At 40.9% G+C, this 71279-nt stretch overlaps 1 protein-coding gene across 7 annotated transcripts; it reads right to left on the bottom strand.

The window, feature by feature from the left end:
* Positions 1–27411: 27411 nt before the first annotated feature.
* Positions 27412–70463, bottom strand: LOC127581876 (uncharacterized). Of its 7 annotated transcripts, XM_052036699.1 has the most exons (11): positions 70321–70463; positions 67223–67375; positions 67016–67107; positions 66198–66385; positions 64377–64424; positions 54343–54433; positions 52742–52917; positions 48620–48770; positions 41708–41882; positions 36761–37000; positions 27412–29885 (listed from the first exon to the last, which is right to left on the bottom strand). In XM_052036699.1, the coding sequence occupies exons 4-11, from the start codon at positions 66273–66275 to the stop codon at positions 29828–29830; spliced, it is 1017 nt and encodes a 338-aa protein (XP_051892659.1). In that variant the 5' UTR covers positions 66276–66385; positions 67016–67107; positions 67223–67375; positions 70321–70463; the 3' UTR covers positions 27412–29827. The 7 variants fall into 7 exon arrangements, with proteins under 7 accessions (XP_051892659.1, XP_051892656.1, XP_051892661.1 ...); XM_052036696.1 differs by having other exon boundaries at positions 67016–67375; XM_052036701.1 differs by lacking the exon at positions 67016–67107.
* Between the last annotated feature and the right edge of the window lie 816 nt (positions 70464–71279).

The raw sequence follows: 71279 nt of genomic DNA, 5'->3' as shown, positions 1-71279 counted from the left end.
CAGCAGGCCAGGCAGCATCCATGGAGAAAAGCAGACGGTCTACATCTCGGGTCAGGACCCTTCTTCCAGAGAAGGGTCCCAACGAACGGTCCTGACCCAAAATGTTGATCGCCTGCTTTTCTCCACAGATGCTGCCTGGCCCAAAGAAGTTTGTTTTAATTTATGATAAAATAATCTGGTTGATGGCCTAATGAGGGGAGTTAGAGAGAGATAACATGAACAAAGAAACCTAAAATCTGTGAGATGAGAGCAGTTAAAGAAAGAAAATGCAAGCAAAGGAACATAAAAGCTGGGAAAAGCAGGGCTAACCATGTCACACCATGCTATAGGAGAGAGAAAAATGCAGCCAATATTGCAGATGGATTACCAAGGGAAAATGCTGAGAGCACTCAGCAGGTCAGGCAGCAGCGACAGAAAGAGAAACAGAGTTAATGTTTCACGTCAAAGTTCCTTTAATGGAACTGGGAAGGGAAGTTTTAAGTTGCAGTTCCCACTGGAGTTCAGGGTCGCCCCTGCAGACTGAATAGAGTTGCTCTACAAAGCAGTCACCCAATCTGTGCTTGGTTTCACCCAAAGCAACGACCAATCTGCTGGAGGAACTCAGGAGGTTTTGGGTCAAAGCCTGCATCAAGATTGTAGTGTTTCTGACGTCCTGATGCAGGGTTTTGACCCGAAATGTCAACATTTCCTTTCCTCCCACAGATGCTGCTCGACCTGCTGAGTTCATCCAGCAGATTGTTTGTTGCTCCAGGTTCCAGCATCTGCAGCCTCTTGTGTCTCCATTTGGTTTCACCAATGTAGTTGATGCCAATAAATCATGTATATTTCTTTGAGTAACTCCAGCAGTCTGAGTACCCTCAAGACATGAACATCAAGCCAAACAGAGAGGAAAATGGGTGTTGGGTGCTTCTTGTAACTGGGACAAGTCCTCTCTCTGGGCTTCTGAGTCCCAGAAGGTTTCTTTTAAAAAAAACTTACAAAACTCTTTACACAACCTCAGAATGCTCTGAAGTGCCATACACTTATCATTGAAGTACATTGGTGTTGCAGTCACTGTAGAGAGCTAACTTGTACAGACCAAGCAAAGACCATACGAACACCAGTGAAACAGCAAAATGTGCTAGAGAGATAAGGAAGACTTTAGAGACAGCCAGAAGACAGAATTAAGAGTCACAGGAAAGGATTAATAGTTGAGAATGGTTGAAAAGTTAAACATAGCTTGCTTCAGTATCTTTTCTTATCAGATTTCATTCTAAATGCCATTTAATCAGCTTCAAACTTAGATCCTGGAAGTGAATAAACATTGCTGGAAATGACTATACTTTCCAGTCCTGGCCTCTATGATGATCACTTTTCTTATGAGTGAACTGCAAACATCATTAGGTTTTCGTAAAAGACAAGCACTGACATACTTTGGGAACATATTCATGTCTAAGCTCTCAGTTCCTCAAATGAAGCATAACAAGTAGAACCATTGTTGCTGATAAACACTAGCAAAGGAATGAGCCAGCTGTGAGCAAAAGTGCTAACCTTTAACATGCTGCTGACAGCAGTCAACAAGAATCTCCAAAAATAGTTTTGAAAGAAGTACAAGAGTAATTGGTCTTGAATTCTTGAGGCCACATGCAAAAGAAGATCGCAATTTGCCTTCAGTTCAGGAATCCAAACATTATGGGTGACATTGAAAAAAGAATTACAAATAATATAAAACTGAGCTATAGCCAGAAGGTTAGAAAAATAAACAAGGGGTTCATCAGCATCTGGAAAGTGAAAAGAATTTGTGTAGTGCTCAGCCAATGTTTTATGCTTCCATTCCATATACTGGTAAGATCCCAATTTATTTTTCTAGCATTTGCAGTTATTTTCTTTATATTGTTTTGTAGCAAATGCAAAAGGTAGTTGATAGGTATTGGTAAAAACTAAAAATAAAAGTTGCTCATTTATACAAATGCCACCCTATCTGTAAAGCATTTCACCGGAGAGATAGAGCAACTTCTCGCTGCATCAATTTCAGGTCCAGAGTCTGCATTTGCAAAATAAAACTGGATTGATATGTGAACAGGAAATACTTGCAGGGCTTTGAGGAGAAAAGAGATCCAGTTGCCAAATCTAATTGGATCATTCTTTTCAAGGGATAGCACAGGATGAAGGGTCAAAGAGCCTCACTTGCTGCCATATGATATATAATTGATTTAGATGAAGATGTAAGTGAACTGATTAGTAAGTTTGCAGATGACACAAAAAAATGATGCAGTTGTGGACAGTGAGGGAGGCTGTCAAAGGATTCAGCAGGATATAGACCAGTTGGAAATGTGGGCAGAGGAACGGCACATGGAGTTTAATCTGGATAAGGATAGGGTGTCGCACTTTGACATTTCAAATTTAAGAGCAACGTATACAGTAAATGGCAGGACCCTTAAGAGCATTGATGTACAGATGGATCCTGAGGTGCAAGTCCATAGCTCCCCGGAAGTGGCAACACAAGTAGACAGGGTGGTAAAGAAGGCACGTGACATACTTGCCTTCATTGGTTGAGGTGTTGTATATAAAGTCAGAAAGTCATGTTGCAGCTGTATCAAACTTTGGTTAGGCCACATATGGTGTACTGTGTGCAGTTCTAGTTGCCACATTACAGGAAGGATGTGGAGGCTTTGGAGAGGGTGCAGAAAAGGTTCACCAGGATGTTGCCTGGATTAGAGAGTATTAGCTTTAAGGAGAGGTTGGACAAACTTGGATTGTTTTCTCTGCAGTGTTGGAGGCTGAGGGGCGACCTGATAGAAATATATAAAATTACGAGAGGCATAGATTGGGTAGATAGTCAGAGTCTTCTCCCTGGGACGGAAATGTCAAATACTTTAGGGCTTAGTTTTAAGGTGAGAGGGGCAAAGTTTAAAGGAGATTTATGAAGCAAGATTTCTTACACAGAGAGCGGTGGATGCCTGGAATGCAGTGCCAGGGGTGGTGGTGGAAGCAGATATGATAGCACATAAACATGTAGGGAATGGAAGGATATAGACCATGTGCAGGCAGATGGGATTAGTTTGGATTGTCATCGTGGTCAGCACAGACATTGTGGGCCAAAGGACCTGTTCCTGTGCTGTATTGTTCTATGTTCTACGCTTCTATAGTCAGTAACTGGATTGAGGAGAAGTTGTTTCTGGTCCCCACAGTTATCTTTAGGTGGGCTGCAGAAGGAAATTGTGGTATTCCTGAGAAATATATCCAGAAACAGAGATTTAGAGGGGCAAATGGTAGGAGGATATGTATTCATTATTTTGTGACGTGTACATTTCTGGCAAGACCAACATTTATTGCCCACCTCTAATTGCCCTTGAGAAGATGGTGTGAGCCACCTTACTGAAGTGCTGCGTCCTGGTGAAGGCAATCCTGCAGTGCTGTTGGGGAGGGAGTTCCAGGATTTAAGCCCAGTGACAATGAAAGACCAGTCAGATGGGGTGTGACCTTGAGTGAGATGTAGTGATCCCATTGTTCTTCTTAGTGGTAGAGTTTGTGGGTTTGAGAAATGTTGTCGGAGTAGCCTGGGTGAGTAATTGCAGTGCATTTTGTAGATGGCACATGCTACAGTTACTGTACACTGATATGGGAGGAAATTCTCTTTCATCTTCTGGTGGAGATGGGTCAGGATCTTCCTTCCCATGGACTACCACCCGGAACCTGACTCATTGTTGGGTGATGGAATGATTTTGCTCACAGTATCAAAATTTAGCAATCCTAAATCAGGCATATACTGGATTAGTTGTGTTGCTTCCTCCAAGATTTGGTTTCCCAATTTCTTTAAGGAGGCTACACTGCAAATAAGCTTTGACAAGCTATTCTTAAACACTTCTATTGCATTTGGTGTGTTGTCCACAAGATGAGAGCTGATAAAGACCATACAGCTCAATGATTGTGTAACCTTGGGCTTTTAGTCAGATCAAGGAAGCGAAATGAAATTTTTAAGAACCATCACAGTGAGATTGTACCAATGAACCAATGTTTGTACAGTTTTAAATAACGCCACAAGTCAGTACTTAATTAGCACTTGAGGTCAGTGCTAGAGTATTGAATTGTCCTGATTACAGCAGCTATTTTAGTTCAGAAGCCTCAGCAATAAATGCTCATTTTACTTATGCAGAAGGATGGCCAGGCAATCTGTTACAAGTATCCAGCTGAGTACTATTATAGCTACTGACAGGGGTTGGATATTAGCCTTCAGTCCCAATTCTGAGTTAAAATTGTAGGAGAAGCTTACCTTTCATGACTGTGAGATTATTGTGCTGCCTACTGTACTCCATACAGACATCCAAACATTCAGCTTTATGGAACAAGATGTATGTGACCCAAGCACAACAGGAACTAATTCTTTTAGCTTTTCCGCTGGCACTAAATTTCTCCACCTGTGGGCAGGTAAGTACAGCACAAAATTCTTAACTCAAGGTGACCCAAAATTTAACGTAAATTCCATCCCAGCGTACTGTGAGGAACCAGGAAGGTCTGGGCTGAACTATTCATACAGGTTGTGAGCTAAAAGGAAATTCTGAAGGACTGGTTTCTACAAACACAAGCTATTCTCTGGACCCCTGCAATGTGACTGGGAAAATGTGAATATTGAAAGGCCTGGATGGAGTGGACATGGAGAGGATGTTTCCATCAGTAGGTCAGTCTAGGATCCGAGGGCACAGCCACAGGATAAAGGGACGTCCCTTTAAAACCGAGATGAGGAGAAATTTCATCAGCCAGAGGGTGGTGAATCCGTGGAATTTGTTGCCACAGGGGACGGTGGAAGCCAAATCGTTGGGTACACTTAAGGCAAAAATTGATGGGTTCTTGATTGGTAAGGGGGTTAAGGGTTACAGGGAGGAGAATGAGTTTAAAAAAATCAGCCATGATTGAATAGTGGAGCAGACTCGATGGGCCAAATGGCTTAATTCCACTCCTACGTCTTATGGTGACAATTGTGGCAAAGATTTACAAGCCAGGTGGGGCTGGTTGGGGTGGGGGGAGGGGGAGGCAATCAGGGAACCAGCAGCAAAATGGTGGGGGACACGTGGGTCAGGGTTATTGGGGACTTGGGTAAGGCCTCAGCTTGGGGAATGGGTGTGGTGGACTGGCAATCCAGGGCTTTTGGGGGGTGGGACTGCAGACGACTTCACTTACATTCTGGGCTTTTCAATGCAGTGCTGCAATGTGAAGACCATGTTGTCCTGGACGTATTCTAGTAATTCCTGGAATGAGCTCAACTCGCGCACCTTTGACGCAGAAATCGTCTCAGGGTTGCCAAGTGATTGAGCACAGGAAGTGCCCAGTCAAATTTTCTGAGAAATGGTTATCGTGTTTTACTCACTCTGGATAAGAAATCCACTTGTCATTGCATAATGCTGAAAAAGAACAGTGTTTTGCAACTGAGTTTCCAAGAATAAAATACCTAAATAAAGAAAAAAACTAAATGTATAAACTTATTTAATTCATTAATCCCAATCCAATTTCAAAGTGGCAAGTAATCTATTTTGTTTAAATGTTAATTAATTTTGACAAAGCGCTTGTAATCCCTTAAATGCAATAAGTTTCCATATACATGTCACGAACCAGCAACAAAATAAACACACCCAGATGTATAAGTGTTAAAAACTTTTATTAATAACTACTTATGATAATAAGAAAAATAAAAGTAAAAATGTTAGAATGTTAGAACTAAAAATGTTAAACCTTGAACATTAACCCCAAAAACTAAACTCATCGTGTGTGTGTGGCAAATTCCCAAACTCCAAGTCCAGGAATAGTTTTCAATGTTCAGTTCAGCAGGCCGTAAGGTGAAACATGGGCAAAGGCTTCTTCAGCAACCACTGTTGTTGAAGATAAGACGTAGATGTAGAGAACATAGAGAGAGTAATTACGAGACCCAAATGTTCCACGATGGAACCCAAACGACACCTCAGTGTTTACGGTAGTGACTTCCTCACCCCGAAAAGCATCCGAATTGTGGCCGTCCACACAAATACCTGTTTCCCTCTACAGGTTAACGACAAAGTGAACTCCACCGGATTACTTCCAATTTCCATACGTGGACTGTAGTAACAGACACAGTTATTGTTTCTCATCCATCGATAGAGAAACTAGCAGGCTGGTCTCTCTCTCTCTCTCTCTCTCTTTTTTCTTTCCCTCTCTCTCCTCTGACTGACTTCGACTGACTTCTTCAACAACGTCATTACGTCCTTTATCTTTGGTTGACATAAGCACGCCACACACACACACACACACACACACACACACACACACACACACACACACACACACACACACACACACACACACACACACACTACTAACTCTATCTTAAAGGGACATTCACCGAGTCCGTACCGGAATATCCTTTTTGAAAGAGCACTTCTAGCTCTCAGCCCCATTGTAGTCAATCTACTGAAGGCCTGACTGTTTTATTGAAAATGGGCCTTAGAAGATATTGGAAGAGCAATGTAAAGGGAGTGCTAGTTTGTGTGCCTTGACGTTTCAGGTAATACCATGCAAATGTGATTAATTGCGCATTCTTTGAATAAATTATTATTATTGTGCAATTCCAAGATTTTTGCAATTGTTTCCCAAGGGTTTTCAACATGACTAAGAATAAAAGGGTGGTCTGTTGAGCCAAGTCATTGCTACTCATCAGGTTTTGCATGATAACCATTGAATGGAGAAGCTTGACTAATACAGGTAAAGTACAGAAACTCTCATTTCTGGCCTCTACCCAATGACCAATCACTCCTGCCATTGCAGGAAAATCCACTTCATTGACTATTGCAGAAGATCAGGATCTGACTGAATTTTGATGCCACCTTGGTTGAATTTTCCACCGGTGCTTACTGTGTAGGACTGCAAGAACAGTCACCTGGATCAAGCTGATGGTACCAGTGCAAATTAATTGGTAAGAAAGGAGAAAAATGAGAGTATGAAGGTGGGAACAGGGCTTAAAGTGAAGCATCACACTTTTATTTTCAAACACTCAGGCATGGGTCTAAATGAATCAGAAGTGTGAAGCACCACCTTTAGTCCATTGTAAATTGAATGGGCAGAACAAAAATGGATCCAAAGGTGGCAATCGAAGGGTATTGTGCTCTGTTCAAAGCAGTTCCTGCTGGCAGTCATACCAAGAATCAGGTGGTTACAGTTTTTACAGTCATACAGCACAGAAACAGATGCTTTGGTCCACCAAGCCTGCACTGAATCATCAACCACCCACTCACACTAATCCCACATTAATTACATTAATCCCAATCTTTACTCTCCCCACATTCCCGCAACCTTCCCCCACCACCCCACCCGGATTCTACTCTCACCTACACTGGGGCCAATTAACTTATTAACCTGCATGTTTTTGAGATTTGGGAAGAGATTGGAACACTCTAGGGAAAGCCACGTGGCCACAAGGAGAACATGCAAATTCCACACAAGTAGCAGCCAAGGTTAGGGTTGAACTCGTGCCTCCAGCACTGTGAGCTCTACGAGCTGTATCACTGTGCCAACCCCTTATGTTTTACTCTGATGTTTAAGATATCCCAGGTTGCATATGAACATTTCCCAATCTGCACTACATGTCAGAGGCACCACACAAGATTTATCCCCAAATTGGTTGACTTATTACAAGAGTTCCAGGCAAGGAAATATTAATGGAGGAACAAAGGACTGCAGATGCTGGAATCCAGATGAAAAACACAATGATCCTGGAGGAACTCAGCAGGCCAGGCAGCATCCGTGGAGAAAACCAGGAGAATTCAAAATGCAAACTGGAGGAACAGTACCTCATTTTCCGTCTTGGAACCTTGCAGCCTAACGGCATGAACATTGAATTCTCCCACTTTAGGTAATCCCCACCCCCCCTTCCCCACAAACCCCTCCCCAAACAGGCTTCTTCTCTTCTTCCCTTTCCTAGCCTCTTTTTTATCTCTCTACTTACCTTTGACCCATCCCCCGGTGGATCTGCTCTCCCCTCCTCCCCCGCACCTGCCTATCACTATCTCTTACCTGCATCTACCTATCACCACCCTGTGCCCACCCCACCTCCCCTCTTTTGTCCACCTATCACTGTTCTGCTTTTCCCTCCTATATATTGGGCTTCCCCTTTTCCTATCTTCAGTCCTGAAGAAGAGTCCTGGCCCAAAATGTTGACCGCCTGGTTTTCTCCACAGATGCTGCCTGGCCTGCTGAGTTCCTCCAGCATCATCGTGTTTTTAATCAAGGAAATGTTAATGTCACATTGTTGAAGTTAAATCATTCATCAGAATAGAGTGCATGAGAATGAAGGACTGGACCCAATATGTATTCCAATCCCAGTGCTAGACCACAGCATTTCAAACATGCTCCCAGAAAATAAAAAGCAAGCCAGAAACTAGCTGTCCTTGTTCTGGAGCACTGCAGTGGAGCCAAATTAGTTTTCAGCATGAAATCAGAAGAAATAATAGAAATCTGTTCTTCAAGCCAGCTCCACCTTTCCATAGGAAAATGGCTGACCTTCCCCCTCAGCTCAATTTGCTGTCCTATCCCCCATTTCCTCGATTCCTTCATGTAGAATATCTTCATGCAAGGCAATATGTATATGCGGACATAATTTCAATCTGTTCTCACGTGGTGTTCCTGAATTGTGACACTGCCTTGACCACACAGTCTATAACAAGAGCTTAAAGATTCAACACGTATGCAGTTAGAATGCAAGTAAACCTCTGCCTCTATTGATGTGCATATATTGCACCTTAATACAGTTGTGAAGACAATATAAGTTGTTAACAAGAATGGGAATTTTTTCAAGATTGTTGAAGGATCTTGAAGACTCTTGCATGACAGATTTTAGATGAGTTTGTAGCACTATTTCTCATGGCGATTTTTTGTTCCCACTGACATAGAATCTCATTTGTCGAAGGATTCCATGTGTTTTTTAAGAGGGCATACCACAGTGAGCTTCAGTAAGTCAGCAGCTTGATTTATCACTGGATTATAGTCCATGCCGAGTTTAGCAATCTCACTGTTGGAGAGAGAAAACCAAACATTACTGTCCCAGTTGGCTGTATTGAGAGACTTGCAATGTATAACTGGGCATGATATCCATTCAGCTTGTATACCAAATAAATGGGTGTCTTCTTTCAAATGAACAATATCATGGAGGATGAGGAAGAAAGTAATGCTGTGAGTGCCCAGAACAGTACAAAACATGAATGTGATTAAACATTACTCCTGATGGACATAGGCCAGAAATATTTCATCTCTCACCATGCAAGCTAAAGGATGTCTTGCACAGAAAATAGAATATTACGTAATCAGAAGTCATTAAAACTGTAAGTTTGGAGAAAGGAGCCAGAAGCAGAGGGAGACAATCAATGAGTAAAGAACTTGCGTTGCAACTTTGGTACCTTTTTAGATTCTTTCTTACATGATTGGTTTTGTGCAGACTGTTGTTAGATAAACAAATTCAGTCAAAACTGTTAACATGCAAAATCTGACAGTTGAACCTGCATGAAAAATTACTGTGCCAATCCAAGGACAGAGAATTTAAGTGACATGTGTAGCTGTAATTCATAGTCAGAGAGTCATACCAAAGTCCAAGGCTATAAAACCAAGTTCAGAGCATACTGACAGAAGTTCAATCAGTTGCTGTTGTTGCAGTGGTCACGACTCAAGGTAAGCTAGTCCATGAAGATCACCCAAGCGCTGCAATAGTCAACAAGCAAGGTCACATTTTGACAGTCTGCAAATCCGAAGCCAAGTCAAGCAACAAAAACATTTTCACTGCCATTCAAACTACAATAGAAAGGAGTTACATCCTGACAATAAGAAACTGGAATTTTAGGGTGTCTATAGCACAAACAATAACGTCAGCAAATAGACAGACCTCTGAGTAAACATGTAAATTCTATCAGGCAGTTCAATGTTTAGTAAAAATATTTACTCTAGTCAGATACCATTGATGGAATATTAGGACAAATGGAGTGTAGAGTGCCTCACAAGTACAGCTATCTATCATTAGAGCAAAGTATGAAAAACAGCAAACGTTTATGGTTAAGTACTAGTTGAGAAAACACAAACTTGTTTGGAAGAATATTTTCAGCTCTGATACTTCAAAGACCTGTCTAGACATGCTATTAGTAAAGTATGACAGCTTCACAGGTGTAACAGGATACATTCTGTACTTTCCCATCAGACAAAATGCAAAGCTACTCTGTTACATGCCCAAACCAGTCCTGTATGCTTTTGGGAGCAAGAAAGGGTAAAACATAATGTTGTGCTCGTGAAAACTGGCCAGCATAAATGGGTCACAACAATAGTAATTGTGCCTAAAGCAGATAAAATATACCTATGTGGACACTATAAAATCACACTAAAACAAACTGTAGACAATAAACAATGTTTCCTGCTACTTTCCAAGACCTATATGCAGACTTAGCAGGATCAAAGTCATTCACAAAACTGGAACTCTACTGTGCCTGCTCACAGTTAAAGGTGACATAGATAGCTGGCTGTACCTGACCATCAACATGCATAAAGGACTTTACACATACACAAAGTCATCCTATGGATTCAAGTCTTCATCTAAGATTTTCCAGGCCAAGGGGGATAAAATTTTGCATGGAGTAAATCATTGCATTTGAAAGCAAGATGACTAGTTGATTGCCACAAGTACAGAAAATAGTGATTTTTAAGGAAAAGTTCAGGAGATTATGCGAGCACAATAAAAAATTGAAATAAAGCAAATGAGTGTGTTTGCAGAGAGAAGCACAGTACCCTGGTTTAAAGGTTGATATCAATTGCTACAACCAGTGAAAAAGAATGGAGAGGCCAGTGCATCAACACCTTACAGTCATTCCCAGAGATGCTGTGGTAGTACACGTGACTCCTTTCAGATCTTGTGATGGTGCTTAGACCATTGCATCAATTGTTGAACAAGATGTGGAATGGATGGGAACCAAGGAGAAATGAAGTTGAGAAAAGCTTAGCAAGTGCAATTTTTCTTGTTAACTCTGAAATTACAAGTGTGTTGAAGGTTGGAATGTGAAGAGTCAAGTCACAGTCCAAATGCAGTAAATCCGTGAAAAACAAGGGAAACCTGTCACTTTAACTTCTCACACCCTCACAAGCAGCAAGAATAATAATGCTCCAATCAACAAGGAAGTAGTTGGAATCAGGAAATTCCATCAGGTTTAATGGGTTAAACCCTTTACCCTACTAAAACTCATAAGTCACTACTAATTATATTAGGTCCAAGGTCAATGATACTTACTATGGCAGCATCATGAATGCAAAGGTGGGCAATATTTTGATGATGGTATGACCATATAATTAAGTGCTAGAGTCCCAAGCAGAACAGCATTGCAGATGCCCTTTTGTGGCAACCGTATGAGAATTCTGATGTAGAAATAAAAATGTGGTCTATACATTAAATGCAATTCAGGAGGACTTTTCAATGGCTGTGTTGAAAATTACAGACAAAACACAGGAAGATTCACTGTTGAAAAGGGTCTCTGAACACACATTGAAAAGATGGACAGCATTTGACCTGTCTACAAAGAGGAAGTAAAACAGTTCCACAGTGAACAGGGTTACACCAAGTGGGGATATAGAATGGGAATGCCTGGTATTTTGAGAGAAAAGATTTGTCCAAACTTCATACAGGACACTCAGGAAGAGTCCGAATGAAGCAATTGCAAGAAGCTTTGTTTACTGTCCAGGTTTGAACAGCCACCTCGAATCATCTCTAAGAAAATCCAGTATTTGCCCAAATTGTAGTTATAGGCTACCAAAGTCCCTTTTGCAATCATAGTCAAGGCCTTCTCCCCATTCAATAATCCTTAGTTTTGATTCAGAAGCCTGGGCCAGGCAATTGGGGTGGGTCATATTTTAAAGGTCAAAAACCTTCCCTGATGACCTTATTCCTATCCTCAAGGATCAAAGGTGGCTTGTCCAGTCTCAGACCCATTAGTAAAACCTAGCAGGATAGGTGCCCAAGAGCTGCTAAGCAACTCGCATTGGATCATGTAATCTTTCACCACCTGGTTTTTCAGGGGAGTTCTTCATTTCCAAATCACTTTGACCTTGGTAAGTTTCTCATTATTGTCGAGGAAAAACACTGTGAATCTGGAGAAACTCAGCAGACCAGGCAGCATCCGTGGAGAAAAGCAGACAGTCAACGTTTTGGGTCAGGACCCTTCTTCAGGACCATTATTGCCGTTTATGATGTCTAACTGTGCCCAAGTTGACATTACAACAGTTACTACCCTACAAAAGTATTTCATTGACTGCAATTGTTTTACGCCATTCAGGAAAACAGTAAATAATTGCTAGTCCTTTTACCTCTTTCCTTGTTCTGGATGATGCAAGATTTAAAGGAGCAGCATTCTTCCAAGAACACAAGACAATAGAAGCAGGAATGAGCCACCTGGCCGCTAAAGCTTGCCACACATCATATTGACTAATCAAAACTGGTCTGCCCCAGGCCTCAACTCCTCTCTGTGCTAGTTCCCCACAGCCGTCAATTTTCAATCTTTCAAATGTTTATCTACCTCCTTTTTAAATCCCTCCAACGATCTGACCTATGCAATTCTCAAAGGTCAAGAATTCCAGACATTCACCACCATCTGCAAGAAGAAATTCCTACACACCTCAGTTTTGAGTAACCATCCCCTCATCTTGTGACCGTGTCCCCTCACTGACTGCCACAAAGATCTGGGCACTTTAGATGATAACTATTGAGTAGTAGCTGCATTGAAGAGATCACATCCAGCCCTCAGTCCATTGGCTATACTATTGAACACCTCTCATCAGACCTGCCAACGAGTTCAGAATCAGAATCAGATTTATTGTCACTGACTTATATGACATGAAATTTGTTGTTTTTCAGCAGCAGCACAGTGCAAAGACATAAAATTACTATAAATTGCAAACATAAGGAATAACGAGGTAGTGTTCATGGGTTCATGGATCATTCAGAAATCTGATGGCAGAGGTGAAGAAGTTTTCTGAATCATTGAGTGCGGGTCTTCAGGCTCCCGTACCTCCTCCTCAATGATAGTAATATGAAAAGGGCATGTCCCAGATGGTGAGGGTCCTCAGTGATGGATGCCACTTTCTTGAGGCATCGCCTTTTGAACATGTCCTCGATGGTGAGGAGGTTTGTGCCTGGGATGGAGCTGGCTGAGTCTACAACCTTCTGCAGCCTCTTGTAATCCTATGTATTGGAGCCTCCATACTGGGCTGTGATACAACCAGTCAGAATGCTCCCCACCAGACATCTTATAGAAATTTGTGAGAGTCTTTGGTGACAGATCAAATCTCCTCAGACTCCTAATGAAGTAGAGCTGCTGGCGTGCCTTCTTCGTGATTGGATCAATGTGTTGGGCCCAGGATAGGTCCTCTGAGATGTTGATGCCCAGGAATTTGGAGCTGCTCACCCTTTCCACCACTGATCTCTCAATGAGGACTGGTGTGTGTTCTCCTGAATTATTCAGTTGTTCAATAATGTTTCACTTAACCAAATAAAACACAATTTTTAAACATTCTTTTACTCACATGTGTGTGTCACCGGGAAAGCCAGTATTCTTTACCCTTCACTAACTGCTCGAGAATTGAACAGTTTATGTGGCCAGCTCAGGGACAACCACACTGCTGCGGGTTCGAAGTCACACAAAAGCCAGACTGAGTGAGAACAAGAATTTCCTCCCAAAAGCATATCAACAAACCAGGGAGTTTTGTGATAATCCGGTAGTACCACCCATCAGATTAATTTTTTAAAAAAATGAAATTAAGTTCCCTAGCTGCTGTTGTATCACCAGTGCACAGGTTACCTGTAACATAAGCACAGAGCTCTTGTATCACTGCCCTATATGCAACCTAGCTTCAAGACATGTGTTCTTACTTTAAGAGAGGAAACCTCCATCCAAGATATACAACCTTGTGTTATCCTTGCATTAAGTTTTTTTCATTGCTGCGCAATTAACATTCCAGTTATTATTTACATGAACAAGAACATTTTCTGTTTTTCTTGAGAGGTTTGACATGGCTCTTGTCCCAATCCAGCCTTGCATCCTCCACATCAGGAAAGCATGTTATGACACTGTTCCCCACACAATATTCACGTTGGAGGGGAGCTTGGAACATAGTCCTGTTTGTCCCTGTCATTGGGCAGTCCCAGGGTAAATTAGTTTTATACCAGCAGTGCCAACCTGGACACTTGCAAGTTACGTAAAACACATGCCTGCATCCTTGTCTCAGTCCTACATTAACACAAGACCCCAACAAGTTCCCTGACTTGGATATAACACCAATCTCCAGTCTTCAAGCAGCACCTGATCCTGACCTATGCCTTCCCACCCTTCAGTTCTGTGACTCACTCTCCATCATCTCTCTGAGAGCCCACTTTCTCCCCAGTTGCTGAGGCTCCACCTCCCCCAGGCTAATCTCCGGCCTCCAGCCCGGAATCCAGATAATCTCCACTGCGTCCCCACCAACAACAAGCTGCTGGCCAGACTCCTGATCACACCCAGACCACCAACATCCAGAGCTCTCAAGCCCACCCAACCACAAATCTGTGGCCTACTTCCTTAGCATAATCTTAATGGCAGAGGACCCAATGCAATGGTCATTCCAGTGAAGATCTGCAACACTCAGTCAAGTGCAACCTGAAGTTAATGGGGTGCGCCCAAGACCAAGGTCATTGTTGACCCACCTCATTTGACCCATTGTAATGTTTTCTTTTCCGAGCACCTAACTTGCTTCAAAATGTGCACCTTAGCTTTAAGACATGCAAATCTCCATCAATTCAGCCTTGGAAGCAGTTCAGAAAATTGTACACAGCAGGCGGGCTGCTTGTCAATGCAACAGGTAGTTGGGAGAGCAGCCAGTTCTTCAGATGCAATAAAGGAGTTTTTAATGACTGGGGATGACCCAGCAATGTCAAGGGCCTTTCTGCTCGTTCTAGAACATAGAACATGGAACATAGAACAGTACAGCACGGGAACAGGCCCATGACGTCTGTGCCAAACACGATGCTAAATTAAACTGTTTTAGACTGCCTAATTCAAGTCCCATGTAAAAATCAAACCTGCCAGCCATATTTTAAGCCTTTCTCAATTTCATTGGATTTCATAAACTAAAATTGTGGTGCCCCACAAAGCTGTGTCCTCAGCCCTCTACACTACTCCCTATATACTCATGACTACATGCCAAGATTCGGCTCTAACACCATCTACAAGTTTGCAGATGATACCACGGTAGTAGGCCGTATCTCAAATAACGATGAGTTGGAGTACAGGAAGGAGATAGAGAGCTTAGTGACATGGTGTCATGACAACAACCTTTCCCTCAATGTCAGCAAAATAAAAGAGCTGCTCATTGACTTCAGGAAACGGGGCAGTGTACATGCACCTGTCTACATCAATGGTGCTGAAGTCGAGAGGGTTGAGAGCTTCAAGTTCCTAGGAGTGAACATCACCAATAGCCTGTCCTGGTCCAACCACATAGATGCCACGGCCAAGAAAGTTCGCTAGCACCTCTACTTCCTCAGGACATTAAAGAAATTTGGCATGTCCCCTTTGACACTCACCAATTTTTATCGCTGCACAATAGAAAGCATCCTATCAGGATGCATCACGACTTGGTATGGTAACTGATCTGCCCAGGACCGCAAGAAACTGCAGAGAGTTGTGGACACAGCTCAGCACATCACGGAAACCAGCCTCCCCTCCACAGACTCTGTCTATACCTCTTGCTGCCTTGGTGAAGCAGCCAGCATAATCAAAGACCCCACCCACCTGGGTAATTCTCTCTTCTTCCCTCTCCCATCAGGCAGAAGATACAGGAGCCTGAGGGCACATACCACCAGGCCCAAGGACAGCTTCTATCCCGCTGTGATAAGACTATTGAATGGTTCCCTCATATGATGAGATGCACTCTTGACCTCACAATCTACCTTGTTATGACCTTGCACCTTATTGTCTACCTCCACTGCACTTCCCTGTAGCTGTATTCTGTTATTGTTTTTACCCTGTACTACCTCAATGCACTGTGTAATGAATTGATCTGTACAAACGGTATGCAAGACAAGTTTTTCACTGTACCTCGGTACAAGTGGCAATAATAAACCAATACCAATACCAAGTTACAGGTGCTTGTAGAACTTGTTACTCTTCTGTGACCTGGGGGTGTTTGGTTCTTCTTTGTTTCTTTAGTACAGGTTCTTACTAATTGCACCATCACTTGACATGCTTGGGATTCCTGAGTGAATTCTGTTTGACTGTCAGTAAAAGTCAACGAGGTGGAAAGAGGAAATGGCACAAAGATACGTGCATACACACAGATACATGAGGTTAGAGCACGAGTAGGTCATTCACCCCCTCAAACTTGCTCTGCCATTCAATCAGATCAGCCACAGTAACTTTTCACTCCCCCCCCCCCCACACACACACTCATCAAGAATCTGTCTACAACTGCCTTAGAGTATTCAAAGACTCTGCTTCCACTTCCCTTTGAGGAAGAATTCCAAAGACATTATCCTTTGAGAGAAAGAAAATTCACCTTATCTCTTTCTTAAATGGGTGACATTCTCTCTACATCTAACCTATCAAGACCCCTCAGAATCTTGTTTCAATCAAGTCACCTCTCACACTTCTAAATTCTAGTCGATAGAAGGCTTGTTTGTCCAACCTTTCCTCTCACAACAACCCACCCATCCCAGATACTGGTCCAGTAACACGGAGGCACAAGAGAGACTGCAGATGCTGGAAATCTGGAGCAACGCACATAAAATGCTGGAGGAGCTCAGCTGGTCAGGCAGCATCTACGGAGGAAAATGAACAGTTGACGTTTCGGGCTGAGAGCCTTCATCAAGACAAGTAACCCTTCTCTGAAGTGATTCCAACATATTTACATCCTTCCTTAAGTAAGGCGACTGAAGGAGACCAAACAAGGTAACATGCCTTAATGACTACTGACTGGTGGCTCTGACATCCATCGACATGAAGTGCTTCCAGAGGCTGGTCATGACACGCATCAACTCCAGCCTTCCAGACAACCTCGACCCACTGCAATTCGCCTCCCGCTGAAACAGGTCTACAGTGGATGCCATCTCCCTGGCCCTACACTCATTTCTGGAGCATCTGGACAGTAAAGACACCTACGTTAGACTATTGTTTATTGACCACAGCTCCACCTTCAATACCATCATTCCAAGCAAACTCATCACCAAACTCCGAGACCTGGTACTCAACACATCCCTCTGCAACTGTATCCTTGACCTTCTGACCAACAGACCGCAATCAGTGAGGATAGGCAGCAACACCTCCAGCACGATTATTCTCAACACTGGTGCTCCACAAGCAATACCAATACCAATATTGAACATTGTATCCAGATGTGGTCTCACCAATGCCCTGAATAACTGAAGCATAACCTTCCTACATTTGTATTTGATTCCCCTAGTGATAAGCAACACTCTATCCTAATTACTTGTGAAACATGTAGATAAAAGCAAAGCATTTGTTGTAAATTTGAAATAACCATAGGAAAGGCTGGAAACACCCAAATATTCAGAGAGGCACACACTCTACTTCAGATCATATGAAATTTCTAACTTCCCTAAATAAACTTCCTTTTTCATAATTATACATACAGCTTAACATGCATGACCGTCATCAATTCACCACCCTTTATACTTTAACTAGTCAGAAGTATTACGTTCATTAACATTTTTAACCATAGCTTGGAATTCTCCCTTGTGGACACAGTCCAGTGAAGTGACTGCTTCAGGGTTTTATTTCTCTATACTGTTGATTTGAGCTTCATTTAGTCCTTAAACTTTGAGAGACGCTCTTTGATGTTCTTCATCTGCACTGCTTTATCCTGATGGCAGTCACATGTTGGGGTATGACTCCATAAGATATCATCTTTGAGCCCATTGTGCTTGCCATAGTTCTTTGATAATGCTGTCTAATTAACCCCCTAATCTCTCCCCAAAGTTGTATATTATTGCCTTTTCAAGTACTTTCTAATTAATTCTATTTTATTATTCACTTTGTTTTTACCAGTATTCCAGATTATAATAACATCCTGCTTAAAAAAATTCATCTCAATTCCCCTCTAATTCTTGAACTGGACATCAAGAATCGATATATTCTTCGACAGGGCTGGAGTCATTCGTAATTCAGGCAACTGGCAAAGTCCATTACACATTGGGGTGAAGAGTAGGATAAGGTGAATGGAACCAGATCAAGCTATTCAGCTGTTGTCAAAGAGGTTGTACTGTCTGTGGGAACATGATGAAAGACAGATTGCTCTGTGGTAAAGAAACTCATAGATCATGTTTTCCTGCCTCTATACATAGAGCATTGTTTGCTCTAAGTAACAAACAAAAAGCATGAATTTATGTAGCGGTTTGTCATATCGTTCAGAAATGTTTCAAAGTACTTGACAAGAATTCATTATTCTTGGAGCACATGACATGTCAGCTATTATAAACATGACTGTTATTATATGACAGCAACTGAGATACACAGGCATTTAATTTTCTTTTAGTAATGCTGGCCAGGACACAAAAAGAATTTATTGTATCATCCCAAGGATTTTAGTTCCTAAAAATCCATCGCAGTTGTAATGCCAAATGTGTTATATAGCCAGGTTCGTGCTTTTCACTCTGCTTCTGAATGTATGAACTTTAGAGGCAAAGTACAATATGCTAATACAACGATTTAGCCCTTTTCACTCTATTGAATGGAGATGAATTTACTGTGCACTGTACAATGCACTGTGTTACAATTACAATGCACTGTGCAATGAATTGATCTGTACAAACGGTATGCAAGACAAGTTTTTCACTGTACCTGGGTACAAGTGACAATAATAAACCAATACCAATTTATAGACAAACAAGTTCACCTGATTCAGCAAAAATTCAATCATTCAAAAATTATAGTCAAAGAGTAACACAGCATGAAAACAGGCCCTTCAACCCAACTCGTCTGTGCCAGCCAAGGTGGCCATCTGAGCAAGTCACAATTTGCCGTTGTTTGGCCCATATCCCTCTCAGCCTTTCCTATCCATGCATCTGTCCAAATGTCCTTTTGCCTTTCCATTTGTCTTTCCTTTCGTAAGTCTCCCAGACAGTCAGAATAACTAACACACTCCCTGTTTCTCTCTACTGTGACATATTCTTGCTCTTTCCCTGTGTTTCTTGTATGCAACTACAGATGTTTATGGCAAGGAGTGCCTTACCCTAATAGTTAGACATCTCAGCTATGGGAGTTTTTTTTATTTTATAAAATAAACTTTATTCATAATAAAAGACAAACTATATACAATTACAAAACAGTGCGAGCCTTTACATTCTTGTGCAGATCTTGTGCAGACCTTTTTATATAGAAAACAGCACCGATGCCACACGTGTGGCTCCTTGGAAACTACTCAGTCTCGTATTTACAATATTTAGGGGCTTCCTCGCCTGACCCCGCCCCTCCCTCTCCAGTGGCAGAAGAACACTAAACTGTAGTCCTTCCCCACTGAGCCCTTGCATTGGCTGCACCCAGCTTCAGTGCGTCCCTCAGCACGTACTCCTGCAGCCTGGAATGTGCCAGCTGGCAGCATTCCCTCACAGACATTTCGCAGTGCTGAGAGACCAGCAAGTTTCGGGCAGACAAAAGAGCATCTTTCACCGAGCTGATAACCTTCCAGCAGCAGTTAATATCCGTCTCTGTGTGTGTCCCCAGGAACAGCCTGTAGATCAGAGAATCCTCTGTTACGTTGCTGCTGGGGATGAACCGTGACAAGGACCCTTGCATCTTTCGCCACACCCTCCTCACAAACCTACAGCCCGCAAAGAGGTGGGCGACTGTCTCGTCCCCAGGGCAGTCCTCCCGGGGGCAGCGCGCGCTGGGAGTGAGGTTCCAACCATGCAGGAAGGATCTGACTGGGAGGGCCCCTCTCACCGCCAGCCAAGTAAGGTCTGGGTGCTTGTTGGTGAGTTCTGGCGATGAGACATTCTGCCAGATGGTCTGGACAGTCTGCTTAGGGAAACACCCCACAGTATCCATTGAGTCCTTCTCCTGCAGTGCCTACAGGATGCTATGAGAGTACTACAGTCCAGGAGAAGATCAGTCAAGGAGAAGGTCAGCATAGTTTCTTGTATGTTCCTGTTTTCCTGTTTCCTTGTGTCTCTTCTTGCAGAGAGTGGTGAATCTTTGGAATTTTCCACCCTGGAAGATTGTGGAGGTGAGATCATTGGGGGTATTTAAAGAGGAAGTAGATAATTTTTGAAAGATCGGGGAACTGAGGGCACTGGGGAACTGTTAGAGAAGAAGAGTTGAGGCCTGAGGCAAATTAGCCATGATCATATCGAATAGCAGGGCAGGCTTGAGAGGCCAGGTGGCTAACTTCCACTTCTAATTTCTTTTATTCTTGTGTTCACTCTCCTGCAGTGTGTCCCCCATATTTTCTTATCTCTCATTCCACGTAGACTGCTGCTGTTGGTGAGAGAGGATGAGTAGGTGAGGGTTAGTCAGGAGCAGAGCTGGGTAAGGAGAAGCAATACAGTGGGTCTACACCAAGACTGAATGGAATCAGCTTCTGAACATCGAGACAGACTGGACTGCCTTGATTGCTTGCTAATAACTCCTCAACGAGCATATGTGAAGTGACAGCGCTTTACACTGTGCGCTAACGTTTTGGGGCTCTGATCTGTATACTAACACAGTCCAGGCCACAGCTGGGGAAAAGTCCTGCCTAGGGACTTTTAGTAAATATAATATGATCAAATTCCCTATTCTGTGGTGAAATACCTTGATGTATATCAGTCAAAACGCAACAGCTGATGCTGTGGTAACCTTCCTCTGTCCCTCTAAAGCATGTGTTAAGCTTTACGTACACAGTCTGCTGATGATCCAATGAGGCGGCACAGTAGTGTAGTGGTTAGGATGACGCTATTACAGCGCCAGCGATCGGGGTTTGATTCCTGTCACTGTCTGTAACGAGTTTGTATGTTCTCCCGTGTCGGCGTGGGTTTCCTCCGGGTGCTCCGGTTTCCTCCCACATTGCAAAGACGCACGGGTAGGTTAATTGGGTTTAAAATGGGTGACACGGACTCGGGCCGGAAGGGCCTGTTACCATGCTGTAAATGAAATTTAAATTTTAAAAAATGTTAAAAAATTTAAATTCTGGTGACTAACCATGCTGATCTTCTCCTTGACTGTAGTACTCCCATAGCTGAGATGTCTAACCATGAGGTTAAGACACTCCTTGCCATAAATATCTGTAATTGCAGTTTTTTTTATCTTACACTAAGTTTCATACTCCCTCCCCCGCCCTCTGACCTGAACAAACAGGACTTAACTCTCTCCCACTCTCCTGTGTAGTAACTGTGACAGCTGTTTGATATAATGTTTTAAAATGTTACAAAGTCACACTTCTGAATTACCATCCACGTGGTCAAACACACTTTTAAAGGTTACCAGGGATTATAGATTTCACTTCACTGAGGTTTGAAATGGAAAAACAGCTTCAATGGAATTACACGTTCACAAAGGGGTTACATTTTAAGCAGAGAGAATAAACATTTTATAAAGCTCCCAGTACCTGTTCAAGCTAAACTAACTGCATTATGAGGTGAAATGACATGTAAACAACGAGACATGCCTCCATGTGATTTCAAAGTGGCAATTTGTTTGTTTGCACAATATTTGGAGGATTAGGGAAATGAGAATTATGTTTTCTCTCTCTCTCTCTCACACTCTATCCTCAAAGCTTGTAAATTCACAGCCCTTTGATTCTCTCAAAGTAGGACATGCTGGAATACTACCCTTTTGGACATTTTATGGATTTGTGAGCCACAAATGGCTCCACGGTACAGGCACCCACTCTTGTTAATGTCATTAGCCACTTTCCCTGCAGGTTTTGCGATATCTTAAGACACCGGAAAAGGGTGAACTCCAATTTCTATGCATTCTGGTTCACTACTACTCTCATCAACTCTTTCTGTTAACAAATTTGTGATGACTGTCATTCATTTGCACACACTTTTCCAAACGCCAATTAATTGTCATCAGGATTATGACTTCCCCACCACCAAAGTTAGGCTGCCTGGTTTATTTCTCAGTCACTTTTTATATTGATTTAATGGTCTTTGCAATTAGATGCATTAGATACAGTATATCCCATATTGACCATTAGCATGGAAACAATTCATTAACAGAAAGATACAATTGGCCTTTGTTATCGTTGGATCTCAGACCTATTTACTAATAGGGAAGTAAATTCCCCTGAGATCTAAAACAAACCACGGATCCAAAGTTGCTTCTGATTCAGGAAGTATTTAACTTTTAGACTGAATTATTTCCTGATGCGGTAGTTTGCTATTTAAAAAAAGGTGTTTCATGGAATTTCTTTTTAAACACAGAAAATGTTTTATTTCCAAGTTTTAAATTATTATATTAAAGTGAAAATTGACAAGTTTTATAGATGATTCTAGAACCATTTTGTTCATGTCTTAATGTAATAGTGACAATTGCTGGTGGATATTCTGTCCAGAGCGAAACCATACTGAGCACTTCCAGGCAAACTTCACCTTGGGGCAGCTGTCTGGTGTCACTCATGGACAAAGTTGGCCAGGAGTTAAAAATATCCCAACAAGGACATGGATGTATTGTTGTCTGTATCTGCTAGCTTGAGTTTTCATTGGGGTGGATATTCATTGTATCATTGCTGCATCTCGCATTGCTTAATTCAAAACCATGCACTGCAGATGTTATCTCTATCTGAATAATGAATCCGTGATACTGAGCTCAAGATTTTTGGAGATGATTGTGGAGAGGTGGGAGGGGTGGAAGGTGGGGGCAGGGTGGTTACACACACTGAAGATACATGCCCCTCCTCACCTGCGTGTTCCCTCACCCCCATGGCAGCCTTTCATTCTGCCAGACTGTAGCTTTTGAATTCCTCAAGGGTGACCTGCTTCCCATGATGCTTAGCAACAACACTACAACTCTTGAAATCTCAATTATTGTAGAATTGAAAACACCCAAACAATTTTTTAAGAGGTAAATTTTCTGAGTCTTACAATTTTTTGTGGTTTCCCCAAATTGATGAAATCCAGTTTCTGGGCATTAATGTTTTAGACCCATTGTGTACATTGTATTATCTTCACATTTGCAAGAGAACAAAATAAACATTTTGAAATGAGGGATTGTACTGCAGCTTGTCCTCTGGCTGAGTTAGAAAATTCACCTCCCTGTGTAAGCTAAGCCAGACAGAATGAGCAGTTCCCAGTTCCACATTGGACCTAAGCTGGTTTCCTGACCTCAGCCAGACTTCCAGTAAGGATGCTATAACTGACTTAGTCATGTCCGCAATGGGGTGCAAGTCAATCAGCCTGGCCCCTGCTCTTCATGACCATTCGTAGGTAGCACGTGGACAGTGTGAACTAGAAACGGAATCATGTTACTTTCATTTACAGCCCCAGCTGCGAGAGAAAGTGGTAGAGGCAAGTATAGTTGCAAAGTTTAAAAAACATATGGACAGGTTCATGGATAGGAAAGGTTTAGAGGGATATGGGCCAAATGCAGGCAAATGGGACTAGCTCAGGAAGGCATCTTGGTTGGCATGGATGAGAATGGCCAAAAGGCCTGGTTCAGTGTTGTATAATCGCTGCTGAGGCCTGGTTGTTAGGCCTCGCCATCCCACTCCCAAGTGGTGGAGAGTCAGCTTGGGCAGCCCTCCACATCTGGCCTGGGTATGTCCAAGTGTGCAGGGACAGTAGGATTCTGGAGACACAAGAGACTGCAGATGCTGGAATCTGGATCAAAAAACAAACTGGAGGGACCCAACGGGTCAGGTAGCATCTATGGAGGGAAATGGACAGTCGACATTTCGAGTTGAGACCCTTCATCTGAACTGCTAAGAAAAGAATCCTCCTTTCCCTCCCCTTCCACTTTTTCAGTCTCCACATTCAACAGCTCATCCTCTGGAGTTTCCAACACAATGGCACCACCAGACATTTTCCCCTCCCCTTCCCTTTCATCGTTCTAAAGGGCTGTTCCCTTCATGACTCTACCATCTCCATCAGCACCCACTCCCCCTCTACTGACACCTTCTCACCTGTCTCTTTGTTCCCTTCTGCCCAGAGACCCAAACACTTGTTCCAGGTGAAGCAGAGATTCACTTTCACCACTTCCAATTTACCGTACTTGGTTCGGTGTTCACGACGTGACCTCCTGTACATTGAGTAAACCAAATGCAGATTAAGTATGCATAAACCTCCATTCAATCCGCAAGGGGGACCCTGAGCCTTCAGTCACCTGTCATTGTAATTCTCCATCCCATTCCCACCCTGACCTCCCTCTGCTTGGCTTCTTACACTGTTCCAATAAAGCCTAATGGAAGTTCAAGGACCTCACATCATCTTCTGACTTGGGACATTATGGCCCTCAGGACTCAATATCAAATTCATCAGTGTCAAGTAATCAGCCATTCCAGCCTCATTTTGTACATTTCAGCACTTAGGGGTTTCTCCTCTTCTGGTATTTCAAAGTTCATTCATTCGTTCCTATTTATGACTCCTCCTAGTTACCTTTGCCATTGTCTTTCATCTGGCATCATTACCACTTGTCTCATTCAGTTCCTCCTGGTCTTCACCCTATCACAGATCTTCCCTACTGTCCTCTCTGCCCCTCCCACACTGTAACTTTTTTTTCATTTCTAATCATTCCCAGTTTTGAGAATTGATATCAGTTTGAAACATGAATTCTATTGCTGCCTCCACAGATGCTGTTTGATCTGCTGAGTACTTACAACATGTCCTGCTTCATTATATAACATAAGTGATGGATTACTTTAAGTTAATCACATGTAATCCTGCATACTTGATCTACTAAGTGGCTAATCTTTTTGCGTAATTAAGATGAATACTCTGCAGTAACTTGCCGCACAATATTGTGAGTCCACCTATATTTGTGTAAGAACATGACACAATGTGCATAAATTTTAGCACAAAGTTAGATTGAAAGCCCTAGAAATTCAATCCTGCAAATTTCAGTGCTGAACAATTTAAAAAAGCACTTTGCACAGAGCAAGGTGCAGTAACAATAATTTCGAAGTCATTTTGTCTCCGTTCAGAAGGAAGTTTGACTAAGTCTTTCTCAGGATGAGGTGACTTTTTCCACACCAGGGGTGGACACCACAGAAGATCATTCCCATGCATTGTTGCTCTTAGTGCACTGCCAGAGAAATTGGACATTGCCTGTGGATGACTCCTTGTTAGTCACTCCCAAGATGACCAAGTTTGATTAACACTTTTCCAGGCTGAGACATGACTAAGTTACTCTTACTTTTCTTCTATAGTCTGTGGTACACTGTTTAGCAATTACCTACATTTTTGATCTCAGACTGTGTCCCCTCTCCCTCACACCCTGCCCAACTGACTCACTCACACCCACACTTAACAACCCAAGCCCTGATTTCCCCCAATTTCCCCTGACTCTGTCACTCCAAATGGGTCAGACCCCACCCCCCAATCCCTTACTCCCTGACCATGGCTGCTCCAATCCCTCCTTCTTATTAGCCCAGGCACCCTCCACCTAACTGCCCCAGCTCTGACCTCAACCATTAATACTCTCTGAACAACCAATCTCTATTTCCACCTCTCCGTTCCTCAACAAGATTCTGACCTCCAGCTGGCCAAACCCCACCTAGACCCCGATTGCACCTTCAATGCATATCTGTGGACCTCCATCTCCCACCACAAGCCTCCCAAAACATCAGTGTCTGAGACTGTCCCATCCCAACCCCAAGGGCCATGATTGGGCTCTTGATGGTCAAACACCCTGGGCTCATACAAGTATTGCAGCTCAGGAAGATGAACTGTAATGGTGATTCAGTAGTGGGTCCTTAGGCACGGCTGCTATGGTGGGCATGCCACCACAGAGGATTCACTTTATCACACAAATCTAGCTGCAGGCTGTATTTTGTAATTTACCAATAGAATGTGTTCTTCCCTGTTCACAGATAAAGCTAGATCAAGGTAAGTACTGTATATCAAAGGATTTGGAACAAATGAGTAATCAGTGCAGACTAGACATGATTCAGCGAATTTTGATTTGTGGAGACACAAGAGACTGCAGATGCTGCAATCTGAAGTAACAAATAGACAAGATGCTTGTGGAACTCAGTGGGTCAGGCAGTATCTGTGGAGAGAAATGAACAGTCGATGGGTCTCAACCTGAAATGTCAACTGTCCATTTCCCTTCACAGATGCTGCCTGACCTGTTCAATTCCTCCAGTATCTTATATGTTTCTCCAGATTTCAATTTGTGGTCCACTACACAAAGTGGTGGTGGAGCAGTCATTTAATTAGCATTCTAGTAATCCAGAGACCTGGATGAACAATCTAGAGCCATGAGTTCAAATCCCACCATGGCGGATCTGGAAGTGAAATTCAATTAATAATCTGGGATTTTAAAAGTAATCTGCAGTGGTCATTAGTAATGATGATGACAAAAACTGAAGCATTGTCATATAAATCCAGACATGTCTCATTGGATACACGGCCCCAGATTTTTCAATCAGCTGCACACATTGTTGGCTCACTGCTGTTCAAATTAATCGAACCTTACCCGAGAACGGTCCCACCAGAGACTTCTTCTGGAATCCATCTTGGCAAGGGAACCATGTCCTGCCCACAACATGTCCCTTCCTATTTTAGCAAAATGCTTGACAACCCTCAAGAGATAGTATTCATTCTGAAATGGTAGCTAGCACACAATCACACAGCAATAACATTTCATTACCTTGAAACCTACCATTGAGCAAGTTCAGCATAGCACCACTTTTGTTTGGAATACTTGATTTTAAGATCCTGGTAATGTTCTGTGGGAGCATTCAATGCCAGAGCTGCGTGCAGTACAGATTAAAATTGCCTCCGCTCACCCCACTCCTGGAATGATATTGCTGTGCATCAATAAATGGCAAAGTCACAAATTATCATAATGAGGGATCTGTTGCTTTATTTGGATTTATTTCACACTTTGAGGTCCTCTCCTCATGAGCTTGGCCAAAGGTGTCTTATTAAAGACCTCTAATTAAACTGCTCTTTTGTGCCTTATCATCCCTACAATCTATCCCTTCTGTCTTTCCAACACATGGAATACCTGGAACATAAGTGGGAATTCCTACCTCCTCCTCTCTTCCTCGTAATGGCTAAAAATGATCTCTAAAATGCAAGACTGTTGCACCTACTTCAAGGGACAATCAATGCTCTGCCAACTGTTCCTGGATATTTCGACTATCTTTATCACTTCTCAGTTTTGCCACTCCTTTCTTATGGGACGTTTATGATCCATTGCAAAAGAATGTGCACCATATCAGATGGAAGTAAGTCAAATAAATCACTTAACGTCTGTTTAAACTCTGTTTATTGACAAGTTGTTACACAGTGGAAAGTAAAAACGTTTGTATAAAGTGATGTTTTGATCTAAGAATGAAATACATAAATTCTTAATATTTGCTGTTTATGCTGAGCTGATAGTTCATTGCCATTAAATTTGTATTCATAGAAAATCAAAATCTAATGCTTGGAATTTTGTTAAATGGTGATAAGTTACTCAACTGTTATTTGATTTAACCCCATTAATTCAGTCATAAAATATTCTGCCATTCAAAAAGAGATACATTCCTCTCAAGTTTGGCTCATAATGTTTGGTTTAATCCATCCCACTTCTTCCTTGAAAGGTGAAACACAAAACGCAAATACATATAAATGTATATTATCTATCAGTCTTGCACTGAGCGCACACTTCTAGTAAGGAGCGCGGACTTCTGGTAAGTAACACACTACTTCCGTTATGAGTTGCTTCTGCATTGCTATAACATCTCACTATATACTGTATATTGATACGTTTGGCAGGAAGAATATTCTCAATAAAATGTATACCTTAAGGGGATAGAGAAACAGAGGGATATGGGGGTACAGACAAAAATCATCAAAATTAGTCTCAGATCTTAATGTGATCCAAAAAAGTATCAAACCATGCCATTCAGTTCATTTGAAGAATACTCATAAAACTTTAAGGGAACAACTTCTGTCTCCATAACATAAAAAGGTTTCGGTGGCATTGGAGAAAGTGCCAAAAAGTTACCGGAAAAATACCATCAATGCAAAGTTGCACCTATCAGAAAAGATCAAATAGTGTAATATTCCTTCCAGTTAAGAGATGAGTAAGCCATGCCCTGATGATGGATAAGTTGAAGAGGGTGTACGTGCAAGGCAGGCTAGAACTAAAGGTCACATATATAAGACAGTCACTACTAAAACCCATGGGAATTCAGGAGATACTGTCTGTCTTAACCTAGAGTGGTTAGAATGTCAAACTTGCAACTGGTAGTTGAGGCAATCAGCAGAATAAATTTAAAAGGAAGCTTTAATGAGAAAAGAATAGAAGGATGTGTTGGTAAAATTTGAGAATTCTGAGGTGACAACACTTTTATATGGAGCATAAACAATAGGAGGAGTTTAATGGGCTAAATAACCTGTTTCTGTGTTATAAATTCCACACACCAGTTCTGACTGCAGCACTGTGGAATTTGCCCTTTTACTAGCTTTTCACGTTCTTTAAGGAACAACTCTGCACAGCTTCCCTTCCAGGCTATGGATTTCCCCAGGGCCTCAGGAAAGTCTGTACGGGAAATGGAGGAAATTATACCGCAAAGTTGCATGTTGATCTCAACCGCCTGCATTGAAATGATAAGATTTTGCTCTACAGCATATCCTATAGACGCAGAGCGGCTGTGATAGTGTTGTTTTTGGAGGAGCTTTGGAAATGCACTTCACCACTGGGGAGTCCAGGGGTATGGGGATGGAATACGAAAGTGATATTGAGGTCAGTCATGATTTTATTAGATGATGAACCAGGCTCCAGGGACTGACTGGCCCACTCCTGCTCCTGTTTCTTTTGTCCTAATGTTCTCACTCCACCACTGAGGCAATAGGACTATCACTTCTGGTTAATGGTACTGAATTTGGAGCAACTGCCATTATCACAATGTGGCAAAAGTGACATGAAGTATAAAATATGGTCAAGAGGAGACAGAAGTAAATATCAGGGAAGTGTTAAAGACACCTGGAAAACAATATTAATACTGCAGGGCTCTTCAAAATGTACACAAATTATTGACTGTGAAACACTTTGCAGACTAAGAAAAATTATGATTAGGTGCAAACCCTCTCTTGCAGGGTATTTTTGGTTCAGTTTGTGTGAAAATTTTCTGGTGTGCCGGGCTGGTAACCTCATCCAAGGTATCCAACAGCATCACTCTGTCAACCGGATCTACACCACACCACCACTCACCCCATCCTTCCTCTAAAGTCACCGCTCTCCAATCCTGTCAATCTGATCAAATCTGGGGGCCTTCTACCAGTGCAGTGCTGAGCCCCCACATGTGAAACGAAGAAGCAGTGAACTACCATGCATTAAGTCACAAATACCACACTGTGGACCATGCATAAGATTTTGAACAAAAATATTTTCCAGTTGAAAAGCCAGAAAGTGATAATACTATCAGTTTAGAAGCTACATACTTATTAGCAGTGGAGACAACACATCAGAGGTGATTTTAAAATGGAATTGCAGGCAGACACATTCCCTGCTTGAAAGGAAGTTGGAATTATGGAGCCAAATGAAATGTGGTTCAGGTGCATTCCGAAGAGCTTTTGCAGAGCAGGTCACCATATTTCATTACTTGAATTGGACTGTGGCTGGATTTTTATCAACGTTACTTCAGATACCTAAATAGGTAGAAGTCTTTTCCTTTTAAGGAATCATTTTTACTCGAGGATCATCAATATTTTGCTGAAGTTGACAAAAACGCCTTGGCTGGGCTTGCTGCATGGACAAAAAACACAAAGGAAATGACTGGTCAGCATGTATAAATCATTCATTTCAAAATATAAAAAGAATTGCAAATGGCAGAATTAGTTTCCTTATGTTGATCGTACCAGAGCTAAAGTTTGTTAGTCATTTTTCTTTATTTTCCATAATAAACATTGAGAGTAAAATTTCCGGAGGATAAGATGCTAGTTCAGCATGAGGCCCCATGAACAGAGGAGACAGCACAGGGAAACTTCTCAACACACAGAGGAGAGGCACCATGTGGTGCAGCTAGTAGAGCTGCTGCCTGACAGCTCCAGTGATCCGGGTTCAATCCTGACCTCCAATGTAACCTGTGTGGAGTTTGCACACCCTCCTTGTGACCAAGTGGGTTTTTTATCGGTTGCTCTGGTTTCCTCCCACATTCCACAGACATGTGTGCTGATATGTTAATCACTCCTAGTACGTAGGTGACTGGTAGAATCTGGGGGGAGTTGATGGAAACGTGGATAGAATAAAATGGGATCAGTGCAAATGATTGTTTGATGGTTGGCGTGGACTTGGTGTGCTGAAGGACCTATTTTGGTGCCATGTAACAAGTTAAAATTCTAACTACCAAACCCATACGATTAGGAAGCATCCTTAGCTGCAGAAGGCATGATTTTTTTCAGCAGCATATTTAATTCAGCTGCTCCATTAACATATTGATTCCAGGTTTTAGGCAGAAATGGGGATGATGGCAATATTCAGTTACAGATTTAGGTATTGAAAAGTACTCTCCAGGCACTATCTGGATGTGTTGTGGAGTGTCCAGCATTGTAGACAAGGCTGATAGTAAACATGCCAAGTCTGGTCCACGTTCGCTAATTATTCGCTGGGTGCCATACTGGTGCTTTCAAGGGCACAAAGAGATCGTTACCTACTGATGGGAGGAGAAAACCCACAGCCAAAAGCAAGATCCCAGCTAAAAACAGAAAATGTTGGAAACATACAACAGACCAGGCAGCATCTGTGGGAAGAGAAACGGGGTTTACATTTCAGGTCCGAGACCCTTCATCAGAACTGGGAAAGAGAGAAAACAGATTAATTTTCAGATACAGAGAAGGTGCAGGAGGGACGGGTAGAACAAAAGGGAATTTTTTGATGGGGTGAGATGAAATAGGTTAGTGTCAGTTCGAGGCAGATTATGCTTCTGCCTGTGTAGCTAATAGCAGGTACTTTCCATTTGCTCCTGAATGTCAGCAACAGATGAAAATTGATCATGTACTTTTATACAATATTTAAGCAAGCTTTCAGGTTTCCTTCAGATTGAATCTTTAAAAATGCTTTGTCCACAGTACAGACATAAGATGAACGGTCTCTGAACCAGAGGGGTATTCTGCATAGTGGTGATGTGTTAACATTAATATTTCAGGAAGAACTCCAAGAATGGTATATACTCACCATGATAGTTTCTCTAGAGAAATAAAGGACTGCAGATGCTGGAATCTAGATGGAAAACACAATGATGCTGGAGGACCTCAGCAGGCCTGCTGAGGTCCTCCAGCATCATGATAGTTTCTCTTCAGTGTAGATATATTTAAGACACAAATTATTTTTTAAATGTTTTTGATTAGGTGAATGATTTAAAATAAATATGAAAAACAAGCTGCACATCAGATTCATGAATCTCATCATATTATCTTGAGTTTTTTTCTGGAGAAGTCTGCTTTGCTAAAAACAAAAATTATTTGTTTAATCCACTGTTTTCTTTTAATTTTGGTAAAAAAAATCTAATGGTAACAAAACCATAGGCAAAGGAATTAGATCAGCATTTCTCCTAAACAGAATGTGGCATTGCCCTCACCTCAGTGAGTTACCCCAAGTGGTATTGGAAACAAGATGGAAAGTAGTAGTATATCTATGAAAGCACATTATTTCTCATACTTCCCATTGTTACAGTCATTAAAGATCTTTTTTTATTTCATTGCAGTTGCCTGACCTTCCTATGCACAAATTAACAGTTGCCTTTCTGCCATTATAGTAGTGTCTAACATTCAAAAGCACTTCATTGGATACAGAGTATATTGGTAGGTCTTGAAGCTATGAACGACTTCACTGAATTTCATTGTTGTGAATGAAGTTCCTGGCACAGTGAAGACCAGGAATGCTTTAGCACTGAGCAAGTGAAAGACAGTGGTTGCAGGAAACATATTTTGAAATCCATTTATTAAACAATACTCTGTTAGGCAAAAGAAAGGGGAAAAGTGAAAAATTACAACACATTTACATTCGAGGTCGGAGTCTGAAACCAACCTGATGGTCTTTCATTGTCTTCTGAAGAGATATAATGTGAAAAGAGGGCTGGATGAACACAGTGGAGTTCCACGTGGATGAATGCATTCATATCAAGCAGCTGACCGAGATAAAGATTTCACTCTCCAGCACTTTGAATAATTTTTTTTTATTTACTCTACATCCCTACTCACCAAAAACCCCTAATAAGAAGAATAAACCTGATTGACCTGATAGCGGGATGTCAGAAAAGGGCTTTTCAAGGGATTTGGACCACTGTTCCTACAGAAGACAAATTCTATCGACCTACTTCCATGTTATAATTTCTATGCAACATACAATTAGTTTCCTCATGGAAAAGGCTCTGTTGAAATCCTTTGTCACTTCCTCAAAAAATTTGATCAAACTTGACCTGCCCCATAGAAAGCCATGCTGACTGTCCCTAACCAGGCCATGCCTTTCCAAATCCACATAAATCCTATCCCTCAGTATCGTCTTCAGTAGCTTCCCTACCACTGATGTCTGACGTGAGGCTCACTGGCCTATAGTTACTTGGATTATCCCTATTTCCTTTCTTGAACAAAGGCACAGCTTTGTTACTTTCCAGTCCTCCGGGACCTCACCTATTCCTAGTAAGGACACACAGATCTTTGTCAAATTCCCAGCAATGTCCTCATTTGCTTCTTTCAATATTCTGGGTTAACTGCAATGAAATAATGACAAGCATTTTATTGTTGGGTGAGGTTTAGCATTCCCATCAATCATGCTTGAGATCAGGATTCCATTTCTGGACAATGCAACTTTTTTCTGTTTCTCAGATGAGAAATTAAAACTAATCCCATTCATATCTCTTTACTTACACTGCTCCAGGCACATCAGTGGTGATTAACAAACAGTTATCATCCTCTCTTAGACACATCAACAGCTTTTGTATTGCCTGAACAACCTTGGTCTCCACCCCAGAACAGACATTCCCTCTGTTCTCTCCACCACTCCCCTTCTCTGCAATTTCAGAAATGCTTGTTTTCTCACTTTACCAGTTCTGAGAAAAGATCATTGACCTGGAGCTTGAACTCTACTTCTCTCTGCAGATGCTGCCTGACCTGCTGAGTACCTTCAGCATATTTTGTTGTTAATCCAGATTAAATTAACATTTTTAGTATAAAATGGACATAAAAAAAGGAAAAAAGAGGAAAGGGGATGTTAGAAATGGCCAAGAAGCAAAGGGGGGGAAATGCTTTCATGAGTCCAGTACATCTTGTTAACTGCACCTAAGTGACAACCATTGCTTGGGGACCATCCCATTCTTTATAATAAATGCCTATCATGACTTTAAGGTTTCATGGGGTGTGTGGCATACTTGTCCAAATTCAGCTCATCAACTGAAAGACAAACACATAGAGCACAAGAGGAGCAACTAAAATGAGAGAGAGATGAAATGAACTCCAGTTATTTTGCACAGTCAGTCTCCATCATTACCTTGAACCAACAAGCCATCAGATTTTGGCACGATGGGAAATAATGTCTAAAACTGGAATAAAGCTAAGCATGTTTTTCTAGATGTAAATTGTACGATTTAAAAAAATGATTAGATCCTGCTCTTTGTTTGATTTGGGGACGCAAGAGACTCCAGATGGTGGAATGTGGAGCAACAGACAACCTGCTGGAGGAACTCAGCGGGTCGAGCAGCATCTGTGGGAGGAAAGAAACTGTCGACATTTTGGGGTGAAACCCTGCAGCGAGACGCCGGCATCAGGAGTCCTGATTCAGGGTTTCAACCCAGAACGTCAAGCCTGAGGCAGATAATTCTTCAGGATTTCTTACTCTGAATGTTATCCTGGTGGACAAATGCAAATCTAGACGTGACTTGAACCAAGTTAACACAAGCATTCCTGTCCAGAATGGGGCAGCACGGTGGCACATTTAAGTAGAGCTGCTACCTCACTGCCTTAGCAACCCATATTCAATCCTGATCACAGGTGAGTTTGCACATTCTCCCAGCGACCTTGTGGGTTTCCTCCAGGCGCTCTAGGTTCCTCCCACATCCCAAGGACATGCAGGCCAGTGCGTTAATTGGCCACCATAATTTGCCCCTAGTGTATAGGTGAGTGTAGAATCTGAGGAGAGTTGATGGGAATGTGGGGAGAATAAAATGGTTTTGTGCAGGATTAGTATAAAATGGGCACTTGACGCTTGGCACGGACTCGATGGGCCAAAGGTACTGTTTCCTTGTTGTGATTCTAAAGTCACTTCAACAAGGTGTCAACTGATGGCCATCATCTGTACCACATATTAGTATTCAGGAGCAGGGGAGCAAGTGAGAAGAACTGGAGGAAAACTGTGAAGTTAAGACAACGCACTGAGTGAAATAATAGGGCCCTAAATTTCTGCTGATTATCTGTTGTAACTTTGGTGGAATACCAGCCAAAGCTTTGAATAAAGAGTAATGAATACTGGGGACAGACTCTGCAGCCCAGGTATCCTCTCCCAAGAAGGTCTTAGTCAGATAAGGCATCTATTCATATCATAGATCTACAGCCCTAAAGGAAAAAGGTATTGTGATAGACTGAGGACAAATCAAAATGTATTCAGTGGTGATTGGTCTAAATAGCTTCTCAATTATAAATTACAGATACCTTGTATGATTATTATTGCCATACATTTTGTTATGATGTATTCATGTTTTTTTATTGAACAATTACATTTGCACCAAATCTGAACCTATTTGGGTTTGAATTTTGTCATTCTGAGGGGGTGGTAGAAACAAACAATTCAGAGAAATCCTATTACTGCACACAAAAATTCAGTTATAATATGATAAGACATGACTGAAATTCTCCATGATGAATTGGTCTCCCAGCTTTCTGCCTACAGCATCCTGTGATCCTACTATGTCCTCCTCATGTCCATGTTATTCCGTCTCAGAGCCTGCATTTCTGATTCAATTTATCTCCTCTCTTCTTTAGATAATTGATTTGATTTCCCTTCAGTATGCCACTGACCAGTTACACTTTAGTTCAAATGTAGAAGAGAACTTCCTTATAATGTTCCTTATTTTAAATGTACTTTTCAATAGTGTTAGTTGTATCAGGAATATTGGAATACAACTAGCTTTGACAAGTCAATATTTTGAACTTGTTTCTGACAAAAACTGGCAAAAAATGAAGGAACCATGACTATGGCATATAGAAACCTGTGCCTTTAGTCATCCATTAATTGAACATTCAACATATTTTACAGTCAACATAATAATATGGATTTGACAGAAGACTTCACATTCCTTCTTCCTATCTCAGTTGCAATTAACTGAACTGCCCTGACACACAGAACATTAATGATTTACACAAAAATTAACTGCAAATTAATTGATCTGGTCGATGTTGCTTGATCACTCTGACAATAAGGCTGTGGCTAGATGATAATTTCATGGTACTAATTGATGACTAATCTCCTAAAATATGTTGCAATGCCCTCTCAGGGTTTATACAATGACCCAGTCCTAAGCCATTTAGGCACAACTCAAGGGAGATGTACTTTGATCTCTGGCACTGCAGCCTTTGTAGCCTTTCTACTATTCCTCCTCCTCCTACACGTTTATCATTAAGAGGGGTAGTCCCAATGAGGGACTCAAAGAATGTAAAACTCCAATAATCCGCTATTGCAGTATTTGTAAATCCTGATGGTTCAGCACCTGGTTCATTGCTCCCTTTCCCAAACTGGTGTTGTGGTTCCTGTGTTCCCTTTAAACTCACCAGGATGTCAACTCCAGCTATCCCTGTAACTTTTCTGGGGTTTCAGTTCCCACACTTCCTTGAAATTTACCGGGGCCCTGGTTCCCACGCTCTCTTGAAACTCACTTGGTTCTGTTGCTTCTGGTCTCTTGAAGTTTACCAGGGCATTCCCTTTAAACTTACTGGGTTCACTGGAAAATGTAGTCAAAAATGTTGGAGTATTAACAGGGATATCATCCAATAATCCAGAAAATCTGCTAGTCCTTCACCATCAAAGTCCCTGGATAAATGGAGTTTTGTGCATTGCACATCTTAAGGTCATTTTCAAAACAAAAATAATCTTGAGGTTAACTCCTAGGTGAAACCTTAAAATAATGAGCAAGGAATAGATTTTTAAAGGACACTCTGAAATAGACACAAATGGCACCACAAAACAAAGTAGTTCCCCTCCAAGGTTCTGGTATCAGTCCTCGTTAGCTGAAGAGAGGGTCAATTAGTTTGATGGATCTCAGACAGCAAATAATGGAATTTAGCCTGATGATATCCTGCTGGTCTGAAGCTAACATTTATGTAGCTGTTCTTCAGCTAGTGTGGATATTCTGTACTTGCCAGCTCAGTTCAGAGCAATTTAGGGCAAATCTTAAAAGAGACTTCAAAGTGGTAGAATGTCTCCATTCACAATTTTTTCCTTGCCCCAATCTCTGCGCCAGACTGTTAGTGAATCACAGATTCAAAGAAGCTAATGATTCAAACAAGAATGGATTATGTCATGAATCAACCTGTAATTTGCTGACACATTTGTCAAAGCAAACAAAGTGAGAAGAAAACATAACCCAATATAAAGGCGTTTTCACATTTACGAAGCTCACCAACTGATTTACTCACCAATGAAAGTAGCAGTGCCCTGCAAACACTCCATTATGTAGGCCATTTTCAGGACATTCTAGTTCCACTCCAAAGCAGACTTCTGGTGCACCAGGCAATGTACCCATATACTTCAACACACCTGTTCCAATTTTGCCAATTGGCAATATAATCTTCACTCTGTGCCCTATCTTTAAATCTAAGATAGAGCGTGGTGCATATGCTTTCAAGGGTTGAACACTTCTGAGATCAGCCTTAAATCTAGGAGAGAGAATGGAATCACACTTAATGTAAAATAACCGGAGGTCAAGAGTATGCAAAAAACTCTTTAAGGATACACTCTGCGGAGAGTCAGAACTCACAATGGTGTAAGCTATAAGACATTCTAGTGAGAGACCATTCAACCAAGCCCTTTACATCTGCTGTGATTTTCATTTCCATTTACCTCAAAAGCTGTCATTGGACACCTAATATTCCTTGACCTTCACCCATAAACTCTCTGGGTACAAACCCACGCACATATTGTCTACATGCATACACACACATACACAAAACCCACACAACTGCACAGATGAAGTACCCCTGTGGAAGGATGCCTTACCTCGCTATATCCATACAGGTCACCCCACCTATCTCTACACTTTCCTTGAGTCATTTATCATTTCCCACTCACTTCACTCCAGACCTGACATGAATCCTCATCTCTCTCTCCTCTACTTTTCAGCTGCCAACTCTATCTAATTCTTTCTAACTGTCCCATTCTTAGAGGGTCAAAATCACAGCATTAAGGCTAGCTACTATGATTGATCTAATGATATCCAGTAAAGTAAGCTTTCTTCTGCCTGCGACCTCTGAATTACCTTCCTTGTGGCACTGTTTACAGCTGTTAGAAGAATGTTAGCACTTCATTGGTTAAAGTTCCTGCATCTACATCTCTTGGGGAGCATCAAAACTGTACCCAGTTCAGCAGAGAGTTCACTGAACACAGGTTAAAGAGGCTGCTGTTTGATTTCATCCTTTGAACATTTCCCTAAATGCCCATCCCAACATCCACCATCTACAGTTTATTCCTGAACTTGTAGCTGGACCTCGAAAGGAATAATCAAGTTGAGATTAAACTTTGAGCAGGTCAGTGAGATGAACTAATTAAGCCTAGGGTTGTGATTAAATCTAGAACTTTTCCATGTGGTTATAAAAATACCAGAATTGGCACTTACATTAGACTATCGAAGAACATTCAACAGTTGACATTCAGGTTGACTCAAGGTAGAGGCAAGCAATTTTAATTTATTTTTTCAGGATGTGTGAGTCACAGGCATGCCCAGCATTTATTGCCCATCCCTAATTGCCTTAGAGAGAGTCACAATCTTCCTGTTTAAACCGCTCCTCCTTGTGAAGGCATTTTGACAGTGTTGGTTATACAAGGAGTTTCAACATTTTCACCCAGTAATGATGAAAGAACAGCAATATACTTCCTGAGGAGACACAAGAGACTGCAGATGCCAGTATCTGGAGCAAAAAACAAACTGCTGGAGGAATTTAATGGGTCGAGCAGCATCTGTGGGAGGGAAAGAAATCATTGATGTTTCAGGTCGAGACCCTGGATCTGTCCTGATGCAGGTTTCAACCCAAAACATCGATACTTCCTTCCCTCCCCCACATATGTTGCACAATCCACAGAGTTCCTCCAGCAGTTTGATTTTGCACACTATTCTTCTTAGTTACAACAGTGTCCAACTTGGAATTTGGAAAAGGTCCTGTTTCCCTCTGGTTTGTGGATATCAACGGTTTGAGAAGTGCTGTCAAAGGCAGCTTTACCTTAATAGATCACAGGCCTTTTAAAACATTTGACTTAAATATATTCTTCTGTGTAGAAGAATGTTGAGCCTCTGCTTGGAGCCCCAATTTTTCTCATTCCCCAGCTAACCGCCAGAGTTGATGTAATAACAATTGCAGGAGCTCACTGCTATCCATTGGCAGTCTATAGATGTTTACTCAGTTCCTTCAGCTGGATTCCATGAAACAAGTTAATCTGCTTTCCGTATAACTACCCAAGAAACTATTTTTCTTGTTAATCCTGCCAAGAAATTGAATTAATAGGACACAGAAAATGTTTCTTTCAATTGCAATGCAAACCTCATTAAGTAAACATCATGCCCTTGAAATTCATTCACATAATGCAACACTTTAATGTGCTGCACAAAGTAATTTTATTAAAATTCCATTCTACTTTGTGCACATGCAATATTCTTTCTGGGTCCATTGTGCATATGCTTGTCATACACAAGGAGGCTACTGAGCCCAGACATCATTTCCAAACTGCAGAGTAGGTCTGCAGCTTGCTTACAGCGGGTATCTCTAGGATAGGCTTTTAACATGTGAAGGTGCATAACAGTAGTTCAGGAGAGGAAGTGATCAATTTCCTGCTTCTTATAGCTGACATAAATTAGAATTATCACACCATGGAAGAGATATGGTCACGCCAGATTTATCACCCATGCCTCAGTAAGTATGACACTGAGCTAATAATCCTCCTGGCTTTAATATACCACTGTATGTATCCAGATCTAGGATTCAGGTCAAGCCAAATACCCATCTCCTGTCATTGGACACACAAGCTGTTCTTTGGACAGAATCCTAACAGGGTAATAATAATTCCACAAGTGAAGCATGTGGAGCTCAATTTCCTGACTTCATTCAATAAGTGAGAGCCACTCTAAGATGTTTATTGTTCTACTGTGTGAAACATTTCACAGTGTTGATTAGGTTTTCAGATGGCAAGGGAATCAAGAGATATAAGAAGCGAGAGGGAAATTGGACAAAGGTGAGGATGAACCATTACCTTACTAAATGGAGGAGCAGGCTGTGTGACCTCCTGAATTCACTTCTTAATTAGAGAAAATAAAACAGTCTTCCTTAACAAAAATCATTGTGGATTATCCTGCCATTTAAGGCCACGGATATTTTAGTTAGATTCCCACAGAAAGAAAGATTTGCATTTGGAATGTCATTCAGGATCTTAGGCTGTTAAGAATGATTATTTGTGACTCTTTACAGGCAATAAAGAACTTTTAAAACTTATTGCTGTTGTCATGTAGGAAATACAGTAGGAAATACTAAAAGCAGTGACGAGACTGTTTAGTCATTAAATCATGGAGAGATACAGCCTGGGACAGGCCCTTTGGTCCACCGAGTCCATGCCGATGATCAAGCATGCATTTACACTACACCAATATTAAATTTTGAGGATTTGAGGATTAAATATTGCCCAAAGTAACTCCCCTGATCCACTTAGAATAGTGCCATAGGACCAATTGCTTCCACCTGATGTGGCAACAATACGTCTCATCCTAAAGACAGGGTCTTCAATGATACTGCACTCTCTCAATACTGTATTGCTAGGTTGGATATGTGCACTTAAGTTCCTAGTGTGGTACATGAACCCACAGCCATCTAATTCAGAAACAAGAAAGCTAACCACTGAGCCACAGCTGACACCAGAAAGGAAATGGAAGTACATGTTATTTAAGTGGCATGATTGAAATCGATGTAAGTTACACAAATTTTAAAATTGCCTTTTGTCCTGGTCAATCACGAAAACCAGCCTCCCCTCCATTGACTTTGTCTGCACTTCCCACTGCCTCAGGAAAGCTGCCAACATTATCAAAGACCACTCCCACCCCAATCATTATTTCTTCTCCCCCCTTCCATCGGGCAGAAGATACAAAAGCTTGAGAAAGGGTCAAGGACAGCTTCTATCCTGCTGTTATAAGACTCTTGAATGGACCCCTTACACAATAAAGATGAGCTCTTGATCTCTCAATCTACCTCATCATGCCTTTGCACCTTATTTGTCTACCTGCACTGCACTTCCTCCGTAACGGTAACACTATATTCTGCATTTTATTATTGCTTTTCCTTTTGTACTACCTCAATGTAGTTATGTATGGAATGATCTGTCTGGATGGCATCCAAACAAAGCTTTTCACTGTATTTTGGTACATGTGACAATACTAAATCAATTACCAATAATAAACAAAAAAAACAATGAGATAAAATCGAAAATGTTGGAAACAATCATCAGGGCAAACAGCAGCTGTCAATAGACAAACAGAGTTAAAGTTTCAGGTTGATGACCCTTTATCAGAACTACGAAAATAGAAAACAAGTTAGTTTTGAGTTGCAAAAAGGGTGGAGAAGGGATGGATAGGGTGAAGGAAATATTTCTGATAGGGTGAGACCAGACTTGTCCAGCAGATCAATATTCACGGAGCCATCTGGTTAATTGATTAATGGTAGAGAGATGCTGCCTGACCTGCTGAATTTTTCCATCATTTTCTGCTTTTATTTTCAGTTTTCAGGATCTGCAGGGTTTTTTGAATTTAGGAACATGAACATAAGCAGTTAGTTATGAAGGAGTCAGGTGCTAAAATGTGCATGTAGCTCTGTGGAAAACTTATATAGTGATGATCAATTAACATCCTAGTTATACCGGTCTCCATTCATCTTTAAGAAAAGCTGGAGATGGTTGATTGATATCTGCAATCTGACCATCTTGGGAGAAAAACCTGAATAAACATAGTCCAGTGAAGACTGTAAACATCACAATATTGAGTGTCACCGCTTCCCAACAATTACTGGCCCTTCAGTCCCATCACCCCACCTTAGGTTTTGATCCATGCTGGTCCTGCCGTAATCTTTTTCAGGCTTCACCAATGAGCTGCTTATTTCTCTCCATAGATCAATGGCTCACTGGAAGTTAAACCTGCCCTAATTCCCACAGCTTTTCTCACTGTTTTCCCCATGTCTTTTCTGGGTCTGCTATAGACCAATTGGTAAAGGTTAATTGCTATGATCAGTTGACAACTCCATTATTGCCATATCACATGAGCACAAGGGTGGTAAAAGGCAAACTCTATGGACATTCGTCCAAGAAATTCCTTTGTTTCTGTTCCCTTGATAATTTACCTGTACAGGAGAGATCCACGTCTGTAAGAGCTGTAGCTTGTCATAGAAGTGAGACGGGTGGACCCATATGGAAGGCTGCAAAAGGGCACTTCAGTGAAATAGTGCTTGTCAGAGTACTCGCCTGTAAATGGCATCAACTCTGTTTGGCTACCTTCATCAAATTGTGGTAGGAAATCTGCCAAAACAAATGCAAGCAAAGCAGAAGTTTACATAAGCAGTGAAATCTCTAAAACTATCCAATGAAGAAAATAAAGGCTTTGAATAAATAATTCACAATATTATAAAATTCTTACGGCACAAGTTTGTTCTATTTTTACACGTGTTTTCCATCATAAATTCTTATTCCACTTTTGCAATGGAATGTGCTTATATAAACTTGTCACAGAAAGTTGGCAAACTGGATCCAAAATTGGCTTGGCAATAGGAGACAGAGGGTGATGGTAGGGGGTTGCTTTTGCGATTGGATGTACATGACTAGTGATGTACCACAAGGATTGGTGCTGGAACCCTTGCTGTTCGTAATATTTGTGAGTAGCTTGGATATGGATGTGGGTGGCATGATCAGTAAGTTCACAGATGACAAGAAGACTGACAGAGTTGTTGATAGTGTATAACGTAGTCTGAGGCTGCAGAGAGATATCAAAATGATGGTGAAATGGGAGTTTAATCTAGACAAGTGTGAGGTGGTGCATTTTGGGAGTAACAATGGGGTTCCTGCAGCAGTCCAGGTAAGGTTGAGCTCTTTTAACCAATGCATCAACTTTTAGCCCACTGGTTAACACTTGCTTTAGTTTTTATGGTTAATGTTGTGCTTATATGCATTTTACCCATTCTGTTTGTGCACATCATATACACAGAGGACATGAAATAAAATCCCAGAACTGTGCTATTAGTACATTAAGAAGAAGTTCCACAGAAACAATCTGAGGCTCAATAGAATTTCTGAAGACTGTTTTTAATAAAAGAAGGTTCGATGACCAAAGAACAAAGTTAATTGGAAACAACATGAGGTGAGAAAAAGAACTCAGCAAGCTGGCTTGATCTGGAATGTGCTGCCTGAGAGTGTGGTAGGAGAAGATACAATTATAACTCTCAAAAAGGAAAGGGATAAATAGTTGAACAGGAAAAAAAATGATGATTTTGGTGGAAGAGTTCTTCACTGAACACTCTTGCTACATATGGTCTTCTGCTTGTCATGGTGGCTCAAATGCAGACAGTACAGTGAACCACCACAGGATGAAGATGTCATAACTGCTGTAAGGATACTGGGCACTGACTTGATTGGTGCAGCATGGTCACACACTAGCAGACATTGCGAGAGTGGATTACCATTCAGCTCCAATACACTGAATGTGGTAATGACATACAGTGTCTTCGAAGCAACATGTCCACTCAGTAGTATTCTTTATTTTTTTCTCTAGGAAGTGGCTATTGCTGGGGAGGCCAGAATTTATTGCCCATTCCTAATTGTTCTTAAGAAGATGGTGGTGAAATGTATTCTTGAACTTCTGTATTCCAGTTGGTGAAGATTCTCCCAAAACACTGTTGAGTAGGGAGTTGCTTTTAGTGGCTGCTTCACACTGCAGTCATGGTTCATCCATGGTGAACGTTTAAGGCGGAAGATTGGCTACTAGTCAAACAGACAAGTTTATCCTGAATGGTTTCAAGCATAGTGCATTCTTGGCCCTACAGTCATTCTGCACAATCGAATAGCCTGCAATCTCTGTAAAGTCACGTGGTCACTTTACCTGTTGTCCTCCGGTAAGGAAGAAATGTAGTTGTTGCTCTTTGAATAGAGCATGTTTGTGATCACCCTAAGGGAGAATGGCAGACTGTGAGGCGTTAAATCTATCTCCAAGCTCCAGTTTGGAAGAAGCCTGCCTAATTCATGTCATGGTAATCTTGATAGGCAGCCATTGCAAAAGCTCTGTGAGAAAGGACCACAGTCTAGTGTCCAGCCACCACTGAACACTAAGAGTCTGAACCCCATGTAACAGCCTCTCAAATACTTCACGGGTGCATTGCTTAAGAGGGAAACACGGCAATGACGCATTGTAAAAGAATGTACTGAATTGATAGGATAACAATTGTAGGGAATGACATGTCCCGATTGTATTTACTGTATCTATTATAATTGCAAAAATATATTTTAGACGATATGTATCTTAATAGCTTCTGGCAAAACTAATCTTGCACTGTGATTACAATTATGGATGAAATATGTGGAAGATTTTAATGAGGATGCCCAGACTGAAGTGTAAATGATTCATATTATTTTCTCATCATGACTCAGGTGGAAGAATTGTCCCCTGAACACTCCTGGTGGACGTGGTCTCTTGCTAAGAGTCCTTCTTGCTCTCTTTCTTCTTTCCATTTCCCATAACCTTCCCTGCTCTGCATATTTTCTTCTCGTTCTCCCAGTCATGTAGTGTTATGAGGGGAATGGTTACTAATGCACTTGGCTCTGGGAACAACAATTCAAGGCAGTCCTTCAGCAACTTAAAGGATTTCAGAAAGAACCAAGGCTTCACATATTGGTGTGGCCCAGTGCAGTGCAAGATAAGTGGATGGCTGCTCTGATACAATGTCTTTGAGGCACTACATACAATCTCACTGGCTTTCTCTGACGTTCATCAATATTGAAAAAGACTTTGAAGCTGATAATTAATGAAAGTTTTTTTAAATCAAAATTATTTTTAAAATTACAATTAAAATGGTAAACAGTCAAAACATTTAAACACCTAAATGGACTTAAACATACTGACAAATCAAACGATAAGATCTGTTTAGTGTTGTTTGGACCACTGTTTCTTCCTGTTGATCTCAATTAGATCACTGTCTTTGCACCAAGCTCACTGGGCAGGTTTCCATAGAACCATACAGCACAAAACAGGCCCTTCGGCCCACCTTAGAACTAAGAGGTCTGTGAAGATTTACACTACCGTGTTGCTCTCCATGAAGAGTCCACAGGTACAGTAAAAAGAAAGCTGGCAGCATGGTATGGCATGGCAGATGATGACCCTGCTGGCTTTAGACCAACACTCACCACTGGACTTCAGGACCTCTGGTATTGGTATTGGTTTATTATTGTCACTTGTACCGAGGTACAGTGAAAAACTTGTCTTGCATACCGATCGTATAGGTGAATTCATTACACACAGTGCAGTTACACTGAGAGCGATTATAGTAAGGGTAATGAGTAGATCTGTAGATAGCAGCTTGGAACGAGTCACCACGCTCTGAATTGGACAGATGTGCTGGTGGCTGGGCTGAAATCTAGCCTGTGTACCTGCAGTTTGGGCAGCAATGGAGGACAACAGTAGTTTCTGGCTGGCACAGCGAATGCCAGAATTTGTGATGGGATGTTGATGATGCACAGCCTTAACAATGTGAGGGAGATGCCCTTACTGTCAGCCACTGTGAACAACCAAGGAGCCAGAGGAGGAGCAAGAGAAAAAAGTGGGAGAAGGCAAACGAGAAGCCCTCTTTCAGGCCAGAATATCTTTGACTGCAGTACAAGTAAATGCAATCCCAATTCCCCATTCACCAAGCTTCCAAGTCACCTTCCCTGTGTTACCAACCATTACAGCATATGTTTGCTCACAATTCAAAAATAAAAGTCAACACAAAATAAGCAAATTTATGAATCGCCATCATCTCCCTTCCCTCTGCCTTTATATCTCCTGGTGGCTGCAGCAGTTTCAGTTGAGATAAGTGCAGATTGTTTTGGAGCATGATCTTTAGTTGCACTGGAAACAAACAACCTGGCATTAGACTGCATCATCTTCCAATGGACCGCATCATCTTCTGCTGGCTGTTAGACAACGACAAGGTCACAGATGTTGTGGCAGTAGTGAGCGGACGTGTTGAAAGAAGACAGGGGGTTTATGCTCCTTAGAGCCACTGCTACTCCCCCAAAGTATCATTTCTTTAATCCTACTAACTTGTTAAAGCACAGAGACTGCAGCACTCTGCAAGCCCCTCTGCATAATAGCTTAAGTGGCTAAGGATGAACTGCAACAGTAGCAGTCTGAGCTTGCATGACAATGAACTGAACCCACTTTAATGTGAGTCTGAGCTTTCACTCTGCACCCAGATCTGGGGCCTGACTGTGCCGATGGGTGGCTGTCGTTTGCAGACAGGAACCCCAGCTAGTTACAGCCTATCAGCACACTCCAGGTTTGTACACCCGTGCATGGCAGCATTGAAGTACGGAACATGCTGGAAATCAGATGCCCCTGCGTCTGACCTTCCGTTGTACACTGGACCCACCACAAAATCCAGGGGCTGTTCCTAATCACACTGGGCTATGGTGACAGATATACTTTGCACCTGTCTCCTCAGCTTTATACTAGAAATGGCTAGTGTATCTCAGGTCCTCTTTCATTTGAATGGGGCCCTGATCTGTATTATAAAGGTATGTTGATCCAAGTATTTTTTTTCTTTTATTTTATTCATTTACGTGTATAGTTTTAAATAACTTATTTACTTCAATAACATTTTTTAAATGATTTTTCTTTTATAAATTAGTTAAATGCACCTTAACTTTTCCAATGTGTTTCTGATCATCAGAGACATAGAGTAGAAGCTGTCAGAAGGTCCTCAGGGTGGTGCACAGGCATGGCCTCAGTTTGTGCTGCCTGAGCTGACCTCAGACTGTTCCATTTCATGTGGTGGTTGTGGCAGCAAGGCCACCAAGTCACTGGAAACCATGTGGCCACAAAAGATAATGGTGGCCATTCTGGTCATATTATATATTGTTTCATTGTTGTCACATGTACCGAGATACAGTAGAAAGCTTTTGCTTGGCGTGCCAGACTATGCCACACATAATTACATTGTGGTAGACAAGCGTGAGTCTGGGTGAGCACAATTCAGCCCAATGAGTGGCTTCTGCTTGTGCTGAATATCAGTCATCAGACTGCATCTGGGTTAGGCCCAAAAGTGTCCTAATGAAGATCCCCATCACATCCCCAACCTGGCTACTTGAAATGTCAACATCATGAGTCACCACATGCAGATACAACCCCTAAGCTGTCCTCTCGATTCAATCCCTAGTTTCACTATATTATAGATATGAAATGTTTCTTTGTGATCAGGATCTACTTGTTCTTACACTATTGCTCTGCTGCCACTGCCTGGTCAGGTGGCACTTCCTGGCTCCCTGAAATGAAGCACAAGTATAGGGCTGTGGTCGGGAGAGGGGTGGAAAGCGAGCTTCCTACGCCATCTGCAGCTTCTAAGTCAGAAGAGATTCTGAGATGGGTGGAAAGTGACGTGTGAGAAGGAGAATTAAGCATGAAGATATTATCATTATCCATAGTTCTTGCCCCATTGAGAGGCATAGACAGACTGCCGGTATCTTTTTCCCAGGGTTGAATACTAGAGGGCATGCATTTAAGGTGAGAGGGCCAAGTGTTATTACGCAGAGAGTGGTGGGTACCTGGAATGCACTGCCAGGGGTGGTAGTGGCAACAGATGCAAATAGAGGTGTTTAAGAGGGTCTTAGACAGGCACGTGAATATGCAAAGAATGGAGGGATATAGGTGATGTGTAGGCAGAAGGGATTAGGTGTCATTAGTTTAATTAGTTCGGCACAACATCGTGGGGTGAGGGGCCTGTTCCTGTGCTGTATTGTTCTATGTTCTATTATTAACAACAAGTTCAGCAATGCATTCAAATGATGGTGAGTATGGTCTCTTCTAAGGCACAAGGACCATGCAACCACACCTGTCTCCCACAAGTTAGCTTCCACTCTTTCTAATTGTCCTGAATTGTCTTGCAAAAGAGAAAAGCAACCATGTGGGTGTAGATTGTTTAGGTGATGTAAATGTTACAGAATTATACAGAGCCACAGAGTCAAACAGCGCAGAAACAGTCCTTCAGCCCACTGAGTCCGAGTCAAACATTAATCACCTACTTACACCAATCCTACACTAATCTTATTTTATTCTTCCCACGTTCTAACACTCACCTACACACTAGGGGCTATTTATAGCAGCTGATTAAACCACCAAACTGCATATCTTTAGGATATGGGAGGTAACTTGGACATCTGGAGGAAACCTATGTGGTCACAGGGAGAACCTGTAAACTCCACACATACGGCACCAGAGGTCAGGACTGAACCCAGGTTGCTGCTAACTATGCCGTTGTGCCAACCTGGTTGAATCGCCACAGTATGTGCAAGTTGTGGAATAGAGGGCTTACAGCAGGATTGCCATTGAGGGAAACAGGAACAAAAGAATGTTAGATATGAACTGCCATTGATGAGGGTTGTTTGTACACGAGGGATGGAGGAGAGGCATGTTGAACAATTACTGAGGTTATTGGTGTAGCTGGTCAGACTATTGTAGGAAGGTGTATTCACTAACCTTGATCACAAATGTGAGGTCTTGTATGCATCCGATCCTCACAGCTTTCTCAATCTACTGCTTTCTGTGAACTTTTCTGGAGGATGGCCTGACTGTTGTCAGTAAAAGACATCTCTTTTTCTCTCTAGCTTCTGCATGAGAATCTCTGGTGTGGCACTGGAAGATCTTGACAGCTAGCCTCTTCCAAGGCATACCATTATTATGTTTTTTTGTTCTACATCAGAAGTTACACAACAAATTCCATCACCTACTCCAGCCACAGTGTACCTCTCAGTTCAGAGCTGCAGGCTAGATTTAAGTAGGGCTGGCCTCTCACAATCTGCAGCAGCTGCTAGGACATATAAGCAATGAAAAGCAGTTAGCGCCAGATGCCTACTACGATCCTATTAATTAGTGGGCAGCACACAGTCTCCACAGTCTGTCTTTGAAGCACTGGATATGTTAATCTTGCATAGTTAACCCTGAGCTTGTTTTCAGTAACTGTCCCACTTAGTCCCTTGCATCCTTTAACTGGGAATCACCGGTCTATGTAACTCACTGCAGGGGTAGTCCACTTCATCACTCATGGAATAATCTCTCCTTTGTCGGCATGTGAAGTTTTGAGCCTGGGTTTCTTTCGGCATCTTGCACTTCCAAGGAAGATCCAAATCCCTGTTCCTCATTGTCTGATCACTCCGCTCAACATAAAGCTGAAGGATACAATTAGTAACAGGAAACTTGTTAATTTCCTATTATCTTCATTGTGCTATTTCCCAATAATAACTGTCCTTTACTCCTGAGCTTCATTGAATGATAACTTAATATCAATATTAATGAAAGCAAAGCAACATGAAAGGCCACTCACTACTTGAAAGAAAAAGATTGGTTAACGCTTTGACTGAGATACCGTGGTAAAGATTCTCACAGGAAATGTTAATTGATTTTTTTCTTTCTAGTGCAGACTGACCTAAATTTTTTACAGTTTCAATATTAATTTGAAATTTCCGAATCTATAGTTACTTCAGTCTTCAAATCATTGAACTTTATTATTAAAATGTCTGAACCTTGTCAGTCTGAAATTACTAACATAATTCATCATAAAAACTGCTTCTGATAAGCAAACATCACAAAATAGAATATAAAGGCCAACCTATTTAATACCTTGCACATTGTGACTGATAGATTGTTGTCTTGTAAGGAAAGGTAATGCAACCAAAATAACTAAATGGAGACTGATTTAGACTGATGGCAGAAGGTTCAAGGGGCTGAATAATCTAATTTTGGTCTTATGTTTTTATTGATGTCCCCTTAAAACTTTCCCTATCACATTAAGCTGATAACTCTTCTATTATTTTAAAACTGCTATTATTCTCCATTAAGAAAGCCACCATGATGATAACATAATTTGACCAAGTGTGACATTAAGGTACCCTGGTAAAAATGAAGTCAATGAGTATTAAAGGGAAAACACTTAACTACATTAGATCTTCCTGTATCAACCTATCCGAGAAACTCCCTTTATTCCACCTATCCTCTCCCCCACCTATGCTAGTTTCTCTTTCCTGTTTCTAACAAAGGTTCCTGGAACTGGAACGTTACTTGTTTCTCTTTCCTCTAATGCTGTCTGATCTACTGAGTGTCTCCAGCATTTTCTGTTCTTATTTCAGATTTCCAGCATCTGCAGCTTTTTTGATTTTCAAAACACTCCACTAGTTGGGGTCATGCCTCACATCAAGAAAGGTCAGTGTGCTGGTTGGAGATCAATCACTCTAGCACTAGGATATCATTGCAGAAGTTCATCAGGGCAGTGTCAATGATCCTCAGTTGCATCGTCAATGACTTTGCTTCCACAATACAGTCAAAAGTGTGGATGTTCACTAATGATTCCATAATGTTCAATTTCATTTACAATCCCTCAGCAAATAGAAGCAACCCATGCCTCCATGTAGCAAGACATAAGCAACATTCAGACACGGGCTGATACGTGCCAAGTAACATTTGTTTCACGAAAGTGCCAAACAATGACCATCTCCAATAAGAGATTATTTATCTTCATCTGTCCAACAAGAGATAATCATCCATCCTTGACACTTAATGGCATTACATTGCTAAAGTCTCCATTATCAATAACCTTGGGGTTACAATTGACAAGTCTTGTAAACGGAATCACAAGAGATTCTACAGATGCTGGAATCTGGAGCAACACACACAAAATGCTGGAGGAGCTCAGCAGGTCAGGCAGCATCTATGGAGGGAAATAAACAGTCGACATTTCATGTTGAGACTCTTCATCAGGACCTGATGCTGCCTGAACTGCTGAGTTCCCCCAGCATTTTGTGTCTGTTGCTTGTAAATGGAATACTCTCCACTTGCCTGGATGAGTGTAGCTTTGACAATCAAGAAGCTCAATGGTTTTTAGGACAAAGCAGCCCTCTTGTTTGGCATCCCATCGACTGCTCTAAATATTCATTCCCTTCACCAGCTGGGCACATTGGCTGCAGTGCTTATCATCTACAAAATGCACTGTAGTTACTCATCCAGGCTACTCCAAAAGCAAGCCCAAGACCTCTACCACCAAGAAAGACTGGAGTTGCAGGCACATGGAGGCGCCACCATCAAAAGGTTCCCCTCCAAGTTGCACACCATCCTGACATGGAAATATATCACTAGTCATTCATCATCGTTGGGTCTAAATCTTGAAGCTCATTCCTCAACAACAGCACTGTGGAAGTTTAAGAAGGCAGCTCCCCACCTCCTTCTCAAGCACAATTAGGGATGGCAATAACTGCTGTCCTTGCCAGCAAAACTCATATTCCAAAAATATAAAAAAACACAAGATCAACGAGAAATTTCAAGAACTTACTGACTGTTATTGATGTAACTAGTGGAGTGCCCCAGGGATCGGTTCCTTGGCCCTCAGAAAGAGACAGAATGTAATGTATCCAAGATTGTGACGGCACAAAAATAGGTGGAAGGACAAGATGTGATGAATATTCAGTGACACTGCGAATGGGATATGGATAGATTGAGAGAGTCGGCAAAAACTGAAGTTTAATGTGGGGAAGTGTGAGGTCATGCACTTTGGTTAGAGGAATCAAGAGGCAGATTATTATCTAAATGCAAAGAGTCTGCAAATGAGTGACGTACAGAGGAATCTGGGTGTTCTGGTGCATGAATCACAAAAAGTTAGCAGGCAGATGAAGCAAGTAGTTAAGAAGGCAAATGGCGCACTGGCCTTTATTTAAAACGGATTGGAGATTAAAGCTAGGAACCTTCTGTTACAATTGTAAAGGGTGTTGATGAGGCCACACATGGAGCACTGTACACAGTTTTGGTCCCCTTACCTAAGAAAATCTATACTAACATTGGAGGCAGTCCAAAGGTGACTCACTGGACTTATTCCTAGGATGAGAGGATTGTCCTATCAAGAGAGGCTAAAGAGGTTGGGTCTGTATTCTTTGGAGAATAGAAGAATGAAGGGTGATCATATTGAACCATATGAGATCCTGTGGAAGAATGACAGGGTAGATGTCAAGATTCCTTCACTATTGGGAGAGTCTCAAATGACGAGACCTAGTTTCAAGATAAGGGTTATTTAAAAACGGAGGTGGAATTCCTCCTCCCAGAGGGGAGATTCCAGAATCTCTGGAATTATCTGTCTCAAAGAGTAGTGGAGGCTGGCTCCTAAAGAATATTCAAAGTGGAGATAGATAAATGTTTGAAAGGTCAGGAGATTGAGGACTATGGGGATTTGACAGAAGAGAAGTTGAGATTTAGTTGATCATGAGGTAGATCACCATGACCATATGGAATGGAGGGGCAGTCTTGAGGGTCAGGTGGCCTACTCCTGCTCCTATTTTCTTGTGTTCTTGCATTATTAATGAGCCCAGCAGTCTTTACTTTGCAGGTTCAATCATTTAGTCCCAGACACATCTGAGTTCTGTGTATGATGTGCGCTTTTTGAGTGTATGTGCTTGTGAATACCAGGGGAGTAGTGGATGGTACGCATGCTAGTCCACAATTGGACTTTAACGTGTACTGTACTACATGACCCTCTGTGCTTTGTAGTACCAATTGTTGGATTCAACTGTTTTAAGTAGTTTTTTTTAACATGTATAGTGTTTAATACACCTCAAGTGGCTGCACAAGGAATGGCTGCTTCCTAGCTTATTGGTTCGTCCATCAGGTCAATATGTGTTTTCTCATTGGTTGGTTTGGCCACAGGTATCTAATAGGTTTCTTGATTAGACGATTGTCAGCTAAGGCGTACCTCTTATCTCAGGTATAAAAGGTGTCGTTTTTTGTTAATCTCTCTCTTGCTCTCTTCCCACCACCACCACCACACCCCCCCCCCCCCCCCCCCGCCCTAGTTCATCTTTAGTTCCTTTTGCCTTGGCTCATCTTCCAGCAGTAAAGCTAGTGCCATGTGCTCTGTGACTGTTTCTTTGTTTTAAACTTTTCTAATAACACCCTGTAAAGCACCAAGTTGTTTTCAACTCATTCTTGGACTCCTGAAAGAACCTGCGGATTCAAAAATAACCAGATCCAACACAATGTTACTCAAAACTTTCAGTTGATAGATATTGAGTGCAAAAGTGACTACGTCATGGCTACATAGAATATATACATGTAAAAACATGAAGCAATTTTAAAGAGGAAAAGGATCAAATGATTTGTTTACCTGACCCTTGATCTCACCCCGTTCTGCTAGTCTTTCTTGCTGTCTGTATTGCCATTCTGTCTGCATCTTGGCTAGTTCTAATTTAATAGACTCAATGTCGTTTTCAATCATCACAATTCTCTTTGTTGACTCTTTGCTTTCGTCTTGCAGTCTAATGAATTTCTGAATAATCCCATCTGTGGTTACATTAAACAAACACAAGTAACTTGCATTTTCAGATAAAAACAACTCGAACAACATTGCTTCTGATAAATTGCATACAATAAGACTGAGCTCATTGTCCAATTTGTATTTTTCCAAAAACTGTGTTTTAAGAGTAGCTGTACAGGTTTAACAGGCACTGGGGAGCTCAGCCATATCATAGTATATCTTTTCCACAGCCATTTATTACATATGACCTCAAATACATTAACAGGTTAATTATTGCAACATTATAGTACTCTTTGAATTACATGTATATAGAAGTGGAATGATTCAGTGATAGCACTATTCCTTCTACATTAGAATATCTGTAGGATCAAGTCCCAGTCTCAACAATCTGATGTCTGACGGTTTGAGACAGGACCAGTGAAATGGCACACAGCCAAAGATCGCATCTTTCAGTTGCACTGTTCACTCAAGGTCCCATCTACTTGCTGAAGAGGTTGTAAAAGATCCCCGCTCACTCCTGCCAATGTCACACTCAGCACTTCAATCACTACAACCAAAACTAAAATGCCTAGTCATTTACTTTATTACTGTTTGTAGGGAGCTTCTTGTGTGAAAATGGGTAGTTAATTTTGACTGTGTGACTTCAGTTCATATATAGATCGTTGCCTGAGAAACACTTTGGGATATGTCAAAGATGTTACATATATATAATGCTTTATTTATTTGGATTTCTGTGCATGGTGATAATTTATTGACATGTACAGATACATCCATTATGGTATTGAATCATTCCAGGTCTGATTATTAAAATTGACACTAATAAAAGTGTAACACTTGTCAAAGTGCATTATACAAAACAAACAATTTGACCCAGGCCTGTGAATCTACTTACTTTAAGTAATAACTTTCAAGACTTTCATGTGGATAAAGTTACACACTGTAATGCTATGTTACTATGAAAGGGAGGAATTGAACAGGGAATGCACACAAATCCCTCAGCTAGGGAGGGAGGGAGGGAGGGAGGGAGTGATTACCTATCAAACTTTACACTTGTGTGCAGAAAATACTGAAAATACTCAGCATGTCAGAAATATATGAAGAGAGATAAGTCGAGTGAACATTTTAGATCTGGTCATGATTAAAGGCCAATGGCCTGAAACGTGGACCTTTTTTTCCTCTGTTGAGATATGCTGTCTAACTTGCTGTGTATGTCCTGCATTTTCTATTTATACTGACAACTTCTAGAGTCCATATTATTCTGCCTTTCTAAAAGTGAGATTCGTATTTGAATCTTTCAGATTATTAGAATCAAAAGATAAATTCAAGACCTTGGAATCTGATAACTCTGTAATAAATTCTGGCCCAATTTCAAGGAACTCAAAAAGGCCATTTTGCCCAAGGTTGACTTCATTAATTGGTTGGTGCTCGTATTTTTATCATAAAATCCACACCTATCTGTCCGTGTTGAGGCTCTGAGGGGACGGTGAGGCTTGCATACAGGTGTCCATTTGTTGAGGTTGGAATTGGCTCCTGAAACTCAACCTGAAAGGCAAAAAGGTTCATCAGGGTATTCTGACTGCAATCCATGAGTAATGCCATTCACCAATGTGTGTCAGTAATTAATGAGAAGGCTGCAGCATTTCATGGATTGAAACCCCTGCAGATTAGTTATAGCCTGGAAAGAAATAATAAATAATTTTTCTTTAAAGTGCTTTCTGGAAGGAATTGTTTCTGATGGTTAGCATGAAGCAATAACCCAATTTCTCTCTCCTCAGGTGCCGCCTGACCTTCTGAATATTTCCAGCATTTTTTTGTTTTTCTTTCAGATTTCCAGCATCTGCAGTTTTTCCCCTTTCGGTTGCAAAATTGTTTTCACTTACAAATGTCTTTGTAAAATCCTTTGTTATTATGTATTTGCTCTCCCCTGTATCTGCATATACTTTTACATAAGGTCACTAGAAATAGCCCCTCATGCCTGCTCCATTATTCACAATAAGATCAGCAGCACTTTCCTGCATTGACATACCCCTTGATTCCTTTAATGTCTAAAAATCTATCAATCTCTGTCTTGAACATACCCGGTGACTGAGCCTCCACAGCCCTCTTGTGAGCAAATTCCAAAAATTCACCACCACCTGGGTGAAGAAATTTCTTCTCATCTTTGTCCTTGACAGCCCAATCCTTATCTTGATACAATGACCCCTGAAGCTGGATACCCCATCCAGGGAAAACTAATCCACATCTACCCTGCCAAGCTTCATGAGAAATGTATGTGTTTCAACGAGATTTCCTCCCATTCTTCTAAACTCAAGAGAGTTGGGAACTCCTGGGATTCAGCACCAAGCTCTGCTGCACCTCACTGTTCAGACCTCTCCAACCTGAAAACATCACACTTATTCTTACCCTGTTTTCTATCTGTTAACCGATCCTCAATCCACACCACTATATTACCCCAATTCCGTGTGTTCTAATTTTGTCTGATAATCCTTTGTGTGGCGCCTTACCCACTCCAAAAGTCAAAAAGTCAAAAGTCGAGTTTATTGTCAAATGCACAAGTACATGTATGCAAATGAAAAACTTACTTGCAGCAGCATCACAGGCACAAGGCATCAGATACACAACATTCACAAGAAAACATAAATTAAATGTATAATGTTACAAAATTATACAACAAAGAACACAATTAGAACAAAAAAAAACAAAGTCCATTGTAGTGCAAGTGGTCAAAGTGGTCATCGTGTTGCTACACTGAGATAGCGATTAGGGTTGTGCAGGTTGGTTCAAGAACCAAATGGTTGAAGGGAAGTAACTGTTCTTGAACCCCGTGGTGTGGGACTTTAGGCTTCTTGCAGATTTTCAGGAAGTCCAAAGTCACCATATCATCTAATTCACCTTTATCTATTCTGCCAGTTACAGACTCAATATATTCAGACAGGTTTGTCACAGATGATTTTTCTTTTATTCCCTTTCTCTTTCCCCCATGTGGACCCTGCCAAATGCTATTAGTATTTTCCAGATGTCCTGATACAACCTCCTCAATCGTTGATTTTCTCTACTTATGGAATCAGGCTAACTGGTCCATAGCCTCTCCTTTCTTAAATGCATTTCCAACCTTATAAACTCCGGGAGCCATTCAAGAATCCACAGATGTTTGGAAGATGATAACCAGAGCATCCACAATCTTCATGAGCATCTCCTTCAATCCCTAGGATATACGTCATCAACTCGCGAGGTCTTATTACCTTTAAGTCCCATTAACTCCTCCAATATGTTTTTTGCTTGAGTTCCTCGCTTACTCTAGATGGGAGTCATCTGTTATATGCAGGTGGATTTTTGTGTATTCTTCTGATGAAGACAGACACAAAATGTCTGTTAAATTTCTCTGCCACATCTTTATTCTCTATTATAACGTGAATGCACACAGTCTTTTCCCCAGGGAAAGTAAATCAAAAGCTGGAGGGTATAGGTTTAAGGTGAGAGGGGAAAGGTTTAAAAGGGTCCTGAGGGGCAACTACTTCATGCAGAGGGTGGTGGGTATATAGAAGTGGCTGAGGCAGGTACAATAACAACGTTTAAAATACACTTGGACAGGTACATGGATAGGAAAGGCTTAGAGGGATATGGGTGAAACATGGGCAAATTGATATTGGTATTGGTTTATTATTGTCACTTGTACCAAGGTACAGTGAAAAACTTGTCTCGTATACCGTTCATATAGATCAATTCATTACACAGTGCAGTTACATTGAGTTAGTACAGAGTGCATTGACGTAGTACAGGTGAAACCACAACAGTACAGAGTAAAGTGTCACAGCTACAGAGAAAGTGCAGTGCAATAAGGTGCAAGGTCACAACAAGGTAGATCGTGAGGTCATAGTCCATCTCATTGTATAAGGGAACCGTTCAATAGTCTTATCACAGTGGGGTAGAAGCTGTCCTTAAGTCTGGTGATACGTGCCCTCAGAGGCTCTTGTATCTTCTACCTGATGGAAGAGGAAAGAAGAGAGAATGTCCCGGGTGGGTGGCATCTTTGATTATGCTGGCTGCTTCACCAAGACAACGAGAGGTAAAGACAGAGTCCAAGGAGGGGAGGCTGGTGTCCGTGATGTGCTGGGCTGTGTCCACAACTCTCTGCAGTTTCTTGCTGTCCTGGGCAGAGCAGTTGCCATACCAAGCTGTGATACATCCAGATAGGATGCTTTCTATGGTGCATCGGTAATATTTGGTGAGAGTCAAAGGGGACAAACCAAATCTCTTTAGCCTCCTGAGGAAGTAGAGGCACTGGTGAGCTTTCTTTGTCATGGCATCTACGTGATTTGACCAGGACAGGCTGTTGGTGATGTTGACTCCCAGGAACTTGAAGCTCTCAACTCTCTCCACCTCAGCACCATTGATGTAGACAGGTGTATGTGCACCACCCCCTTTCCTGAAGTCAATGACCAGCTCTTTAGTTTTGTTGACATTGAGGGAAAGGTTGTTGTCATGACACCATTCCACTAAGCTCTCTATCTCTTTCCTGTACTCCGACTCATCGCTGTTTGAGATACGGCTTACAACAGTGATATCATCTGCAAACTTGTAGATGGAGTTTGAGCAGAATCTGGCCGCACAGTCTTGAGTGTATAGGGAGTAGAGTGGAGGGTTGAGGACACAGCCTTGTGGGGCACCAGTGTTGAGAATAATCGTGCCGGAGGTATTGCTGCCTATCTTCACTGATTGCGGTCTGTTTGTTAGAAAGTCAAAGATCCAGTTACAGAGGGAGGTGTTGAGTCCTATGTCTTGGAGTTTGATGACAAGCTTGCTTGGGATTATTGTATTGAAGGCAGAGCTGTAGTCAATAAACAATAGCTTAACGTAGGTGTCTTTACTGCCCAGATGCTTCAGAGCTGAGTGTAGGGCCAGGGAAGTGGCATCCGCTGTAGACTTGTTTCGGTGATAGGTGAATTGCAATGGGTCCAGGTTGTCTGGTAGGCTGGAGTTGATGCGTGGCATGACCATCCTCTCAAAGCACTGGTGGATGTCAGAGCCACTGGTCAGTCATCATTGAGGCATGTTACCTTGCTTTTCTTTGGTACTGGGATGATAGTGGTCTTCCTAAAACAGGTGGGAACCAAATGGGACTAGCTTAGATGGGTATCTTGGTCGGCATGGACGAGTTGGGCTGAAAGGTCTGTTTCTGTGCTGTATTACTCTATGACTCTATGACCATGACTCTTTTTCTGTCTGAGGCTAATTTCCTTTCTACATTTTTGTAGAAGATCTTTCAATCTGTTTTTATGGTTCTCTGTTTAAAAAGTGCAGTAATTCCAATGCAAAATAAAAAAACATTGTTTATTATAATCCAAAAAGGTTGCTATTTATTTAAAGCAATAGAATGCTTGAATCTTAACACAGACTATTTATTCCTTTTTAATTTAGACTTGGCTTTCATTATTTGTAAACAAACAATGCCTAATCTATTGATGTAATGAATTTTCTGATCAACATGCATAATCTTAAGCAAAGTTTGCATAATATCTATTATGATCATTTGAAGGTGAGAAGCATTAAGTCCACAGAGGATAAAGGAAGCTTGTGAGATGTCTCCTGTGTGGAATTGAAAGGAAGAAACACATTTTTTCGAAGAGCTGTAAGGACAACCTGCCACGCAAGGTAGCAAGAGAAGCACTGGAGTACTTGAACCGCAAGTAGTGAAAAAAAAGCTTCGTGGGCCAAATTGTTTCTTAAGTGTCTGACTTTTCAGATGTTTCTTACCTGAAACTGTTAAGTTAGGGTGCGGGTTGAGGAGTCACAAATGAAAAGTATGAACTCAGTTTTTGAACTGTAATTATTAATTCATACTGTCACCACAGTGGCATAGCAACGTCAGAATGTAAACTTCATTTGAACGTTGGACTGTATATTTTATATACTGTGCTGTATATGTAATATATATACACGTTGTATGGTTAACCTATCCTTGTTTAAATGTGATACTTAAAAACAATCCATATATAAAGATTTCCTTGTCAGTCCAAGGTTATGTCAGTAAGCCAGAATATAAAGTAGATACATAATATAAAACCAACTTCATTACATGAAATAATGCCTGTGTTATATTAGGGAACAATGTAGCGTAGCCATATGCAGGGTGGAACTACAGGTGGATTGGACTGAAACGAGAAACCTGCTTTTAACCTTGCTTGTACAGAGTTTAATTGAAATGGGTACAGAATACCAAAGAGTTTGAACTGAAAATAGGGAGAAATTGTAAAACCTGATTACTGCACTGTGCTTTGTCTGTTCAATCAGTACTTTTGAGAAACCAGATTCTTATCATATTATTTTTTGTTATTGTTCTATGAATTATTGATTGGTTTCCATCACAGGCAAAGGGTCTATCCAACTGCTTAATTGTTGGCTCCTGATCCATCCACTTTCCATCTGCCAGGCTCTGATTTTTGAAGTTTAATTCAAATTCCAAGGTATTAACCTACTAATCATCAGGCATTGCTCAAGATGTCTTTGAATTTCCCTTATTAGTCTTAACAAAAAAATAATATCTTAATTACCAGGCACTGTGGTATTGATACATCAGTGGTTTGTTGAAGCTGTTGCAATTGATTCTTTCCTGAATGAAATGTGATAATGACCATTTGAGAGTTATTCTATGTCACTCTGGAAATTTCTTGGGCACTTCCAGGCACAAATTGCCCTCGTGCCCTTGATTTCACCATCAGGGGCAGGTGGGTGACGACTTCCCAGTGTATTTCTCATTCTGGAGAAGTGCCTGTGACCTTGGATCACAATGATATGGGTGGCGGTGAGGCATCTGTTCCCTGGACCTTACTCTCTGTGGCCTCCTGCATTGTTGAAATGAGGCCCAATGCAAGCTCAAGGAACAACACCTTGTCTTCCATCTGGGGGCATTGCAGACTGCAGGACCCAATATCAAATTCTTCAACTTTAGATAACTTGCTCTTTCTGTTTGCACAAATATTGGCCATATTTGCCTACCATCCTTTTCTTTTCTATATGGTCTGACTTGATGAATATGTCCCAGCAGGCCAGTCTATACAACATTCCACAGACTGTACGACATTAGCAACACATTACACAGACAAATAAGCTTAATCTGATTTTAACTGCTGTTTAAGAGCAACATTATTTCACACCATCAGAGAAACTCCCTTTGTTCCATCCATCTCCCTCCTCCACCTTCTCTGCTGCTTAGACTAACTTGTTTCTCACTTTCTCAGTTCTGGCAAGAGGTTCTGGGCCTGAAATGTTGACCATTTCTCTTTCTACAGATACTGCCCGATCTGTTGAGTTTTTCCAAGCATTTTCTATTTTTTTGCAGATTTCCAGCATCTGCAGTTTTATATTTACAATTTACAGGGATGTTGTCATTTGAGGGTAAGTAATTATTATGTAGGTTATATATGGTTTCAGCCTATGCAATGCCTTAAAGTTTATTTTTCAGGCTCTCCAAATGTTTTTCAAAAGCACAAATAATTGGTTGAACAAGCTATAGGAAGGGTAAACACAGAAAGGCAAGGAGATGAGAAAGCACACAAAATATCTCCATTTTGAGGATTGACAAATTGGTTGGTGCTGAAGAAATATCCTTTTTGCAACTACACAGTGGGTGGTTGTTTAGCAAGTCAGGCAGATGACAATGGCCATGATCTGCTTTACTCCTATGATTGCAACACAGAGCATGGCACAATTAGGAAAGCTATTAAGGAAAGATTATCCAATGCAATGATTTACAATGTAGATGGTCCAACTGTGTATGTGCCAAATTCTTGCCTATTGACTGTTGCAATGCTGCTGAGTTACAAATGTTCTTTGAATTTTATAGCTTTTTGTACTGTTTATACTCCAACTGGACATTTACTTAAATGCAACTTACAGTCCAAAACCTTGATGCAAAGCTTCAAAGTTCTGGGTACTGGTGTGTATAGTCTACTCTGCTTGTAGTTTTCCTATAATATTAACGCACTTTTCAACATGACAAGATTGTAAATAGTAGAGGAAAATTACTGATCAGCAATTCCAGACCTTTTCCAAGAAATGATGGTGCAGACCATTGAATATAAGAGCATTAAAATAGCTACAGAATGCAAGAGATATCAGAAAATTTCAAGGTACCATTCATCTTCTAATATTTGCTTTGCTGCTCATTTACTTTCACACAGTCAAATGCATAACCCCACAAACATCACACACTCACCACAGTATAATACCAACTCTGACTGAAGACACACTCTGGACACATTACCTGCTGGTCAGCTCTGAAACCATTCACAGGAGCAGAAAAATAGTCTGAAGCACCTCATCCAAAGTCTGACCCAGCTGTGCGGCAACCTGCCTTTTAGGCAATGTGATTTATGAGCTTGACGAGTAGCACTGAGTGAGTCACAGTGCTTAGGTGAGAAGGAGCACATGGTGGCAGCCAAGATACACCTGCTGGTTACATGGTTGGCAAAGACTTGTCTCCTTTTGAAATGGTACAGTGGAGTGAAAATGAACAGTTGTGTAATGTGTTTAGTCAGCAGAGGAAGAGCTGGAAATGCTCTAATTATGGTGAACCCTTCCAGAGATGACTTAAGAAATTGGACTGTGGGCCTGAGCCTGTAAACATTCTGCTGCAGAGCTGTGAGCCATGAGCCAAATCAGGACAAATAAGGACAAGGTCCATAATCCTGATACAACTTTAGTAGGGGAGGTAATATTGCAATTACATTCCTGTTGTGGATCACTGCACTTTTACCAAACAAGTGCCTAGTCACGATAAACCAACAAAGTTAATGTCCACTAATTAAGGCTGGAATCTAGACTTCCTGAGTGGAGAGAATGAAATTATTTTACTACAGTGCAAAATCAAATATTCAAATAAGTATTGCAGTCAGAGATTTAATTATAACCTGAAACTCTGGGCAGGAAGTTCACTGGACAGGTACAACACTGGCTTTCTATCCTGTGGAACGTTACATCCCACTGACTTTGCTTCACTGATAGACAGGTTGGGTGAAAGTTTCTCTTTCAGCAATTATTTACAGATGTACTGTTGAAAGTATCCTGACTGGTTGCATTGCCGTCTGGTACAGCAATTTGATAGTGCAGGAATGTGAGATGCTGCAGAGAATCAGAGAATCTGATTCTGAGTAGTGGACTCAGCCCAATACATCACGGGCACATCCCTCCCCACCACTGATAGTATCTACATGTGGTGCTGTCTCAAGAAGGAAACATCTATCATCAAAGATCTACCATCAGGCAGAAGATACAGAAGCTTGAGGTCCCACACCACCAGATTTAAGAACAGCTAATTCCCTTCAACCACTTGGCTCCTGAATCAACCTGCACAACCTGAATCACTACCTCAATATAGTAACACTATGACCACTTTGCACTACAATGGACTTTGTTTCTTTATGTTAATTTATGTTTTTCTTCTGAATGTTGTGTATCTGATGCTATATGCCTGTGATGCTGCTGCAAGTAAGTTTATCATTGCACCTGTGCATACGTGTACTTGTGCACATGACAATAAATTTGATTTTGACTTTGAAATATTTATAGATTCATTTCTACCTCAGTGTTATACATAAAATATACATAAATGTATTAGACAAGGCATATACTTTATATATAGATTTAAATATAGCACCAGCAGTTGCAGTATAAAATGGGAAAATAAAGTTGGAATATTTCCCTTAAGAGATTTTCAGAAAATGAAGGGTATCATCTGCAACAGCTTCAAGGGCAAAGATGTCAGGAGGTTAACAGATATGGACAAGAATGAAAAAAGTGACCATTCTTGTCCTTTGTTTTTCTTATAAAGCATCTGTATGGCTTTAATCGATTGCATGCTGATTAAATCATGACACTGAAATAGTGACTTCAAATATCTGAATTTTAAAAATTTTGTACACTTAAAACCTTTTCATTCTAGAATTTTTAGTAATAATTTCCATTTAAGTATCTAAACAATAGAGATGACCTCAAAAGGGATTGTGTCCTTTATTTTCGTTCTGTTTAATTCTGGTAACTTTTTGTACATTATTGAAGTTTCACATTTAGATCAAGCAATAAAAATATTCTCTAATACAATAATAAAACACTTACTAAGATGAAAATCACAACACGTTGGATAATAAGCGTCCTGGATTGTTAAATGTAGCCATGTCTCACTTTAACCCTCTTTTAAACACAGATTGAATTTAGTTGAATTGTGAAATGGTGCATATCAGATAAGTTTTACATGTACGTTTGGCTGAGTCTTGGGATGAACTATTATATATACATAAGTGATAGGCTATTTAGCTAAATGAGCAATTTTTAATCACATTTACCTGGCCTATGCTCATAATTCTGACATAGTAATTTTCAGCATCCACCTATTCAATCAAATTCTGAACACGGACAAAATTTCTGGCTCAACCACTAACTTGTCACAAGTTTCTGTGGAAAGAAATTTCTTCTTTGTTTTTAAGATGTTTGTTTCTGGGCCTTGTCTCTTGTTTGACACCCCTCAGTTAATGTAAAGAAAATCTTCTTTCATCTATTCTGTCCTTTCAATTTTTTTTGACATTTTAACCATTCTTTTTTATCTAATTATACTTAATTTTAATCCATCCTGAATTATCTGTCCGTGGAAATCCTAAATATTTATCTTTACGATGCATGAAATAATCACACATCGTATTCATTTGGCACATCAGTGTTTTTGGATGCCAGTAGCCTGGTATGGGGACAATGTTCAGCAATACTACATGTTAGGAGACTGTTTCTGGTGATACTTAAGTAAACATGATGCTCCACTGAAAGATACATTTCATATTTTTATGTGTACCAGACCAACACAATAGTGTATCTCATTAACATGAAAACAGAAAGCTCCTTTACTTCCATCAAGTAGGCATCTGTAATTTAGAAAACTAGATGACAACAGCCAAACCAAACAGTTCTAACTGTATGGCTCACATTAATCTTTTCAATTTATATTCTTTTTCTCTTTGAATTACACGTTCTTCCTCTCCCCATTCCCTAGGGTATCCACGGTCATCACCAACAACACCTTTTATTCTTCCTTTCCTAAAGATTGCTGACTTTTGCCAACACTGTTCCATAGATATTAGTTGCACTTTTCATCCAATGCTACACACATCAAAATATCATATCATTCAATATACACTTGACCATTGAAGGGTTCACACACAGAAGCTATTTTTAAATGTCTGACCAACTATTCCAACACCCACACTCTTTCCTCATAAAATCCTCATTGAAGTCTCATTGGCCTGTGCTATGACAGGCAACTCAAGCTGAGCAAACTGGTGGACTTGTTCCTGGATTATATCATGAAGCTAAAACCAGGTGATGTCCACTTTTTGTTTAATCATAACCATTGAATGTAACAATAAACACAAAATTCCCCAAGTTCTTATTTCTTAGCCATCCATTTTAACCAGCACTATTAAGAAAAAGTAATACTTACTTTAGTTGTCCAGTAGGAGAAAGGCTCAATCTTGGGTTTCAACTTGGGCTGTGAACATGGTAAAAGAAAACTGACATTCAAAAAGTTCATAGGATTATGGTAGTCCATTCAGCCTCATGAGCCTGCTCTGCTATTTAATGAAATCATGGGTGATCCAGATCTTAACTCTGCCTCAATTCTGTAAACTTCGGTGCAATTCCTTCCCCCCCACCCCCACCCAAAAATAATTTGAAAATTTTCAAGTATCCCATGCTTCAATAGATTTTGGAAGGAGAGGCTCCAGATCTACAATGTTTCCTGAGATCATTCCTGAATACACTTTATGCTCCCTTCTTTTGGGTTTGCCCATCAGAGACAATAATATCCTTCCATATACTCTACCAAATCTTTTGACACTTTGAGAGCAAGAATTGAATTAATGGTTAACCTTCTACAGTCAGGAGAATACAACCAGTTTCTCTCACGTTTTGAATTAAAGTAGCATGCAGTGCAGTTTGCAGAGCTCCTCCCTCCAGAATCCAAAATCCAAATTCCATTTTTGGAAATTAAGTTTTAGATTAGGTATTATTTTTATGCTTCTCCAAGGCCAATATGTCTCTGGTTTATAAACAGAAGATTTTGGAATGCTGCCTGACCTGCTGAGTATTTCCAGCATTTTTATTTCAGATTTCAAGCATTTGTAGTTTATGGCTTTTCAACATCCTTGAGTTACAGTGCTTGGAACTGAATGCAGTATTCCAGATGAGATCTAACCACATCACCATCCGCATAACTTCTGAACCTGTACAGACGGTAGTGTTGCGGTTAGCGTAACGCTATTACAGCACCAGTGATCTGGGTTCAATTCCGGCCACTGTCTGCAAGGAGTTTGTACATTCTTCCTGTACCTGCGTGGGTTTCCTCCGGGTGCTCAGGTATCCTCCCACATTCCAAAGACGTACGGGTTAGGAAGTTGTGGGCATGCTATGTTGGCGCAGGAACGCATGGTGACACTTGCGGTCTGCCCCCAGAACATTCTATGCCAAAGATGCATTTCACTGTGTGTTTCAAAGTACATTTGACTAATAAAGATCTTATCTCTGTGGAACATTCAGTCTGTTTAGGCTGAGTTACATAATCGTCAGAAATGATGCTATTAATCCACTGTTCAATGAAATAAAACCATACTTCATTAGTAAACATCAATGATTTTGTTTAGTTACTATGTCAGCATTCTGCATAAATAAAAACAGTTGACAAGACATATTTGAATGTGATTTATGAAGAGAGATTGGGTTAATTAGGATAATAGTCACTAGAGTTGAGAAGAATGAAAGGGGATCTCATAGAAATCTACAAATTAGGACTGAACAAATTAGATGCAGGAAGGATGGTCCCGATGGTAGTGGAGTCCTGGACCAGAGGTCATAGTCTAAGGTTAAGGGGTAAACCACAGTCTGAGATGAGGAGGCATTTCTTCTCCCAGAGAGTGGTGAACCTGTGGAATTCTCGACCACAGAAAGCAATTGAAACCATATCATTGAACACACTCGAGAAAGAGTCAGCTATTGTTCTTAGGGCCACAGAGAGGTCAAGGGAAAGGGGGAAAAAAGATGGATTAGAGTATTGAATTTGGATGATAAGCCATATTGTGGAGCAGGCTTGAAGGGCTGAATGACCTATTCCTGTTTCTTTTTTCTAGGTTTCTATAAATAAACAGGTAACCAACTATCTCAACAGGGACAGATGAACATGAGGAGATGTAAAAAAAAATCTATTTTAGTAAAATATTTTATGGCCATGCTAGAAACTGAAGTTTACAAAGATAAAGGAAATCAGTACCACCAGCATCAGTCTCCACCAGTTTAAAACCCTGCCGAGAATCTTCCATAAGGCAGACCATGTGTAGTGTAAGGCCATGTCTGCTGGGCACCTGTCGTGTCAATCTTACATCTGCTTCTCGATTGATAAATGTCAGCTGTATCGTTTTCACAATGAGGAACCTGTGGGGATCTGCTTTGGTGATAAGGCTGAAAGAGATTTCAACACAAAGTGCATTATATGTCACATCAATTCAAAGCGTATGATAAACATGTTTGTCTGGTTTATAATTATGTAATAATTATGTGAGGTAGCTTCTCAGTTCCTTAATTAAGCGCAAATAAATGAAAGCAGATTTGTTTTCACATCCTTAGGATATCTCAATGCATTTCACAGTCAGTGAGTCCCACAACGAGCATCTCAAGCTTCTGGTTGCCTATCATTTTAACTCTCCTTCCCACTCCCATACCAACCTCCACTGCTACGGAGAAGCCAAATACAAATTGGAAGAATGACATCTTATGTTGCGCTTGAGTAGCTTACAGCCCAAAGGCATTAACGTTGAATTTTCCATTTTCAGGTGACCCACATTCCGTGTTGTCCTCCCACAGACACTCACCCGTCCACCTAGTTTTCTTCTCCTTTTGTTCACCTCTCCCACCTCTGCCATTCCCCTCGCCTCGCCTGGTTCCATCTACCCATCATCCCCTCTCCATTTGGTTCTATCACTTACAAACCGCTATCCCACCTCACTGCCATCTCATACTGTTACATGCTGCCAATATTTCCCCTTCCCTCCCAGTCCTGATGCAGGCTTTCAACCCAAGATGTCGACTTACACCTTTTGCCTCCACAGATGCTGCTTGACCTGCTGAGTTCTTCCAGAGTTCTGTTTTTTGTTCCAGATTCGAACATCTACAGTCTCTCTTGTCTTCAGTGAGAAGTTGTTTGAAAAATGCAATCACTGGTACAATGTAAGAAATGCAACAGTTGATTTGCACACAGCAGGCCCCCCACAAAAAGGAATGTGATAATGGCCAGGTTACCTGTTTTTGTATGTTGATTGAGGGATTAAAATTGAATGGAAACTTTGGCTGCCCTTCTAAAGATAATGCCATGGGATATATTACATCCAGACCCTAGGCGGTACTCAGCCATGCTGAAGTGCTACAGTTGGGCTTCCAGTGAAAGAATGCACCCTGGACCACAAGGGAACAAACGGTATAGCATTTTTCCTCAGTACATTAGAAAACCCAATCAAGGGAACAAATGGTATAGCATTTTTCCTCAGTACATTAGAAAACCCAATCTAGCCATTAAAAACTGGGACACCTAGTCTTGTCCTGAACTAGAGAACTATAGAAGTCTGGAAATTCATTCTCTGTTGTATCTGCAAAATGTGGGATTTTAGTAGAGCATGCAGGTTGAACTTCTGAAATTCAATTCCACAAAAACAGAGGACAGATGTTTTACTTCTTTTCTAGTTGTAGCCAACTGCTTGGGCCTTTGGTTACATTTCTGGAATCAACATTTTTCACATTTGTGCTGAAGCCTGGCTATCAGCTACTGAAACTCAGTTTGTCAAGTGAGCTATTGTGTACTTGTCACTGGAGGCCTGAATTTGAGTATAGCTCTCCCTGCTGGATGTCCATTATTCCACTGTTGTAGTTACCAATCACTAAGTAACTATAGCAGTACAGAAATACTCCACTTCCATTTCCCCCATAGTGCTTAAACCCTTACATTCAAATGTGATCAGAAGGATTAGAGGCCAGACTATGAATGGAATGTGTCATAAACATATGGATTATCTGGGGGAGGCAATTTTCAACACATCTTTATGAATTTGCAGGCACAAGAACATTATCTCTTCCACTCAATTACACAAAAAAAACAGGGAAGGTAAAAAATAAAAATTATCAATGGCAGTCACATAAAAAGTATATTTTAGGATCTAAATTGATACAGCCCAAGAAAAGGTTGGGTCAAGATGGCTTCTGAAGACCAGATTTCCCTCACCACCCTTAAAAGTGGTGGCATATCGATTTGACTTGCAAAAGGAGCCACATGAAGTCACATGAATGTTGTGGGTTCAATCACATTCATTATATTTTAACGCAATCTACAATGGATTTTGGCACAGTGGGGAAGGAGTACTGCATTGCTGCAAAGTCCAGTGGGGCATACAAGTCGCTGTTGACCCATGCAAGTCCTTACACTTATTTTCAGTAAAAAATCAAGGGCTAATATAATTCGTAATAAGTAAGTTTGGTTTCTATTCTGCTTTTTTTGCTACTTATGGGTGATTGATGGCTGATGATTTTTCATGGGTAGTTTTTGAACTTTGTGACAGTAGTTTCATTCTTATTTTCCAACTTGGTATATTTTCTAACTGGTTTATGAAAATTCCATTTAAGGATGTAATATACAAGAGTACCACAAATTTGCATGCAACGTGTTTGACATCTTTTCAGAAAGGTCGTGCCAGATGGAAGTTTTAGAAATAACACAGAAATGGGACGTGCAGTAACAGTTTTGGCCTAAACTAGTGGTGATGGTAAAATGCAAATTCTACACAAGCCATTTCCCGCTCTCTGCTGGCTTAGAGGTATTAAAGCAGCAGCAGTTTAGTGTTCTGCTATTGCAATTAATTTTAGCTAAACATTAATAAATAAATACAACATTTCTCTTGTTCTTGGTTGTGCTGACAGCTCTTATGTTTAATTCTTAACATGCTTTGCATTGCTTTCAAAGATTTTCAAAATGAATTGGATCTCTCCAAATAGGATTATAACAATTTCATATTTTCCTCCTTTGTATTTTGTAGCCACTTTATATTTTATGACAAATTAAACAAACGTTGACACATTGGGTAGGAGACAGGTGAGTAAAGTATCAGGTTTGGCACAAGAGGATAGATCAGCATTAGTACCAACTCTAAATATCCATGAAGTCCATGCAGTGATTTTATTATAATGCCCCTGTTCTACTTGTCTTTCTTCTCACCCACCAAGCTCCCTGCCCCTCCTTCCTCACACTTTCAGATTTCCTCTTAAATGTAAATAAATTTTAAATCAGAAGGTAACAGAAATAAGGAACAAACATGGTTGAGTTAAAAAGAACAACAATTCTACTTACACATAAAAATAATTATCACAAGTTCACAAGGAAAAACTAAATAAAAATTCTAAGTAAAGCTTATTTAGAACCACCAAACTCAAGGACAGCTTCTATCCCACTGTTATCAGCCTCTTGAACGTAACTCTCATACGCTAAAGTTGAACTCTTAAACTCTCAATCTACCTCCCCGTGGTCCTTGCACTTTATTTGTTTATCTGCACTGCACTTTCTCCTACACTATATTCTGCATTGTTTTCTTTTTACTATCTTGATGTACTTGATGTATGTATGGCATGATCTGCCTGGATGGCACGTAAACAAAAGTTTTTTTTATCTCGGTGCACGTGACAATAATAAACCATTATCAAATTTGACGCCTTTCTTGTAGCCCTAAATTCCTATTTATCTTCCTCTGATGTCCTGAATATGTTCATTTACAGACATATTCGTAGAAACTTACAGTGTGTTGCACAATGTTCAATAAGCAGTATCAATCAGTAACTTTACAAATTATAGTGGTCTTCTACGTCTTAAAGAAAGGAATATTTTATTATCTGATCATTTTCCTTTGTTAACTAAGCTAATGCTGATTTTATGTCTGTGTTAAGATCTGTTAAGCTCTTAACCGGTTTATTTAAAATATGGTAAGCACTTTGCATGAATTAGAAGAAGTGCAACTGAAATAATACATGCAGCACATTTGACATTATTTGTACTTTATACATTGCATTTAATTACATTTACATTTAATTCCCTAGCTTCAGGTTCTTAGATGGGATACCATGAAAAAACTCATTATCTTTTTGAGCTTATCCAAGGAGCCAGCTATCTTACTGCACTTGCCCTGCTGGCAACTGATACAGTAACCAACATAACGTTATTGTAGGAAGGAGAAGTCAATGAGAATAGAATAAAAAGGTACAACAAAAGACAAGAAAGTCACCGCATTTCTACCACTAACTTCAATCCTTATCCAGGCAGTATGAAGATGTGCAATCTCCTAAAAGAAAACAAGAATTCCTACCTTTCAAGTTCAGTTGAACAAAAATAGAAAGATCTTTCGTGAGCAAATCTTGTCTATTCATTCGTATCGGAATCCCGTGCAGGTTACTGCAACCTCACGTTTTGTCTGAGTTTTAATATATGGTCATTCTGAGCAGCAGTAGTCCAGTTCTCAATCTGTTATAGTATGAGACCTCCAACTGTGTACACATGCCACCTAACGTTGCCATGTCACTCTTAGTAACTGTACAGCTTATCTGACGTGTAAACAAACACAAGGGGAAACAAGTTGTAATCCAGTTCTTGACATGTAGATGCATTTTAATCCATCTCATAAAAATAATCCCTAGTTGACTAAACAAATCTTAGAAATCTGTCAATTTTACCAGTCTAAATATATCTAAATGTTCTCTTTTATTCTGTTTCCAAAATGTTGCTAGGCCTCAACTTTTTTCATTGTTCAATTGCACTGCCTGATTTGAATGCATTTTAAGAGCTTAATTTGACAGTGAACAGCCCCACCATTAGATTGCTTTAAAGCTGAACATCCCCATGGTTAACGTGTTAATTGAAACATTTACAACAAAACGACACCCAATCTCAAATTTATCTTGGAGTCCAAGTTCACGTGCTGTTTCACCAGTTTAATTGCTAGTTGCAAATTGAAAAGATAAGTTAACGACACAAATAACATTACATAAGTATTACTTCAAACAAATAGATCCATTCAGCAGCCAATATTCTAAAGAATAGAAAAGGCAGTAGTGATCAAATTTGTCTCAGCGTGAAGTGTCTAAAAGATGGTGGAACTCCCCCAGTGAAGGAAATTTCACCAGAAAAGCAAATGAGACATAATCTTCTTGGCCAATGGTATCCTCATCATTGGAACTGTACCCCATTGAGAAAAGGCTCAGCTGCAGGCATGATAAGGTGAGTATTTCCTTCAGTTTGGCATGGAGGCTTCAGCAGATCTACACCAAT

This window comes from Pristis pectinata, chromosome 22, assembly GCF_009764475.1.
Source record: "Pristis pectinata isolate sPriPec2 chromosome 22, sPriPec2.1.pri, whole genome shotgun sequence".
In the NCBI taxonomy this organism is placed as follows: Eukaryota; Metazoa; Chordata; class Chondrichthyes; order Rhinopristiformes; family Pristidae; genus Pristis; species Pristis pectinata.
The sequence above is the reverse complement of the archived record's forward strand: the minus strand, read 5'-3'. Positions and strand labels throughout refer to the sequence as shown.

Excerpts from the sequence above, each read along its gene's own strand:
- LOC127581876 (XM_052036696.1), bottom strand. The coding sequence starts at position 66,275 with ATGGCCTTACACTACACATGGTCTGCCTTATGGAAGATTCTCGGCAGG. Across the intron at positions 64,425-66,197 it reads GGTGGAGACTGATGCTGGTG|CCCAAGTTGAAACCCAAGAT; the intron begins GTACTGATTTCC and ends CCATGTTCACAG. Across the intron at positions 29,886-36,760 it reads GGGCACTGCTACTTTCATTG|CAAGCCCAGCCAAGGCGTTT; the intron begins GTGAGTAAATCA and ends TTGTCCATGCAG.